The sequence below is a fragment of the Diadema antillarum genome, unplaced genomic scaffold (assembly GCF_040938485.1).
Source record: "Diadema antillarum isolate AM-2024a unplaced genomic scaffold, OU_Dant_1.0 scf00000017, whole genome shotgun sequence".
Lineage (NCBI taxonomy): Eukaryota > Metazoa > Echinodermata > Echinoidea > Diadematoida > Diadematidae > Diadema > Diadema antillarum.
Genome location: NW_027270906.1, coordinates 4,617,119 through 4,689,207, shown reverse-complemented (window position 1 = coordinate 4,689,207; position 72,089 = coordinate 4,617,119). Strand labels below are relative to the sequence as shown.

Genomic DNA, 72,089 nt, shown 5'->3' with positions numbered 1-72,089 from the left:
GCATTGCTAGTTTTTGTTGTGATGTACAGACAACCCCTGGCATGTCTTCAAAGATTTTGGTATATAGGTTTTTACTGTTTCTTGTGCTGTGAAATTGAACATAATTTTGAGCGTAAATGTCAGAGAAAAAGAAAATATGGGAACAATCAAGGTGAAATGTTCTTTTTTTTCACACCCTGCATTGTACGACCAAGAAGGTACATTGTACTGAGTGAGCTCGCCTAGTATCTATCTTTGGTATACAACACACACTCTGCCTTCTAATGCCATCTCTCTCTCTCTCTCTCTCTCACTCTCTCACTATACATGTACTGTGTATAATAATACTTCCGGAAAATATGGGTATAGACACGAACTCGGTTCATTAAACATCGAACAATGCTTGCTTTGTTTCGTAACAAAATAATTACAATTTATTTCTCCGCCAACTGAGGCAAGGCATGTCACGTCGAAACTACATTGTAAAGTACTGGTACATATATGCATTGTCTCTCACAATTTTCACTTATTATTATACACCATGGAGTAAAACACACCGTAGCACATTTCAAGTCTAATCTCTTTCTCTTTCCTTTTTTTTTTGGTCCCATGCTCGTCAACCAAGCAGCCACACGTAATTCCATACAGTATACATGTAATACATTGGTATTTCCCTCTTAGTTTTACATTAGGTCATTTACATCCCTCCAACCTTAACAATGTTGAAACATCAAGACACAAGAAAGACTAAAAAGGGAGCTAAAAACTCAAAGTGGCTGAAGGATAGCGATGAAATGTTATACATTGTACTTGTGTCATTCGAGTCTGGACACGTCGAAAAAATCAACACCAACATTGGTAGAACAATCTACAATTGGTAACATTGATTGCAACATTCGAAAAAGCATTAATATGACACATGTTATAGTTCTCTGGGTGGCATTTTATGCTATGAAAGATAACTGTGCGCACACACAAAGTTGGTGTGTATACATGTAGGCCTATATAGTTTTGCACCTTTTTTACCCTGTTTACAAACGACTTTCATCAAGCTGTGCACCATTATTTTTACAACAGGAAGGTAAAGGAAGAATCCCTTTCATCTTCCCGTTCATAAACAGCGTGCTCCGCCATGGTTGATTTGTATCATTTGGCGTGTCGTTTTTATAGGTTATGTAGAAAGATATAAGACCATTCATCATTAACAAAAGGATAAATGTTTCTCGCAGGAATTGCCCAAGAAAAGTTAGTGCGACATAAGACAGATCAATGAACATGTAGTGCAATGCTTTGGAAGAAAACACGTCCTGTTGCTTTCCCCCATCTACTCGTACTCGAGTGGTTGGCTCTGATTCAGTTACATGGTATAGCTTGACCCTCGCACGTTACAGACGACACCTTCACGAGCCTTCTGATTACAGCTATGTACAATGATTGTTTGTTTGTGCGTGTGAGTGCGTGCATGAGTAGGCATTTCAGCTCCCGGCATAGGCTGGAAATTCTTTCATTTTGCTACACTTGTATTTAGTCTCATGCAGTTTTGGTCGATTTTCATTGCACGAAAGCATATCACACTATTCTACAAAACAGTTCACCTGCAGTATATTTCGAATAAAACGTACACATGTATATTGCATTATTGTGTTATCCATGCTGTATACTACTTTTCGCATGTGTCCATCGAAGTTCAAGACATTTTAGTTTGGCCAGGATAATCACGCTGGTCAGTGTATCAACAATTCCATGTCTATTACGCCAAAATTGGTTGACGACGTGTGCAGATTACGATACCATTTTCTGCAGTACGGCGCTAGCATGGCTAAAAGTAACAAAAACAAGCAAACTGAACATGGCGATTCCTAACATTCATTCAGTCAGTGCTCTGCTTGACGTCACATTTAAATTACGTCTTGATCTATCATACACACTGTACAAGATGAGAACTACATGATACATCCCATGTAATAACAAAAACTCGACAGAAGCAAACCTATTAAAGCCGCGCATCTGTCGATCCGTTGATCTGTATACTTACATAACGCAATACGTGCAGGCACACGTTCTAAACAGATCATTGATCAACCTGATACTGAAAGTTTAAAACAGAGAGCAATTATGACAAAAAGTGGACAGATTACTGAACCCCAAACAATCCGAACTCTTCCTTTCGATAACTTTCATTCCTGTCGTACATGATAAAAAGATCCCCGTGTAATACTAAGACATGATAGTTTTGCAGCTTATGAAAGGTACATACAGGCTGCTGTAAATAGAACTGACGCTCTGAAACATACACTAAATCATATTACATGTACTATAATGCATTACAACATGGAAAATTTAAAAACCTCTCGCACTCACCAACGCTAAAAGATCAAAATTCTATTTCTTTTTAAACTGGGCATGACTGATCAAAACGGCGTGTTGTTTGTCTGGTTGTACATTTAGTGCCTTTATCAATACATGTATTATGGCTACAGACATCAATTAATAAGTGGTTTGAATCTTGATTTGTAATTTTTGGACTTTCTTCACATGATGACAAGGCCGACATCACCGAAAACAAATGAAACAACCGTCAAAAAGAATCGTAAAAAGGCTGAAACACTGAATATCAGTGGCGGATCCAGAGGGGGGCGCACCGGGCGCGCGCCCCCTCTTTATTTTTGGTTAAAACAAAAGAAATAAAAATAAAAAATGGGGGGGGGGGGGCTGCGTGCGCCCCCTTTAATTTTGCAAAGGCGCTTGCCTTTACGGAATTCCTGGATCCGCCCCTGAATATGAACTTGGTTTGTACGAGATAAAAAGCAGTCTTAAGCGTAATTCTGTTATAGAATTGCTTTCGTGCTGTAGGCATTATGATGATCTGTATAGTGATACTACCAATGAACTTAGAAATGGGAGATGAACAGACAGAATACAGACTGAGAATTAATCGAAATTATTCGAAATCAATCTCTCCGTTTCATGCTGTTGTTGAAACAGATTCGCAGTTAGACATCGCCAGTATTGCTACGAATAATTCCGTTTCATGATATCGTTAAAACAGATTTACAGTTAGACATCGCCGGTATTGCTACGAATAATTCTACATGTATACTTTGTAATCAATCAAACTTAGCATGTCATGATGACATGACGATCATGAGATGTGATTCTGCAGCATTTATTATGTCAAAACATGGAATGGGCATGTCATTTAATACTTTGGTGAAATCACCAAGCATGAGATGGTAGCGTACAAGGCATATCATGACCTCCAGACAAGTCATATTCCTCCCTGTCGCCTATTATGATGTCATAACTCACATTTCTCAATCACTTCCTTTTTTTCATCGTCCTTTCGGCAGTGAGTTCGTTAACCGAATACATCTGTAAACTCCTGTACTCAAACGACTTGAAGATTCTACAATACTTGAGTCTCAGAATCGAGCCTTTCTTGTGAAAGTCTATTCGTACATTACAGATGATCCCTCTCGGGATAGGTATCATTACCAAGAGACAGATATTGCACTGAACTGGCAACGTAATAGTGGAGCGATTTTTGTTTGTCAGAGTCATTCCTCGATGGGGGAAATTCCCGTTCTCTCTGATATGTCCTCTCAGTTTTAAGAATTTCTTCGTACTTCTGATCAAGACTGAGTGCAGATCTAATGTGTTGGTCTGATCGACGCTTCTCTTATCATACTTGTTGCTATAGAAGAGCACCTTTGAATATAAAAAAATTGTGTTTGCAGCATGACATGCAAAATTACAACAATTTTGACATCTATAGCTAACTTCTTGCATTTCTATTGCATGTGAGGTAAAATGCGTAATTATTGTACAACCATCAATTATTACTGCACATCTATGTATTAGTTGTATATACATTGAAGGCTGTATACATAAAACTATACTTTATACAATGTGTTGATATCAACTTCCAGCGTGGATACCTTTCACGTTATTTCAGTCCTGTGCTTTACTAAGGCAACAAAATATGGTTAAATGTCATGAAAGTTTTGAGACGAAACTGAAATGATCAGTTAATTAGCGTAAAAAAAAATCATGATATAAATAAAACCTCATAAAACTACAAACATAACAGTTCGCATATAAGAAGTGTTGTAACGGAAAGACTAAAACTTTCTACAATCTTCACATGATGGGAAGTACAATGTATACCATAACTAATAATTATGTGCAATACACAATGAACATGGATATACCTGTACATTGACAAGAAATCACTTCACTGAAATCTCTTATGTACATGTACTAGTATTTGTTGCGTGCCTGCATTCGTTTAAACCATTCCACCTTTCATCTGCTTTAGCATCATCATCATGTATCACTTTCTTCCCGTGATGTTGCTAATATTGATTGTGGATTAGTTTATGGTTGAGTAGTGTATAATTCGAACGACGCCTTTATGATGATCAAAAAATCAGTCTCTCTGATATCCATAATATCTTGGGTCATCGTACTCGCCCACGATCATATCAATGCCCTTATTGTTTTTCAACCTGCAAAATTCATATGGCAGTGCTACGGCGAGAGAGGCATTTTTCAGTCTATTCATCCTTAGGTGAATTTATGAAAACACGATATGAAAGATAGAGATAAGATATAGATAAGACAAATGAAGACAATGTGTCTGTAATACAAGGCAGTGAATTATATCACGACTCTATGTGTTACTGCGTGTTCTTCCACACATTATACATAGAGACATAATACATCGATCAATTATATAGAGTGTTATGGAGACCAGGACAACAAAATCGACTTGTTCACTGGGGGAAAACAAAATAATGTTCTGTATGGTTTCTTGCATATAGATTGACTATATACGACATGACATTCCCGGTTTTTTTTTTCTGTTCAGCATTACGTCCAAGATGGAATAATTTCACGTGAAATGGAAGCAAACCTTCGAGTTATAATCTTTGATAAAACAGAAGTCTAACTCACTATGCCATGAAAAAAAAAAAACAAAACTATTAGCATTTTGTACTTTCCAAGGTTTATCATTCGAGGGCATGTCATAATTATAATCATCACTTTCTTCAAAGCTCAGAGTATACTCCGTGTCACGTGTCATCTCGTGACACGGGTGAACTTTGTATCGCTAACATTATAAAAAGAGCAAACTGTAAAACAAAAAAGAAGAAAAAAACTAGAAATGTCGCTATGGCGACTGGTATGCCTCCGCCATAATGCATGATTCTCCTAATAGGTCTAGATAGTCCATGTGGACAATGTGTGATTACATTTTCACAAAACTGGCAAAATATTGAAATGACAAGTTTGTCAGAAATGTGTTAAATGTTCACCTTCCTTGAACTTGGTTTAATTGGATGAATAGGAGAGCATGTATTTGGGGATTTAAGGACTTTAACTTGACTTTGACCCATTCATACATTTATGCATTGAGTAATTTTCATGGTACCGGTATGGAGAAAAAGTGCAATTTCTGTACTGAATAGTAAATTGTTACCATGTTCATCTGGCCTTAGACCCTAAAATTCATAAGATAATCACTTTCAGGTAGAACATGCATAGATATGCAGTAGGTTTCACGATAAATTGAGCCACTTCCGAGATATGGAGGAAAAAGTTAGTTCAGCACTTTCACTTGATCTTTGACCTTTTGACCTTTGATGCAATAAAAAAAGAAAAAGAAAAAAAACTCTCCAGAGAATTTCTATTAGGTTACACATGCATACACCAAGTGTAAAAAAAAAAAAATACTAATCCTGCTGGCATTGCATGAACATGAGGGAAATAGTAAAATTTTGAAGTGTTGCACTTGACCTTTGACCCCTGACCTTTGACCCCATGAACCCTACATTCTCTAGATAATCACTGCCAGTCAGTACATGTATATATACTATGTTCCATGAAGATACCTTGAACAATTTTCCAATTTACAGAGAAAAAAAAGAAGTTTTAATATTTTTACTCGACCTTTTGACCTTTGACCTTTGACCTCATGACCCAAACTTTCACCAGAGAATCTAAATTGGGTAATACATGTATACACTAAGTTTCAAGAAAATATCTTCTGGCATTGCATAGATATGGTGGAAATAGTGAAATTTTATGTATTTGACCTTGACCTTTTGACCTTTGACCTTGAGCACATGCACCCAAAAGTTGATAGGCACAACTTCACCCCCTAATACACATACATGCCAAGTTTCATCAGGATACCTCAACAGCTTTTGATAGTTACCTTGTCCACAAAATTCATTACGGACGGACGGAAAGACGGACGGAAGGACGGACGGACGGACGGACGGACGGACGGACGGAAGGACGGACGGACGGACGGACAACCCGAAAACATAATGCCTCCGGCACCACTTCGTGGCGGAGGCATAAAAACACACACAATATGACGAGGAGAGGAAGTACTGGGAAGAATTACACTGTATTCATTTTCTCTATTGCCGCAAGTGCTACAGAAAGTCAACTCAACTCAACAAAATAATGAATTACCCCAAATAAGTTTGGTCAGTTCACTAGCAACTTGGTCTCACGTATTTTGGTCAAAACCTTAGGTATGGATACAAGAATGTATGTGTAGTCTGTTTTCAGTGTTCAAGAAGTTCATAGTACATGAAGGAAGCATGAAAAAAAAATCAGCATGAGCTCTGCAAAAAACGTCAGTGGACATGCACATATTACTCATGATGATGATGATGAGGATGGCTTCTTGTATAACGCCGGTATCCACCTTTGATAGGCGCTCATGGCTATTGATCTAGAATGTCTCAACTTCAACTGTTCAGCCAATATATAATGTTACTGGTGCGTTACGACCTTCAAGAACTTGTACAATGTCACGGCGACTACTGGCGGAAGGTGGGGGAAAATATATCATAAGACAAAGAAAAAACAATAACAAACAGAACAAAGAGGGCTGGAATGTAAAGGAGTTCTGGTCACGTGGCAGTGGTCCTTGAAGTGGAGTCGTTGAGGAAGAGTTGTCGCACAAGTCTACCCGTGTCCTTGGGACTGGTCACCGTGTAGCTTGTCGTTCTCGGGTCGTGGTAGAGCTCGTAATCATTGCCACCCTGAGGGATTGAGGACGAATCGGACAATGGCAAATAGTATTTAAGCAAAATCATAGCTGCTGTTGTTGAAGGGTTTGTGTGGGATTTTACTTCTGTTTTCTTTTATAAAGTAAAATTTTGACATTTGATGAGCTTTGAATAAGTTTAATGTTTATAACTGAGACTGAATTCGAGTCAAGTCATAACTTGAATCGCTGCTATGACCCTCTCGAGCCGAAGATAGACATGATACACGGCTCTGGATCCCTCGGTGAAAAAGCGCCCTCATAGTAATGTTTTTTTCAGAAGGTGACACAATCGATTTTCAAGATTTTCTTGTACTTCACGTTATACGCTAGTTTCTCCGTTCACTTTTGTTCGTTCAATGTTTACTTCGTGCCAGAAACAAAACTAAATCATTATCACAAACTTTGCAAGAGGAATACAATAATGATTTTCTTCGATAAGGGCTATTTCAACTTACGATAGACATGCAGAGTGAGCAATGACAAACAAGATGTTGAATATTCCTGACACACTTCTACTTGTAATTCAAATTTGGTGGATAATGTTTGACTCGATGAGAACATTATTTCCCGAAGCTCATGCATGCAACATACAAATCTTCCATCCCTAAACGAAACTAAATGAGCGATAGCAAAAACGCATCTATTATGCAAGCTGGGAAAATTGCATTTATTCGGATCTAATGTAACAGCAAATATAGCTAATATGATATACAAAATCTTAACTTTGAATTGAGAATTTCTGGCTAAAAGTATATGGGCAGAGGTGACTCCAAAATAGTGCTATTCACTGCGGAGTTAAGCCCCTAAAGGGCTTTTTACACTTGTAAAATTTTGCTTAGCCCCGGACTAACGGTGGGGCTAAGGGGGGGCCTTAGCCCCACCGTTGGTACGGGACTATCCTTAGCCCACTTTCTGTTTACACTCGTTTTTGCCAAAGTGGGCTAGCCCCACCGATAGTACGGTACTATCTGGCCCTGCAAAATAGCAGGGGTTAGCACCGCAATTGCGGTGCTAGCACCGCAATTGCGGTGCCAAGCAAGTAAGTGTAAACAGAACGAAAAAATAATCCTGGGCTAAGCGACGGAGACGAAGTCCGACCCTCACTGACCAATCAGAAACGAGGTAATCAAGTGCTGCCGGTGCGTGCGTGTACGTGTACAGTACACAGCGTAATTATGAATATTCATGTGGTTTGGAAAGTCCGGGGCTAAGAAATACGAGTGTAAAAAGGTCAGTTTTCTCCTTAGCCCCGGACAAGAGATAGTACGGTACTAACTGGCGAGTGTAAAAAGCTGAAAAAATTGGTACGGGACTAACGATAGTCCTGGGTCAGAGAAAGTCCGGGGTTAAGAAACACAAGTGTAAAAAGCCCTTAAGTGAATGGTACTTTTGAAGGCACCGAGGCCCATATTTTTTACCAGACAATCGAAAGTAGGCAGAGCATATTTGCTTTATATTTTGGATCAAAAATGTAAACATAAGAAGGCGAAAAAATGAGGCGAGAAGTCACGTGGTGGATACCATATGGAGCGAAGAACGAAGCAGGGCTCTATGTCAGGATTGCTTTGTGGTGACACAATTGCTTTGTTACATCACAGAGTGACAGTATGAAGCAGCGCGAGATGTCAGAATTGCTCTGTGATATCACAATTACTTTGTTACATTAAAGTGACCGTACGAAGCAGCAGCGCGCGATGTCAGTATTGCTTTGTGATGTCACGATTGTTTTGTCCCATTTCAGAATACAGTGACCTTACGAAGCAGCGCGCAATGTCAAATTTGTTCTATGATGTCACAATTACTTTGTTACATTTCATAAAGTGGATGTGACCGTACAAGACTGCAGCGCACGATGTCAAAATTCCTTTGTGATGTCACAATTGCTTTGTAACAGAGTAAGACATTACGAAGAGGCGCGCGATGTCTAAAAATTGTTTTGTTACATTTTACAGTGACCGTACGAAGCGGCGCGCAGTGTCAGAATTGTTCTATGATGTCACAATTACTTTGTTACATTTGATAAAGTGACTGTACAAAGATGCAGCGCACGATGTCAAAACTGCTTTGTGATGTCACAGTTGCTTTGTAACAGAGACAGTACGAAGAAGCAGCGCGCGATGTCAAAATTATTGCTTTGTTACATTTTACGGAGTGCAATGACGTGACCATACGGAGCGGTGCGCGATGTCAGTATTGCTTTGTGATGTCACAGTCGCTTTATGAGATCATGTCAGAAATAGTATACCATGGAGAGTGAAACTGGCCAACATTCTGAAATATTCGAAAATAAATATAATCACATGAAGCTCTTTCAGTCAGCACTAGAGGATTCATTTCTTCATCCAGAATATAAAGCAAATATTTCAGCTTAAAAACATAATTTACTATTCCCTAGTCACCAATACAAGACAACACAAAATAACTATAAACTCAAGGCAATAGAACCGTCAAATGAAATGGACATTCAAGCGTGGAAAATAATACTTCTGTCGCAAGTCGGTTCTAGGAGGCCATACATTATAAGTGGGCTAGTATGTTGTTTTGACATCTTGAGTCTAGGCAAGACTAACCTTGGCTGTCATATCGCCAAAGAAGTAGATCTGGTCGAACTCTGACCCCAGGTGATCTAGGCATGATGTCTTGTCCCAGCCAATCGGAAACACATCAAAACTCGTCTGACCTCCTGTGCACAGAATAGATAGATAAATGAACGTTCAATGTCATGGGTGTGAAACAAATTTGATCATACCACTCAGTAACAGCCTTTATCGGTACGCAAATGTTATGAGGTCTAAAAAAAATAGTTCGACGTGTTTAAAATGGCGATGCACTGAAGAACGTGAATGAAACCCAGCGGAGTATCTACCCAACGGAAAAAGAAAATAAAAACATAAATAAATAAAAAAGACCCCAGCTTTTTTTCCTGTCAGACGATTTGTGGAGAGAAGTGGCAGCAAAATATGTGAAGACTTTTTGTTTGTTTGTCATGACCCAACGTCATTTGGTCAACCCACCCCCTGAGCCAAAAGCTAGATCCCCCCTGAAACCTGCAAACAACCGGCAACCACTGGCGATAATCATGAACAGGAGTTGATTTCAATCTCCACCTTGACAAAGTCACTAGTAAATGCCTTATGCACACATCAGAATACTCGCGATACGCTATCAAAAAGAAGTGTATCAAATTTGTAGGAAAATATGAAACGACGATACAGGGTAACTTACCTATACAGAATACAAGCCCGCTATTTGCAAAGCGTTTCTGCAGTGTGTTCACCATTTTCTCACGAACTTTGTGCGTCTGCGTGAGAGTAGGTATAGAGAGAAAAGAAAGAGTGAGTTAATACAAAGCGTTCTTCAAAATCCTTAATTTACTCTTTCTACACCAGTCCTAGTTAATATCCCACAATAGGAAGGTAATAAGAGGTGACGGCGTCTTCATTGTATACGGGACTATCCACTTTCTATAAGAGGGTCCACGATTCTATAGGAACTTCTGGGTGTAACTAGGGTGGGATTAAGTGGGATAGAGCACACCATAGTGGCGACCTGTTTGAATGACTCCGTGGGAAGGAGAAGGGATAACATATAGCACATGGTAGCGGGTTTGCGAGGTACATAGTATTTCGTAGTGGCTTGATAGTCTCGATATCAAATAAAAAAGGGACTTCCAAAGCCAACACGTGAATATCCCCCCCCCCCCCCACAAAAAGAAAGAAAAGAAAAAAAAGAGAGGGATCCTTGATGAGGTTCATCGATCTGAGATACAAATGAAAAGTTAAATGTTTCTGTAACTTTGACAGCGCCAAAATCGTACATAATCTAGGCTAACGTGCATACATCATGGTGATAAGAAAGACAACTTTTATATAACATCTAAGGGTACACATCTTTAGGGAATATACAGGTGGATTCCAATAATTCAAAGCGATGACACACCTTGTCGTACTCGCAGAAAATTCTCCTGTCCTCGAACGTCAGATTACATCTACCCATCGGTGCGATGTTGATCATTCCTTTCCTGTATTCCACGAAGCAACCCCTGTCGCATGAAAGGAGAATGTATATCAGTACAGAATCTTAACAAAAAGATACATACAACAGATATAGATAAAGGATGTACATGTGATGTACGACAAGACATTGACTATGTTGATGAAGAATAAGCATGTGGATCAATGGGAACATTTCGTTAAAAGATTCATATCGTATGGAATAATATCAATGTGCATTGACGATTGAATACACGTCATTCGGATTTAGCCTGGGACACTTTGTAGGGTATCACGATCAAACGTTTACAAAAAATCTACTCTTCTTCTTTTTTTTTCACATGCCTTGCGATATGATAGAGGGAATGCATATTACATAACTTGATAACGCCAGAAACCCGAAACGGGTTATTGCGCAACACATCCGCTCCAAACTCCCTAAAAACACAAGTCGATACACGATCTGACCTGGAAACGAACCATCATTGGCTTTACGCTATCATTGTTCCTGGTATATTGGATAAGTGAAGTTCACCTTGAAATAGTAACCTGTGCTATATGAGAGACAAAGAGACACACGCATTGTATTAGGAAATGCTGCATGGTGCGACACATCAGAAAACAACCCCTGAGTAGTTGCATCCCACACCTTGACGGTCTCTTCAAAAGTCACTCTGTCTACTCCTGAGGTCTGTTGGTTACGATGTTGCAGTTACTATGGCAACATCTTTTGAAACTAATCAGATGTTAGTATTGCACACCTTGCGGTCGTTAACGCAGTTGTTGCAATATTCACATTACGCATAGACATCAAACGGGTCCCTATCGGAAATATGTTATGTAATATTGATATTGTGTACGTAAACTTTTAGCAAAGTTTGACTTAATGAATAACATGACCTCCTTCTTCTTGTCACAAAAAAAAAACCCAACAAAAATAATAAGAACCTCCTTTACGAAAGATTTGGAAAAAATACATATATATCTGATTCATGATAATGTATCTTAAGAAGCATCAACAGGATTCATCTCCTTAATCTGAGCGTTATACAGCATGGGACAAATGCCGTCATTGTAATGTCATCTAGCGATTTAGAAACATTCTTCATCTTGCGAATTTGCTGAAAAATATGTGATCATTTTCTACTGTTGTTTCACAATGTAACAATTCTTGTTCTCGTTTTCACTCTGGATGTACACATGTAGGGTCTACATTATTGTACATAGTCCAACCAGCAATGAGCCTTCCCTTCTTCCTCCTGTATGTATTTTTTTTTTGTCTTTTATCGCCGTAGACGTTAAATCAACAAACACTTAAAATTGTAAATGTTTATAGAACAAACTCTCACGGTTCACGCGCACATCACACATGCAAATCGTGCATGGATACTCATGCTTTGGCATTGTATTTACATGGACGTCATCTGTCCTCAACACGAACTTTTCGTGAAATAACAATAGTTTATAGTTTATCTAGAGTGTGGCCGATCTTTAGACTTGACAATGGAAATTAATGTTTTGAGCAGCTGGGGGCAAAAGTGCCAGTGTTAACCTATTATACTTTGGTGGTGGAAGCACCTGTGTAATTTACTGACGAGGGTCTACCAGTCTGTTTATACATTGTCTTGAATTGAAGCGGGAGCAGAGTCTTATGAATTGTGTAATGCTTATTAAGCGTAGATATTCAATCTCAGCACTCATTCATTTTCTGGAATCACAACTTTGTGAATCCATATGGCGAACACCTGCTAAACAGGTCCAATATGTTCATCGATGCCTCAAGTTGATAAAAATGTGACCAAAAAACAAAAACAAAAACAAACAAAGAAACCTTGTTTTACGTATGTCTTTCAAAAATATATGAAAACAAACCCACCTCTTCACTGGTAGCTGGATATCCGCTAAGTAGTGCAGAACAAAGTTGATAACTTCTTGTAACTTGGCCTCTCCCATCTCCTCTGATATATTCTACAAGGTGTGAACCATACAGGTAAAATGATCTGGTGAAATGTTTATCTTAGTTCGACAGGCTGTCTTCACTGATGATCATCATTAACATTTACAGCTCTAGTTAGTGTCTGTTTATTTGGCATTACGGAAATCGGAAATCCTAAGTCCTCAACCGACAAGAAATATCTCAGTATAAACACTACAATTAATTTACCGGAAATGCCATTTCCTCAACCGTGACAGGCATAACATAGTGTGAATGAAATGCAAATAAAACCAGACAGATGTTAACCGTGAAAATTATGTAGGCAAGCCGCCATTTCATGCCCTGAATTGTAAAAGCTATATATAGAAAAAGCGTGTTATTTCAATTATCTTAATCTGTTCATGTGAAGCTGTTTCTCGGAAACGTTCGTCCTATCCAAGGCTCGCCTGCTCTCTTCGTCAAAGTCACATGATTATTGTTATTTATTGTTTGTCACGCACAGAGTTACAGTACAATAATGACTCGAAATGAGAGGGGATCGACAACCTTATACGATGCTGAAGATTGCGCACTCAGCGTCACCTAACAATTGTCTTATCATTTTCCTTCTTTATTTTTTTTTTTTTTGCACAATCAGCACTCACGCAGAACTATTGTTGACGTCTCTAAAGTGAATTTAGCTCACAAAGACACATTTTCGGAAAACTGTAATCAGACTTTTTTGTTTTAAAATGTATTTTACTTCGGTATGCAAACGGCACACCCATACACAATGTTAAATATAAGTCTTATTCCTGCTATATACATCAAGAGTATAGCTGAAATCAATGTTATAGACAGGTTTTAGATTGTATTGTCGGAAAACAAGATACACACGTAGGCAGGCTGTCAGGTAATTTGCATATTGAAAATCATCACGATGCCAAAATAGATGGTGATGCTGTGCAGTCAGTGGAATTTTGGAGACATAGGGATGTACGGATTTTGGTAACTTATGCAGCAAGGAAAGCTCTACAGTAAGCCACATTTTACTTTTTAATTCTATTATGATTAAACTGATGGACAATACAGAGAAGACAACATCCGGGGACATTCGTCGTTGCATCACTGACCTTTTCAGCAATCACGTCCCCATTTCGGTAGGCCACTGCGCCGTTCTCAACGAACACATAGTCGAATCTCTGGATGAGTTCGTGCCCGAGTTGGCGCTCGGCGCTCTTGAGGTCGGAGCCCGTGATCAGGCCGATGGGACACTGCTTCTGGAGCTCGATCAGGAGCTCGCGCATCTCCGCGTCTATTTTCTGGGGAGAGATAAATTCAGCGACCATGAAGACAAGAATGAAAACAAACAAACAAACCAAACAACAACAAATACACACACATATCAAAACCAAAATAACACAGAAATCTAACGTGAATGTGAACTAAAAGAAAAAAAAATAAACATCGCCACTATAAAATGAGCAAGCAATAGCAAGCATAAGGTCATTTTTTTTTTACAACAGTCATAAAACTTTGATCAACTAGACCTATAGCAGATCTATGTTGTAGATGTCCACAGCCACCGTGCTGTACAGACACGCAGGCACGCACACAGGCACGCACACAGGTACGCACACGTAAACACATACATAATACACATACGAAGGTAAAACATCTTTGAGTTTTTAATATGGGTGCATCTACAAGACCCAAGTATCATTCAATGCAATCACTCATCTTTATTTTTGCATTTCTTATTCCTTTAAATTTGCGAGAAAACTACGGAACTGTTTATTTGAATAGACCCCCCCCCCCCGGTAAATTGTGATTGACATGAAAAAAGAGACAAAGAACTTTACTTAATTTGCAATCATCTGAAAATTCTGAAAAAACCAGAAATTTTCACGTGCATGAAACTTTCGCGAATTTCTAAATAGGGGAGCTAATTTAAGATTCGCGAAAGTAAAATGCACGCGGTAAGTGTTTTTGTCGACAGAATGCATTGAATGCCAGTGACAGTTTTTTCTGGTTTTACCGTACCGTGCATATAATTTGTCTGCCTTTGCTACAAGACATGATGGTAGCAGTGGCTATTGACAACGCCGCAGAATACAAAAAATCGTAGGCACATACATTGTACAGACACGCAAAAACGAAAGCACGCAAAAACGAATGCAGACAAGCATACATCGAATACATACAATACTTCGTCATATACAAGTATAGCAAACTATGCAACAGTCAATCAAATTAATGCAATAATTCTAATATTCAATCGCGATCTTCGAGCCAGCAGTTTATGGTAAAAACGTCAGGAATAAATTTCGCCTAAAAATGTCTAACCTACTTACATGTATACAATATAAATAAAATCCCTGAAGATACGCAAAATCATGGATAAAAAACCTAAATATTATTGCATTTACGATAACACTTTTAAAAGTGATTAAAATCTTGAAAGACTGTTGATAATGAATAAAAATCATAATACTATGACAATGAAGAGAAAACGACTACACATATTAGTATGCAGAGGGAGGAGGAAGAATGGAAGTCAGAAAGAAGGAGCTAACAGCAAAATATCGTTGTGAATAATAATCAGTCCATCTAGTAATATTTCGTGACGGAATTGTAAAATGCCACGCCAGCGCTTAAAAAAGTGTGGCGTCGTTTCCTTCAGTTCTTGCTCTTCATCATAACAACTCGTAAAACATGACAAAATGCCAAATCTATCGCCATCTAACACTTGAAAGCAGCGAAAATGTTGGTGGGGAAAATATTTTTGTTCTAAATTACTTGTCTCGTCATACATGTGTATGTAGATCATGGTATTGCCGTATACTAGTACACTGTCTTGTAATGTTATGCATTTCCCTGTGAGTTACTACAGTGTGGTACGAAGAATAACAGGTTGGGTACGTGTGAAGGTCGTCTGAAAGTCACGGAAGCTTTTTCCAGCGCCGTGATGACGTAGTGACACACCCACTATTTCGCCCCCAACATCAGCCAATCAGCGTCCCGCACACCCATCAGCCCGTAACCGAGATTGCGCCTTGTCGCACGCTCTGGCTGCTCTGTGGCTTTTGTAAACTAATCGGTGTTTTCAGTATATCCGTGTCCAGAAAATTCCAATGCCTATTAACACAGCATACGTCAATAGCAAGTTTGAAAGCAACATGTTTTGCTTGGATTTAGACTTGGAATGTCCAGAAATATGCAGAAGAAAAACGCACTTGAGCTCTTCCGAGTTCGTCTCAAAATATCACGCTCTTTGGTTTCTCCTGTCTATTTTCCAGAGTGATAAAAACAATTTAGTTAATTCTTACGATAGTTATGATGACAGTTGTGTGCTGCTGATAAAAATCCAATCCTTGTTTTTCAAGCAACATTGAGCCACTCAACATCCTACATAAATGATAAAGGACTGAGACACATCTCAACCGATGTATGTCAAGTACCCTGCATCACAAGGAGGATTTTTATAATACAATTGTACACTGTACAAGTAGGCCCTACAAGTATTATGTTACTTTGCATGTTTTTCCGTTCTTGCTCTGTACTGTTCATTGTATATCATTTTGAATTACATGGTCACGAGAAAAATGAATCCTAACTCAGATTAAGCAGGTTCTATGCGTGTCAATCAAGGAATTTCAAAATAAACCTGTGCAGCATCTGTTGATTATCAACACGCAGCACCATGTAGTCATCCTTCATGACATAAGCAGTGTATTTTACGAGGAGGAAGTCTCCTGCAAGGATCCTGCGGAGTCCTGCGGAGCATTGAAAACCCTGTCTTATGGAGGAAAGGAATTTGTCTCTTGTTGTGTTGGCATCATACTAAAGAATTTGTGACGTCTACGATGCACACAATTAGGATTTCTTCCGTGTGTGTTTATGTTTCAATTTGTAAAGAGGCACGGAAAGTTGAATCTGAATCAAGACTTGAAGATGGAGTATAATTACACTTTGTACATTGGAAATTAAGATAAGCAGGAAGAGATGAGGTATACAAACTATTGTAAGAAGGGAGCTTTGGATGTTAGAGAAAGGAGCACTAGTAATCCGTATACACGGAAAAGAAAGGAAAGAGAAGAAAAACAAGGAGGCATGCAGCTGGCCAAGCTTCCGTGGAAAATTACTCTCCATCCCACACACATTAAAACAGGCGTAGTACACATAAACACACACTCTCTCTCCCGATTGGCTGTGGTGAAATTGAATCCATAAATCATGGTACGGTAGGTGGGAGAGGAAGCAGATGTTCACTGTGTAAACATGATGTTTGCCGTCACGTAATATTATCATATTATTTTGGTCAAATTAGTGACAATCTCAGATAAGTAACAATTTTCACAATTATTCCTATGATCATTGCGCATTCCGGTATCAGTCAAAGGACTTTTTTAAAAGGACGTGATATTTAATATAAGCACCTTAATAGTAATTAAGCCTCTATTATAATTTGTTGCCGAACTGCACAGTCATTTTCAGAGCTAGATGTTCAAACCGATAGTGAATGCTGCTGCTGCTATATACCTCGTGCAACAAGAAATAAACATTTCAGACAACTCGAAGACAAGAGAAGAACATTGATAATTTCATGATTTGGTAATCAACTGACATTTCTCATTAAACAACGATATTTGCATGGGTTCGTGGTGATCCTGATTCATGGCCTGTGGCAAATCTCTTCTATACAATATATCTCATAACTAAATGTCTGTATTATACGTTATAACTTATACTTTCATTCTCACCTTGCGTACTTGAGTGATCGTACCATCCATGTCGAAGAGACATATCTTCTTTAGACTTCTCCTTCCCATAGTCATTTATCTATTTATAATTTAATCCTGAAAAAGAATCTCTCTGGCTTTATGGCAGTTACGGAATAGCAGTAGTAGCTAGGTGTGGGCAACAGTTCATGGAACCTCAGCAAAACTGCAGACGAGATAGATGTTGTGTTCGAATATATTCCACAATTCCTCCACCGCTTTGAATTGCCTCCACGCTGCAGCGCTGCCAATGAAACGCCAAGGGACGAGTTGCCGTACCGATCGCGGCAGAGATCTGAAAATTCCGCGTCCACAGAGAACACAAGCGCACTGCCTTCATCAGTCGCGGCGGATATCGGCAAATTTTGTAGTCATATCAGGCGGTAAAAACGAAATGCTTGCCTTTGAGTAGTGCCACAGAAGTAATTATAATGGATCCATGGAAGAAATAACATAGTCTGATGCACTTTTACATCATTGTCTGCCCAACTTTACCAGCGATGCTCGCTTCCTGTGGTATCCACCCGCTACGCTACCAGCAGCCAGTCGTATGCATCGGAGTGAACGCTCGCCGCGAAAGGCGAAATCATCTGGGTCAGGTACACTGGCGTGGTATACGACCAGTCCTGCGTTCCGACCGAACGGATTTCTAGTACATGACTGCACACCACCGATATGTGTGCAGCGCGCGCCCTTCACACTGACAATAAAACAAACGTTGATTTCGCGCGCGCCGCTTTCTTCACGGAACAAGTTCCAGCCTGTGATATTATTTTTTTTTTGTTACAGTACATTGTAACATCTTATATTTACCAAGTATTTTGCACGGCATTCTCACATTTTTTTTTATGATGAAAACATTAAAATTCAAAGTGAATTATTCATCAGTTTTATAATTTCAGTGGAAATTCAGAAATCCACGTAAAATGCATGCAAGTCACGCAGTGCATCTACACGTCTACAACGAAAACTGCCACGAACAAAGACAACGCATCCAACCGTGTTGTGCGCTGCTGGTTGTATTGTTATGACGTAATTTAGAATCCCCTAAATTGATGACGTTGCCTGCTTCGGATATTTTGACTGGTGTGTAGGCGTTGTTTATGTCCGACGTCAAGTATACCTTGCATGATAGGGCAAAAAGTATGACCTGTTTTATACGATTTTGAAACTGCGAATCAAAACAGTCACTTTAAACATAGGCCCTACTATTATTTACGGTAGATAAAGTCTTAAATTGCATATCGAGTTGATTTATGTGTGCTTATAGAGAGAAATAGTTATGGACTCAAACCCTCTGATAGTGATATCGACAATATGAAAGTAGTGATGATGATGATGATAATAGTAATGTTATTATTATCATTATTATCACTGTTATCATCATTATTATTAATAATATCATCAATATTATCATCATCATTATCATTAAAAAACAACTCTGAAGAACGTACCAGCCTCAATAAAAAGTCTGTATGCACTTTTATATTAGCACATTGACAAACACACACACACACACACACACACACACACACATACACGCACACGCACACACACACACACACACAAGCAACACACGTAAATACAAGCACCTTCCATGATAACATGTTTTAACTACACGGCAATTCTCACAAATCATGTATGTATGTATATTCCATGGAATTATTTCACACACCATGGCTCCATAGTTACAATCATGAGGTGAACAACTTTATTGAATATGAAATCACAGTGCACAAGCCAATGACATCTGATACATCTCAAATTATTTTATTCATTGCAAGCAATATATCGAGATCATTTCCTTTCAATGAAAATGCAAACCAGATTACAGAATGGATCATAAATTAGTAAGGTTTAATCTATTCTACCAATACAAAATTGGTCTTAGACTTGGTCTCTTCATTGTCTTCTTTGCCATAATTCATTCTGTGTACCAAACAAATCACACTGTCATATCTGGAATGTAGAATTTACTACAATATGAAATACATCAAGATTCAATTCTGAAATTTCTTGCAGCACATGTGTTCTACACCAAATGCTTTAATTATGTGTTTATCCATTAAATCGATCAAACTTGAATAACAAAATATTCAGCACAGAGAAACAACATAAAATGGAACAAATTCGAGTTCTGTGAACATATTGGTCTTCTTCCTACATTCTAATAGTTTTTGAAGGGAGTAAGAAAATAAAGCTTTACCCTGCAAGTTGAATCAAGGTTGCATTCTTACATTCTTATAAACTGGTATCACAAAGTGTGTAGGGGCTGCATTAATGGATTGCCATTTTACCACTTACATGGCATTTCTTACAGAATCATGCATTCAACAGCAATCATATTCCTACCAATCCTCTGCTTTTCATCTTTTCTTCGTCTTCGAAAGTTAAAAGGCATTAATTCATGCCTCACGAATTATGCTAAAGATCAACATTCTCTCACAAAGTAAATGGTACCTAGTATAAATGCATAATAGTAAGACTCTGGATGATGTATATCACACATCAATCAATCAAGTCCTATAAAACATATTTCTGTTGGTCTTTTTGTATAATTTTTTCCAATTTATTTTTGGTGTTTCATATGGCAGGATGAAATATTTTCCATCATTTGAGCTCAAAGCTGTAAATGTACAATTATTTGTAGATCAGTTTCAGAGTTTTATTGTAAAGGCCTCAAGATTCCTAAATCTGAAAATTAATTGCTAAATGGGTGATGCATTTCAGAGAAGCAAAGTTCTGTCTTAAATTGTAATTTGGGGTTTTTTATGAGCCTGGACAATCAAGTGTTTCCAAGTAGTTTTTTAGAATTTATTATAATTATATTTTTTTCTTTTTGTTGGCAAAATAGAAAAGACAGTATATCTAAAAATTGCTAATCCTATAAGGAGAGAGAGAGAAAAAAAATAGATGATTTCTACAGCAAAACCACCCAAAGACTTGATGGGTGAAGGATGCACTGGAGAAAAAAAAAAGATACAATTTTCATTAAAACACACACACACATTCACATGGTAATTTCTTGCTTAGTAAAGCTATGAGAAAACAAGTGCTATTCAAGGGGCGGATCCAGGAATTCCATAAGGGGGGGGGGGGGTGGGCCTTTACAAAATTAAAGGAGGAGTATGGCCCCCTCCATTTTTTCTTTTTCTTTTTTTTAAAAACAAAAATAAAGGGGGGGGGGGTTGTACCCAGTGCGCCCCCGCCTGGATCCACCACTGCTATTCTATTCAGGTCAGCAATCTCTTTGCCACCATTTTTTACAAGCCTTGAATTGATTCATCACATTTCTGCCGGAGGTGTTTCATTGGCTTCAAGCAGGGCACTTTCCCTAGTTTGGATCGTTTGGAAGTGTGGTATGAAATGAGCTTTTCAAGTCAGCTCAGAGATTTAACACTTCAATTTTATTGGTACGGTGTATTACATCACATTAAAAAAAAAATTGTCAGGAATATCAGTATATCAGAATAATTACAATGTGAGTTGTCCCTCTTAGTAATGCATGAACTACTTCTATTGATAGTTTCGAGCAGTGAACAGAGCTTGACAGTAACTTTTTTCTCTGGTGGCTTTTTTGTTGTTGTTGTTGTGCCCTGGTGAATTTACACAAGAGGGCTACTTGTCCTTAACTCCTGTTACAAGATAATAAACTTTTCACACTGGGATGCAGAGACATAAAAACATTACCAGTATCTCTAATGGTGATATCAAATACAAATTTAAGACAGAATAAACAGAATAGAAGTACCAAAAATACAAATATTATGATATAAAAGAACAAACAGAAGGAAATATTTGCAGTCTAAAAATTCATACAACTATTAAAACGAAAATACTACACCCTTACAACTATGCAGATCTGAAACTTGATAATACCTGATAATAAACAACTTTTAAACCATGAGAGAATATTACCTGGTACCAAGTTGGTATATGGATGAAAGATCTGCTATAAAGAGTAGTCTTTGCCTTCCAGAACAGAGTACATCATGCCATATTATATCAATGCTCATCACAAGCTCATGTGTATTCACCAATACAAAGCATATACAAGTAAATTCGACCCTGAGCGTAAAACAAAATTAAAGAATATGATGTGATACCAAGAAAGTGGAAATCAGTCTTAGAAAGCTGAACAGTATCTGAATAATGTTTATTGCTTTATCATCAGCTGGACTCCATCATTACCTTCATCGAAGAGGTTTAATATTAATTTTATTATTTTATCTTATTTTTATTTTTTTTTTGCTAGTGTTGGTTTTTCTGTGTGTTTGGTTGCAAAATAACTCAAAAAAGTTGTGAACGAGTTTTGACGAAATTTGCAGGAAAAGTTGATAATAACACAAGGAAGAGATGAATACATTTTGGTAGTGATCGGGAAATTCTGAAGGTTTTTAGAAGGATTTTTTGGGGGGCAAATTTGGGTCAACAAACTTGGGAGCTCAAGCTGTGCATATTTGAGGTTTGCATATGCACACTGAGCAGGCAGAAGCTGATGATGAGGTATGTAAACACAGCTTTTCTTTATCATTTAAATGGGAAATTGGGCAGTTTTCAGCATGTGTGTTGGTGGAAATGAGCTGTTTGGTGGAGGTCTGCATTCTCTGAGTGCTTTTGTACTTTTCTATGAATCTGACCTGTTCCATATCTCCCTTAACATATATATATATATTATATATATATATATATATATATATATATATATATCCCTAGTTGGCACCTTAGGGAGACATATTGGGGGGAAGTGTCTTCATTAGGGAGACAACTGGTCATTAAGGAGACAATTTTCGTGTCTCCATTGCGTAAATTGCCATTGAACATGTATTTTAAAATTTGCATATAAAACAAATGGAAATGTCTTCCAAATGACCCATCTAGGAGTGTATATATATATATATATATATATATATATATATATGTATATATATATATGTATATATGTATATATGTATATATGTGTATATATATATATATATATATATATATATATATATATATATATATATATATATATATAAATATATATCACATTTCAAACCCATACTCACACACCATGTAAATCTCTTATATTATATCATACCTCTCATTCTCAGTTCCACATAACATGAAAGACGTGCCAGTCACATTACTAATGTATTAATCTGTGGCCCCACATAACAGCGCCCTACACACAAGTCACTGCATTTTCTTTTTAATTCTTACAATTTACACTTGATACTTTTCCACTCTGCAGGTGTGCTGCATATGATATGTAGCATGATTTTGGCCATGCTAATTGATGTTATCTTTATAGATGGACAAGGCTGATATTACGGCACAGAACTGCATCTCAACAACATTTCATTTCTTGATCGATATAGTAATCACAAGATGACACAATTCTGACTGACATGAAGTCATGGAATAAGGGCGTATATCCATATTATTGCTAAATTTGATGTTGCTGAACCTCAAAAAGAACAGGTTTACCTGAGGTCTTTTGGCATTCATCCGAAGCAGCATTGAGCTATGTGTTTGGCATTTTCAATGTGCAGGCAATCCTGATGCAGTCTTGATTCAAGTGTAAGTCATTGATCAACCCATACCTATCTTTATCTGCCATTCTTAACACACAGCACACACACACACACACACACACACACACAAAATGTCCAACAGTTGTTTTTCGTTTGAACAGAAATGAAAAACAGGGTAATTTTTTCATATTGCATATAACCGAGAGACGATGTTTTCACTTTCTGGAATTCACTTTTTTCAATCGATATTCATGTCAAATTTGAACTGAGCTGAAGGAAGAAGTTTATTTCATTTGTTTTGGGAATAGTTTGCCATTAAATTTGGATTATAGGTTGAACAGTTTGGAGACCTGTGCCTTGGTGTCGGCAGGACTTGTCACAGTGGATCCTTTGGTCCTGGGATCCATGAAGATCTCATGGTCATTGCCACCCTGAAAAAAAAATAGCAATACAAACAAAATAGCACAAAAAACAACAACAAGCAAACTAAACCAAACAAAATAAAACACACTACCACATGTGACAAATGCTCTGATGTTATTGTCTTTTCTCATAATGTTTTTCTTACTCTTTGTACATGTATGACACAATGTGCTGAGTTTATATCATTTGCTGACTATTGCTGGTTACCTGTGGTAAACCACCAAAGGATTAGCATCATTTCCCTCTATCTGGTTTGGGGCAGATCACTTCACAAGGTCTGCACCCTGTTCTTCGTGAGGAAGTGAAGTGGGATCTTTTAATAAAGGGATGGTACAGTATTGGTGGAGATGAGAATTGGGCTTTTAACTTTTTGCGAGATACCAAGATAACACTTATGAAATAGTACAGAGCATACCATTTTAAGAGGAATTCAAAGTTTATTTGATGAAAATCAGGTTTGGAATGACTGAAATATCTAAAAACAAAGTAAAACAAAGTGATCGTAACAAAATGTGGGTCCCATACTTTATTAGAATCGCTCTATTTTCGATATCTCAGCCATTTCAAAACCAATTTTCATCAAATAAACATTGAACTCCTCATGAAATTACATGCTCTTTCATATTTCATATGAGGTTTCTCATTATCTCATCAAACATGTTAGAAACCTGAAATTAGGTCTCAAACAAAACTATACGATCCCTTAAGCGCTTGAGTCATGACTCTAACAACCGCCATTTTATGTCCTTTTCGAGGGACAGAGTGTTTTTGTCTCTAACTAGAGGGGACTTCAAACAACAAATTATACTCAGTGGAACTTGAACCCAAATCCACTAGATTGAAAGGCAGATGTGCCACTGACTGAGCCACCTCACTGCACTTTTTCCAAAATGTGACACATCATTTTCTTAATGTTATTTCACGTGTATGATTTTACTGAACTCTTTACAACACAGTGCCATAGAGATTTTATCCTGACCTATGTGAAATGCTGATGTGGTTCACATGAAAATCTAACACCAAACAGCACAGGGTGTTTTAGACTGGGGAAAAAAATCCAGTTCAATAATTGTAACTGAAAGATACTGCTAATAGCACCATCTGCTAATTGCCCCTCTCCAGAAGAGATTATGTTGCATACAATAAATATGTACATCTACACCTGAAGTAAAACATGTAATCTTAACTAAATGAATGAGTTCAAAGAAGCAAGTGTTACAAACAGTGGTAATTGTTGTCTTACCTCATACGTTTTGTCTCCAAAAAAGTAGATTTCCTTGAAATCATTCTCTAAGAACTGGAGGCAGTATGTCTTGTCCCATCCTTTGGGGAAGGCATCTATGCTAATTTGGCCACCTTGGGGACACAAAAAGAAAGAAAGAAACAAATCAAATCACAAAAATGCTGGTCACACTGACATCTGGGTACTCACATAGGTAAACTCATTGATGTAACCTTACTTATTGTGTTATAAATACCATTACATTTTTTACATATTTTTTCTGTTTATCAGAGAATGTATGTCATCAAGGCAATTAATAAGCATTTTAAGTGATTGACCTGGACGTATGAGCTTTCACCTTACAAGGGGACCCCAAAATCTTTACAAGTTATGTTGATATGCCCATACATTGAACATGCTCATGTACAGTAAAGATTTACGGTAATCAAGTCCAGTTTGGCTGAATGATAACAAAAGTGTGAAAATATGTGTGTAACCACATCATTTATCATATTCAGCATTTCCCACAGATAGAAGTGGTAACACAAAATCATTCTGTGAATGGTCTGAAAGAATGGTGCTATACCACATTATACCCTTATAATCTCTATCTAGACAGAATGTATAATTCTGAAAACATTGACAAACTGGAGTGCATGAGTTTTTTTTCCCCCATGGATTTGAACATTGTCACACTGCTCAGTTAGCAAAGTTGAAAAAAATCTAAAATTGAGGCACCATACTCCTAAACAGAGGCTTTGAGCTTTGCCAAGGTGGTTGTAATCAACTTGAAAACAGTTACGTGTAGTGTGTATGGACAAGTGCTTGAACAGCCTTGCATACTTAGACCTAAAACATAATAATACCCACAGCCACATGAACTGGCAAAGCCACACATACGCATCCTGTTGTGACATGCTGAGGCATGATTTATGAAAAAAAAAAAGGATCTTGTGGCCGAAATCCTCCTCCTTTTGTGGTAACTGTGGATATCTTTTTTTAAAAGATGGGTACTGTAAAACACTGTATTTTCGCGGCGTGAAATTTTCGGAAATGGGAGCCGACGGCCTTTTTTGTGGCATGAAATTTCTGCGAGTTGCCTCTAATTTAATGCGTATAGTGTAGGTAAGAACTTTCATGTGCACTTTAATTTGGCAAAATTCACAAAATTAAAATGCATGTGAACATTCCTCGTTTTACAGTATCACATGAATGCTGATCATAAACAACACGACATCAATCCTTGCGACAGATAACATAGACTGTATATGCCATGATAATATGACATTTCAAAGATGCATTCATTGATACACACATATACATATCAAAAAGAACATGTGTGTGAAGGCATACTACATCTGTGAACACACTGCATAAAATATCAACCAAACATTAGTGTGCATAAAACAGTCTCCCCACCATGACAAAGCAAATTTCACTCCAAGCATGTTTACATTATAACAAAATATTTATCATATGCTGATTACGATTAAAACCATCACAATATGTGATGTCTATCAACACTGTCTACTGTCAATGGTATTTCAAACAATTATGTGGTAATAAAATTTCCAGTGTGTGATAAACATACAATGTAGGTATACTCTTCAACCGTGGCAGATCAACTCTTGAGCCAAATGAAAAGATAACTCACTATTTACTGTCAGGTACAGGAAATGAGCGAATGACGGTGCAGTTTTTTCAAGGATTTAGTGATTATTTTCAAAGTAGTATGTATGGGAAAGAAAAAGAAGTCAAAATGCCACGTCATTATTATACCGGTAGTTCCTGCAGGTATTGTTTATCATCATTAAGCCAAACATCATAAATCATCACCAGAATGTATCCCACGCAATAAAGTCAGTCATACATGTTATTGTACTTTACTGTCAGTCCTGTTGGCAAAATATTTATACATTATGAACACTCATTCGTGCCGAAATTTCACAAAACACAATAACTCCATCTTCATATAAAACAAGAAAACATCGATTTGAAGTTTTTGCTTTTTATACTTTGATGTTGATGCTTACAACACCTGACTTTGGTAGTCATTCATATTTACATGTTTCAAGGGTTCATAATGTTGGCTGTTGAAAAGAAGTTGAATAGCCTACAAAGAAGTTGTGGTTGAGCAGAAGTTTAATCTCTTCTAAAGAGTGTGGGATTGTTGACTTTCTTGTCAGAGATAAATTAGCTTAAAAATTAAGCAAAACAAGCAAATAAACAAACAAAAAACCCGAAATTGTTGCTATCACTTCATTCAACACCACTGACAGTCCAGTGCAATGACATGTTCTCAGACATTGTATTCCACCTAAAAAAAAATAATAATAATGGGTTGTAGACGATGAATCACACAAAATACTTATAACCAATATCCCTTCAAGCAAGAACAGGTGTACTACATTAACACCTCTCCCTCTCTTTCTCACTCTCTCTCTCTGCCTCACACATAAACACACACACAACTCACACACACACACAAACACACACACACACACACACACACACACACACACGTATGAAAGCTTTCACACAAAACAAAAAACTTGCTTGTCATCTGATCACATAAATTCTGAAGCACGTTTCTGAACACATCTGGAGGTACCAAGTGTTTGCACACAGAAAGAGTGATGTCTCCTCTCTGATCCCTTGTAAAGGATATTTCAGACACCTGTTCAACTCTTTGGCCCGAATTCACAAAGGTGGTTTAAACCTTGGCCCCTTTTCATAAAATTTGTTTTCATATCAATAACAAATTATGATAGTTGTTACAAGCTACTGAAATCCTTGCATCTGATTGGCTAAGAGCAAATTTGTCACAGAAATGTGGCATTTGTTACTGATAAAAGGTCTAAGAAATGGGACCCTGGTTTAAACCTAAACCATGGTACAAATTTAGACCTTTGGTCTAAAGCGTGAAATAGGCATACCTTTGGAATGCGCGCACGTTTGTTACTGGACGTCTGTAGGTATGTGCGCAATCTGTCAATCATATTTATGCAGAAGAAATTTGCATAAACCACAGTTTAGATTTAAACCAAATTTGTGAATTCGGGCCTTTGAGTACCACCTTCGTACACCCAACTCAGTTGACAGCAGGCAAACTTTGCTTATTTTGGTCAAACACACATCTACTCACTAAGAGCTTGAGAAATACAATGTAGCAGTATGCCACAGTACATTAAATGCATCACAGCCATAGCTTCATCAGAAAATCAACATCAAAGCAAGGGTTGCAATGTATCTATGATAACTTCACTCTACTGCATTTCTAGCATACATGCTGTGGTATCAAACTTGTTACATACTGCAAAACAAGATATTTTCATGGCATGAAATTTTCACGAATTGGAGCCGACAGCCTTTTTTATGCCATGAAATTTTCATGAGTTGCCTCTAACATTCAATGCATTATACGTACCATAGTGTAGACAAGAACTTTTGCGGGCATTTCAATTTCGCGAATCTTGGCTCTCACGAAATTGAAATGCATGCAAACATTCCTCCTTTTACAGTAGCATTGGAAAGTGGAATTATTTCCAAAAGCACTCATGCATTTCAGCCTCAGAATAAAGTGGCACACAGGGGGTAGCACACAAAGAGTTTACGATCTCCAAGGCCTGGCAGTAAAACATGCAACTTTGGAGACATTTGAGTTTGTTTTATATGTGACCGTGCACCTCAAAACGAACATAAAGTCGCACACACTGATTTTGCGTGAGGACTGAAAATAAGTGAAATGGGTCAACCTAGCTGAACTTGACTTTTTCATATATTCTGAAAGAGCGGGTCTTCTTTTACATTATGCTAATATCTGGTATCATAAAATGGGCAGGAAAGTGTGTTTTTTTAGCAGTTTATCTCGAACATTTTTTGTAGAATAGTGTGATTAGGTGTGCCTTTAGAATCCCTTTTTCATTTATGAAAAACCTTGTCCACACTCTTCACTTTCAACTCTAATAACTTTTGAAAGGATAGTGCTACTGCTTTGAAAGTTGGCATTAATTATGGACAGAATGTGTTAATGAGGCATGCTTAATTTCAGTTTAATCTGATAATCCCTTCATTGTTGTTACTCTGGTGGTTTACTTCCTGTTTTTTGTCCCATTCATCGCACAGCCAGCACAGTTTGGTAAAGATTAAGCACTTGAATAGACACTACTTCTGAGCCTCTTTTCTAGGTTCACACTTGTCCTGAGTTTGTGCTTTCTTTTCCATATTTAGATAGGTTAGGAGAGTCCATTTGATTTGAGTTATACATCATTTTAAAGCTTAAAGTCTGCTCTTTCAGAATATGGTCTTAACTTTAAATTCACATCTGGCGACTTTTTGTTTGTTTTGAGGTGCAGTGTCACATATGTGCAAGTATACCCAAGTACCTGTGTGCACCTTACACATGAGATCAAGACAGACTCCACATCCTCAAAATGTGTTTCAGAGGTCAGACTATGAAGATATCAAGCATGCACCCAGAACTGAAGAAAGCTTTATTACAAAACACCTTCAGACATCCCCTGCATACTCGAGACACTGGATAGAAATGCATTCATAAAGAACATGATTGGAGTTTGCATGCAGGCTGACACAACTAATTAGTCATTTGGAATAAAACACATTTACTGACAAGTTTGTTATTTGTGCGAAATGGAAGTCTGCATTATAAAGAAGCTGATATGCTACCTGATCACACTGATCTTTTTGCATTTTACAATACTTTTAATAAAATGATAATAAGAGCATGCATGCTGCAGTGCTTTTTGATGAAAAGAGAATAAAAGACCTGCCATTGCAGTTTCAGCTTTCTTATTTTTTTTTGGCCTAGTTATAAGAAATTATCTTGTTGGAAGTTGTTAAAGTAATTTTCCATATGATAGGTATTCTGGGTGATGAGTTTTATTCATGAGATAATGACTGTTCAAATCCTGAGTAAATGTGGTTAACAGCAGATATAATATTCTCTAAGATATGATTATCATCTTTATTACAGTGTTCATTGCATGGGTAAAATGGTATGAGAATCAATTGCTAGATTCATGAGGAAATGTGCTGCATCAAGCGCATATATATCTGTTTGAAGAAAAAAAAACATATTTTTTTTGGTATGTGCCAGTATAACCCCCTGTTCAGACGCAAGCCAGTTTATACCAAAACTTGATAAAGAAGCGACATATAAATAATCATCGTACAGACTATAGCCGACAGACCGTCCAGACACTAATCCCGACCGTTCTGGAAAACGTCGTATAGATGTGCAGTTTCTCACTGCGCGTACTGTTATGGTCACGAGTGACAGGTGTAGGGTCACATTTCATGTGCACTCCCATTAAGCCCTGCCCAGTTATACCATTCTATGGTCGTCATACGTTCAGACGCATTACGGACATGTTGGAATGCTGATTCATTATCAAGTTCTAGTTCAAAACGATGCTCTGACCGTCGTTTCGCTACACGTCATTTCGTTAATCAGCATTCAGACGTATAAATTCATCGTATAGCTATACCATTTTGGTATAGCTATACCGTTCTCATATAAATTCTTTGCGTCTGAACACCCTGTTAGTCATGTATATCAGCCATGTTACAGGATATAGTAGTGCATGTTTAGATAATCATGGCTAGCTGATGAAACAGCGCAAGTTTGATGTGTTTGTAAAACAACACAAACAATAAAACCACACACACACAAAAAATACAACTACAGTCTGGAGACTAGGCAAGTCCACAGACTAAACAGGGCCAAAGGTTGTGTCATTGTATCCAGGGAACTTGCATGAAAGATCAAACATTCTTTGCCCCAACAATACATGCCCCTGCAATGCACGCACATATACACATGTGCACACATGTGCACACACAGAGTCTTGTCTGATGCAATGTTTACAGGTGAATGTAAGTTTGCAGTTACCCCAGAGACTCCAACTCCAAGCACCTTCTGATCTGGAGATTCTCCCGCCTGAAACCTCTAGCAAACAGGAGACTCCAAGTTGATGTGTGCGAAACGCGAAGTTCCTAGGGTTCTAGATGTTCTCTGGTGCTATCTAAGGCTTATTTTTTCAACATACGATAGCAATAAGAAAGAAATCCTTTCCACCGGGAGACACAGAGCCAGGGCGGGAGAAATCAAATCTCCAACGGGAGAACGGGAGATTTTGCAAAAACGGGTTTTCGGCGGGAGATCTCCCTTCGAAAACGGGAGAGTTGGAGTCTCTTTTACCCACATTACCCAGGGATGTTAAAATCAAAGAGCATTGAAGCTCCTTGTAAGAAAAAACAAAAACAAAAACAAGGCTGTGGCTTTAAAGAGATTTTATTGAGGCAGCATTTGTGCTAAGAATGAGTTTTCCCTATAGCAGGCCACAATGGATGAGAGAAATAAGAAAGAAAATATTCTCTTTGAATTTTTACCAAATATACATGGAATTTTTCCTATGACCATAATATCTGATTATCAATCATGGTCAATATAAATATCAAATAAGTCATCTTCAATCTCATATCATCATCCCTCCAGTAACCTGAAATTTTGTCCCTTGAAATTTGAAATTCATGCTGTCATCAAACAGTGTGGCCTCTAAATCAAACACGCAACTCCACATACATTGTACACCTCTATACGAGTACATACAACATGTAGAGCGTGTGTATGTATGCGTATGTACAATGACAACGTGAATACAAAGTTGTTAATAAAAGGTTCATAATTCAATTGCATTGTACCCAAAGTCAAGAAAAACTAGAATAGAAAACATAAATGGAAACCATCTCTGGATCATGACTGGCCACACATGATTTGATGGGTTTAGAAGACACATTATTCTTCAAATTTTGCATTCAAGCTCACAAAATTCCAAAGCATTTGAAGCGTGTGTAGAAACACATTAACAAACAAATTCTTTGTCAAGTGTGGAGCCCGTCAATACATACAGTCTAATGGCAAACTTGATATGAATGTCGTATAAGTGTTATTAGCTCTGACAAGCAATTATTACAAGCCAACAAACCATAACAATGCATTTTTCATGGTGTCTACAAAGTTTGAAGCAAGACATTCCATCCCAGACACATTACAAAATTACTGCAGTTGCTAAATATCTTTGTGGGGGTTTCATTTTCGTCACAAAACTTTGTGAATTTAACAACCCATCAAAACATCTCCCTCCAGGCATACAAGTACAAAGCATGAAAGCTATGTAAGTACATTCAACATTAGCCTACAATGTAGACGGAGGATGCAGCTATGGTCTTTACTGTCACACTTAACGTCTGACGTGGCGAGACTACAAACAGTGGATGTGTGTGAATGCTTCCAATGTTCACAGTCTCGCTGCATCAGACGCATCGCTTAGCAAAGACAATAGTCTCGCCACATCAGATATTCAGTGTGACAGCAAAGACAACAGCTGCATCCTCCACCTAGATTATAGGATGATACAACATGGGCATGCAATAGATGTACACAGATGCCTAGCCTACCACTGACAAAATGTACGCAGGTGTACTCCAAATTGAGAAATACAACTCGTCATCGGCAATAGTCACATTGCATCACCCAAGGAGGCTGTGAATATCACTTGAAGGTCAAAGACATCATAGCATGATCATAACGTGATGACATGGATGACACACATCAGTGGACCCTGTATTGAGATAGGACTGTCTACGAATTTTCAGGGAACGCCATAGGGAAGAAATACTATATTTCATAAAATGAATATATAGCTCTATGTGTGTGTCACTTTTGGGCATACATTGAGCCACCTGTTCATGCTGTCCTTGAAGGCAGGGGTCTCTTCTCCCCTTCATCTAATCGACCAAAAAGAATATATGACCGGTTACTTTGATCTCAATCCCTCCATTTATTTTTTTTTCTCTGAACTGTATTTTCTCTGCAGTAAAGGTTACTAAGGTAGAGTAAAGTAAAGATTGCTTTGGTGAATTAACAATTGTGTAAAAAGTACAGATTCCTAATTACACCACAGAAGGGTTGTTTGGATAATACTTTCAGCGCAAGAAAAGTGACCAGCAACCATTAACCGGGCATGATGAAGTGCTTTTTTATAGTTTCAACCCAAACTCACAATATTCTAACCCCTTTGTTCTTTCTCAAATCTCTAAAAGTCATAATTAAAGGTTTTATGACAAACAAATGCATGTTGATTTGTGTTGATTCATGATACCCTCAACATCACTTTTGCAGTGAAATGAATATCTGGAAACAATCCATATATCTTAAAATAATTTTTCTTTTTTTTTTCTTCAGATTACTTGGATACACCCACAAAAACACCCTTCCAAATCAAGATTCTGGTTGTGGCCTCATCTGCTAATCATTGCTAAAGTACTAATATGTTTAACAAAATACATTGGAATGCACCTTCCCCTCGACTCAGCATAAGTTGCATGTTTCTGTGATATTAATGCGACTAACAAAAGATTTGGCGAGGGAACATGCGAATTATGCTCGGTATCAGAAAGGATGTATTCCAATGTCTTTTGTTAATCATAATTAGTACTTTAGCAATGATTGACAGATGAGGTCACAACCAGAATCTTGTTTTTTTTTTTTGTGGGTGTATCCAAATAATCTGAAGAAAAATAGAAGAAAAATTATTTTAAAACATATGGAATGTTTCTAGATATTCATTTTACTGCAAAAGTGATGTTGAGGGTGTCATGAATCAACACAAATCAGCATGCATTATTTGTATGTCATAAAACCTTTAACCCGTTGAGGAAGGACTGATTTTGCTACAACACGCATTTCCAATAGACACCTGCCCGACTATACTTGGGACTCCTCCTGAACGGGTTAAGCTACGATCATCTCACCTATTGAGAATACCAGGCCGTCCTTTGTGAACTCCTCTCGTAATGCCTGCACCATCGTGGTCCTGATGCCATGAGCCTGAGAAAACCACAGTTTGAAAAATCAGTGACACCATGAAATGACTTTGTCATCACACTGCAAATGGATTCAAATAAACAAAATAAAAAGAAAGATAGAAAGAAAAATCTCTTTACACCAACCTTGGATTTGATACATTTGAATTGAATTTTCAATGCAACATGCTATCAAAGTTTAAAAGTTTGCACAACACAGGCTGCACAGACTGCACTAAAAAAAAAAAAGGAGAAGGAGGAGGAGGAGAAGGAGAAGGAGGAGGAGGAGAAGAAGGAGAAGAAGAAGAAGAAGAAGAAGAAGAAGAAGAAGAAGAAGAAGAAGAAGAAGAAGAAGAAGAAAACAAGACTCTCATGACGTTATGTCCTCCACATTTTGATTGACACGTTTGATGTATCCATACCAGGCATATCAAGTCACTAATTAGATCCAGTGATCATTTCCCCTTGTTTGCACATCTGTGGTAATGCTATCCCAGTGGTAACAGCTGTGTATCATCCTATACTTTATGCCACATGCTGCTCCCACTCCACCAAGCATAGGAATAGAACAAATTTGATATGGATCAAAGGAACCGTGATAGTTTCATAAGTTATGGCACCTAGCCAATTCAGTGACATGGATTACACTTCATAGATCTCTTACAACACCTCTTTGAAATGTGAGTGAATATTTGAGTGATTGTTCCAAAATTCATTAATTATCACAAACATGAAAACATCACATGCACAGACATACCAGAAAGCAAACTAATAATTCATATTCCCTCTTCAGATGAAAGATGGATCTTGAGGGTATAAACTGTCCAGAATGACGATAGAGTGACTGATAGAACAAATAGTGCAACCCAAAAGCTCCTTGAGTCCCCCACTGACAGCAATAATTTGTTTGTTTTCTTTGGATGGAGATTGATGAAATATGCTATTTCTTCAAATTTGTGCAACAAATCCATACTTTGAATTCATTGGGAGAATTTTATTTAATATTGACAGAACTATATTGAATAAGTAATTACATACATTGTGCATTTTATAAGCTGTAGTCTGCTTGTGATATTTCATGTGTGAACAAGTTGTGGTGTCATATGAAGACCCATGTATAGATATCTGTGAAGTATGGTATGAATGATTCCATGTCCGACCTTTCATTTGGACAGTCACTCTATCATGACAAAGGCCTTACTACCGTGTCGTCAAAATCAAGGAACAGTGCTTACTTACTTTCTTTTTAAGGAAGATTTAAGATTTTTAAAGATTTTATTTTGTCTATCCATGCCAGGAAAAAGGAATTAGGTTTCATAAACACTGAATTGTGTTTTCTTCTCTGGATTTTCTTATTTCTTATTTAAATTGTCTCACTTGCTAAATATCAGAATGTTGTTCTCTCAGTGACAAATAAGCTTAGTTTAATTTAATTATCAGCATATAATGCATGCACCAAGTAAGGTGGGAAATTGGTGCATTATCTCTGAATGTCAAGTTCATGTCCAAATATTTCTGTGACGTACAAGTAACAATGCTGGCACATCCTTTGCCTAACTTACTGTAATGGAAGAATTATTGGCACTATGTGGTTACAGTCACACAATAGTGCATCCTGGCACATAAAGTCAATTTAGAGGTAGATTAAATTAGTCTGTGGCATTTAAGGTTTGCCAAATGTCTTATCTCAGTGTTTAGTGTTCAGCTTTTGGTGTTTCTCTCTATACTGTTACGGGTTCCATGGCATTTGTTCCTCCCACAACTGCTCCCATGAAATATCTGCACGCAAAGCCAAACATAAATTCTACCCACAAACATAATCCTAATCCTCACATCAAACTAAGCCTAAAACCCTTTCACAACCCTAACCATAACCCTTAGTCAACGGAGAAAATAAGACCAGAACAACTGTCACAGTGTTTGAGCAAATGTTGTATCACCACTGTTGGGGGTAGGATATGGGAAGAGGGAGGGCATAACGAACATTGCAGGTATAAAGTGTGCTTCATTGGCTGAAAACCAGTGCATTCAACCTGTTTTATTTAGTCCCTTCTAGCAGTCTCCATAGTACAACTCCTCAATAAATGACTTGCAAATTTCAATGCATTCAATCACATCCCATTGTCTCACAAGACATGAATGGTAGAAAATGGCAAGGTGCCAATCAAAAGTGCAAGGAATGCATTTATGATGTGACTGATATATTTCAAAAAAGTCTGACAGCACAGTTTATTCATTTAAAATTAAATAAATTAACTTTCTTTTTTTTTTTTGGGGGGGGGGGGAGGGAGGTGGGAATCATGGCAAAAAGCATAGTGGTACTTCCCCTTACTTTGAAAATAGTGGCAGACATATGTTTTTGCAATTGCATTAGCCACAGACATTATCTGTGCAAGTCTAAATCTGTGCAATCTCCCAGAAAGGTTTCTCCTATGCAAGATTGTTCATCATGGTGAGATGTACCTTGTCATATTCACATAAAGTTATTCTGAGACGTACCTTGTCATATTCTGCAAAGACTTCTCTCTCTGCATAGCTGCAGCTCCTACCGATGGGGCATATGTTCAACATGCCATTCCTGAATTCAATGAATGTTCCCCTGCAAAGTTCAGTGGATAATCAATGAAACATATAAACATTACAATTATGAAAGACACTGCCAACCGAAAGCTATGTTGGTGATGATAACAAGATAATGATAACGCTGATGTTTAAGATGATGATGTGATTATAGTAATAGCATATTACAATTAATACTCCTACTACTACTAACAATAATAACAATCAGCAGCATTACAATACATTTAAGTAAAAATAGAGTAGTACTTCTCAGAAAAGACAGGACATAATCTTCTTCAGTATCTATAAATGAAAAGGCCTTTTCTTTCTTGAACAATCTATAAAAATCAATTATCCATGGAACTCCTTTAAAGTCGTGAAGAAATTGCTTAGTGTCAAAGATCATTATGTCAAGCCACAAACTGAAAGATGAATGCAAAGCTGATAACACATAACTGAAACTTCCCTTTTACTTGTTCAAGTCTACTCACATTTCAATAGATCAGCTGATATCATTTGTAATGTTCTAGAAAGGAGAGAAAAACAATGACTTCTCACCTTTTCATGGGTAATGTGATGCCTGAGAGATATCTGAGAGTGAAGTTGATAAGTTCTTGCAACTTGTCTTCACCAACAAACTTTTGTATACTCTGCCAAGAAGAAAAATCAAAGGAACGATGACTATTGTTGCACATCAACAAGTCAAGGATGTCACCATCTATCATGAATGTGATGGTAGATTCTTAGAAAATGTTGAAATATCACCTTTTTTCAAGTTGCTAACTGTGGAACATCTTAAAAACACTTTTACAAATTGATAAAAACACAAGAAGAAATGTGTGCCAACACTTACTCTTTTTGATATATTAAAATTCTGTTTTGATATAAAACTTTAAGAGCACTAGTGCAAACTGGGCATCATTATAAATCTTTGTTTGATCCTTTAAAACACTCAAAACACCATCTCAGACTAAAATGGCATTTGGTTCCTTTACAAAGAGTACTGCAAGTCAAACAAAGTTCCTAGTTTCAGCGATAATGGGTACAGAGACTGTGTGTCAGTTATCTGTGTTTGTTTGTTGATTACTTTCATTTGTTAGGCAGCTGAAAGTCATCTTCTGTTTAGTTTTCTTCTTCTTGCATCATATTGCAGAACATAAGTAACCTACAATCATTTGTCTCACATAAAACTATTTCAAGACAATCAGTACCATCATCCAGAAAGCATCTGCTTCATATTGTGCAGCATCACTTTCATAAGTCGTACAGTGTATTAAACTTGACTGCTACTGTTGTGCAACATTTTTCCATTTAAAAAAAAAAAAAAAAAAAAAAAAAAAAAAGCTGTTACTGCCTCACCTGAATTGCGAACTGTTCACCCTTCTTCAGTGCCACCAGGCCATTTTCAGCAAAAACAAAGTCAAACTGACGAATCCTGTCCATGCCACCCATTTGCTCACTGATTTTTGCAAGATCTGACCCTCCGACCAGACCAACAGTCATTTTCTCTGTTAGCTTGTCCAAGAACTCAACCATATTTGGCTCAATTATCTGGAGATTTAGAATGAAAACAAATATGCAAGTTGTAGGAGTTACTGAGGGTGATAAAAATTTGATATCAAATGAATTGTGCATACTAGTGTTAACTTGAATTGGATGCAGATTGAACGAGGCATGAATCAATTAAGATGCTTTAAGCAAGTACATTCTTACATATTCACTTAGTATTTTTAACACATGATAAAAGATGTCATCATCTATTCCATAAAAACAACTAAAGTCACATTCTGAAAAAAAAACAGAGAAAGTAAATTGGCATACAAATCACCTTTCCCCAGCTTTAAAGACCTGCAAATTCAGATTTTGATTGAACCAAGATGACGGTTAGCAAAGGAGAGGATATGCATAAATATTTGCAACAACAAAGATCCACACACTGAGCTGACTGTGGGCAATAGTTGATTAGTCTGTAGGCCAAAGCTTCTGTTTGTTTCATTGGGGGATGCTCAGCCAACAAGTCTGGCTCAAGGAACCCCCTTCACAGAGATGTCAAGGCCAGAGTGTAGCTGGGCATGAGGTTTTGCATGTGCCACCACAATGCCAGCAACAGAAGCAAGAGAAGGGTGGGGGGGGGGGGATCTTGTGCATACTAAATGTAATACATTGGCTTATTCTGACAAAAAAAAAATGTATATTGTCTCAAAATGTGACTTACTTAGTCTAGGTGGTAGGAAATCCATGTGTTGTTTGTTATGTGTGTGCATTTTGAGGTGCATTTTGAGGTTGTGAAAAAACTTGCGAGATGTGACAAAAAAAGCTTGAGAAGCATGTGAGCATGAGAAAGAACCATGTATAATGAGGTCTGAATCTCACACCTAAGGCGCAAAACTTGACGTGTTTGTCCTCAGATAAAGTCTGAATCTCTTCCATAGACAATGCATAGAGATGATGCACAGCTAAATTTCAGCTGCCTTTACACCTACGGAAGGGGTATTCCAGTCTCTCCAGTCAGCCAGCCAGCCAAGTCGGTCTGTCTCTGTTGCTATAAAAACGGGGCTTGACATTAGAAGGGACCTGGTGGCCTGGGGCCATCACAAATACGATTACATGTCACTATTGTCAGGCCCCCACTTTACAAGAAAAGATATGTTTTGGTGGTCCGATTGTGAATCTGGCCACCAAATTTTATTGTTTGGCCACCAAAAGAAAAAGTTATTAGTTAAGTGTCAAGCCTTTGTATGAATTTTCACCAATCAGATCTTCGATCATAATATGTTAATTAAATAACTGGCAGTTACTATTAACTACTACTACTAGCTAATTATATAATTCATGCATTACTTAAAAAATGACATTAAATTTAAACGTTTACACATAAATCTTTATCACTCAGCAGACACACAAATTTCCTTGACATATCAGACTAGAATCTACACAAATTCCACACATTTGGAAACTCAGCGACAGCGACATCATCGGGGCGTGTCTACTTTAATATGCAATGACCAATACAACTGTGACAATGCATTTGCACGCACGCTGGCTGAGCTGAGCTGGGTTATATGGTATGGTAGGAACAGCCGACACAGTAATCATTAGATCGGACTGAGTAGAACTTGAGCAGTGTAAACGGAGCGAATTGCCGAACATTTTTACCCGTCGTCAAGAATGTAGGTTCTACATACAATTGCAATTCCATGTATTGCAATGACAACTTACCTTTCGAGATGCAGTGAGCGTTCCATCGACGTCGAAAAGGCATATCTTGGAGGTGTCACGAGCCATGTTGATAACTCTCTAGCGTTAGTTGCTTCTTCGTTCCGTTGAACTATCGTGCAGCGCAGGTAGGTAGAAGTTGCGATCTAAGGAACTACAGATAACTATGGTATGGTATTGGCAGCAGGTGCGCGATCGCGAGGTATTTGGGTACATGTATTTGGGTACTTATCCTGTCGGGTACTTGTCCACGTGTCACTTATTTTGTTTACCTGTAGGTACGAGTAGCAGGTGCGTTGAAGCTTGCTCGAATGACGATCGAGGTGTGTTTTGATACATATCAGTATATGCTATTGTTTGTTTGGTGTAGTGAGAGTGATGTATCTCTCCAATCTCGCATTAAGGCTATCATAGGGAAATCAACGAGAGATTGGCGGAAAAATACAAATCAACAAATTACAACACACCAAGGAACTTCTGGCCTCTCATCACTTTCTGATAGAATGTATAGCTAAAGTCAATGATTAATTGTATGTTATATCGGGTTCAGCCATTCCTTGGGGAAAATTCATGATTTTTTTTTTTCATCGACAGAATTCTTCATGTAAGTCATCAGTTCTTCATGCATCACTTTTTCTCTGTTTATTGAACATTATAGCTCATAAAATTCTGAAGAGGATCCATGAATACAGGTGACGACAAATTTGGTTCATTTATTTTTCTCCCCCAATTTGGTTCATTTATTTTTTTTTCTCTCCCCCCTCAATTTTTAGCTCTTAATGGTGCAAGCTGGTGCATACTTAAGTGACTATTTTTCACTTATTTTGAAAGACAAAAGAGAAATATGCCTTCAATTGCAACTCTCACTTTAATCCTTTAAGCTATGCTCCCGATGCGTGGGAAAAATGGGTGCCATGCGTGAGATCGTGAGACGGACCCTAAATGCTTGAGTCTCACTCACAATGCGTGAGACTTGGTAGCTCTGCGATTTTTTTTTTACGTTTCCGCTCAGTCACTGCTGGATGAAAAGACTACTACAGCTTGTGATGCCACATGGATTGTGTTTGTTTGTTTGTTTGTTTGCTTGCTTTTATTTCTGCATTCAATCAGATGCAATTTGAATGCAAACTTCAAAAAGTACAAAGACAAAGAATAACAAGTGCAGTGAAATAAATCGATAACAGTACATAAATAGATACACATAGGTGATTGCATTGAGCAATGTATAGATACACAGAAACATAAAATAAGATATACAGTATTTTTCAGTAAACAACAGAGATCATTGAATGAAGGAGACCACCATCATAAGCGATTAAGCTTGAAATGGATGGAGGCCTCATAAAATGACTATCCAACGACATAACTCTGTTGGAGGAAGGTGATCAGGTGAGTTCAGTGCAGTTGCAGGTGAGAGTGCAAGATGCAGTTGAAGGAAGAAAATAGAGATTGACAATAAGAGGACAATCTATACTATAAATATTTGTTAGCTCAATTGGTTTGGAGAATATATAATTGTATCAAATATCGTTTTAGTGAAGCTTTCAAAGAATAAATACTTGAACAAAACTTTATATTATCCGGGAGATTATTCCAAATGTCCGGACCCGAATGTCTTATAGATTTATGTGCCACTAATAATTTGGGATTCAAAAGGTGGAAATTTCTACATATACGAGTAGGGTATGAATGGACAGAAGTATTGAACCTAAACATGTTATCAAACAATGATGGAAGTTGATCATGTATATATTTAAACATAATTACTGCTACTTGAATAATATTCAAATCAAAAACCTTCAATGCTTTAAGCTCATGAAATAAAGAATCAGTACAGATGAGCCAGAAAATACGATCCTGTACAAATACGTATAACTTTCTTTTGTAATTTGAATATAGAATTTATTTTGGTAGAGCCGCAAGTACCCCATACAACATTGCAATAACTTATATATGGGAGAATATAATCGAAATAAAGTTGAACGAGGAAGAAAGAACTTCAGCTTGGAAATTATCCATATATTTCTAGAAATAGTGTACAACGATATAAAGAAAACATAAGGAAAATTCAACATATTTTCACTCTTCTCGCATAATAAAAGGGCTATTGTGCACTTTTACGGCCCTATAACGATTGACTTGCCTCTTTCAGAAGGCACGGGGGATAATATTACCATTAACATACGTCAGTGACAAGTCGAGGAAATGTGCACCTTTTTTTTTCACAAAATAAAATTTTGTGAAATTCTCTCCTCCCATATTTCCCTTATATCGTTCTATACGCATGTAACATCATACACTGTACAGCCTTCTCATCAGTGACTGAGCAGAAACTTCAAAAATTCATATCTTTAGAACGGATTTAATTGTCCAATTTTTCCCAAATTTTTACCGATGTGTTCTACTAATAGCTGCATATTCTCAATCCACAGGTACCGGTATATGAAAAAGGTGATCTGAACCCTAATCCTAATCCTAATCCTGGACCTAATCCTAACCCTGACCCAAACTCTAACCCTAAACCTTACCCTAATTTTTACTCTAACCTTATCACTACTCATTATTTAGAGGGGGTATAGTCCTCGGGGGTAGTATCCCTGATACGCTCTCAAACATGGTTCAAGTCGAGTGCTCTCTGATTTTATGCAAGAAATGGAATTATACTCAGTATTTCATACTGGGGGGCGTTTCATAAACGAGTTCGTCGGAGGTTTTCACCGACAAATTTGCTATCAGCCAATCAGACGCAAGGATTTCCGTAGCTTTTAACAGTTGTCAGTGTAAATCACTGACAAAAAGTTTCATGAAACGGTCCCCTGAACCGTCTGCTATAGTATCCGAGGCTAGAGCGAAACTGCGCATCCAACAGGATGTACAGCGAGACCATGAGCGAGCGTGAGACCACATGCATAATCGATTATGACGTAATGTGTGCGCGTCGAGGATCCCCATTACGTCATCAGAGGCCGCACAGCAAGCTCAGTACCGTGTGAACAACACATGACAATGTTTGTGTGTGATTGGATGTGTTCCAGTGCTTTTTAGTATTGCTTCGTCGCGTAGACTAGATCTAACCGTTAGTTGTTGCCTTGTTTTTCAGAGAAAGACAACAGAACTGAATAAGACGCGATTAAGCTGAATCCAGTGAGGGTGAAGCAGCAAGTCTTTTCATTATATGTCAACATTTTATACCGGAGACCAACAGCAACAAGGTTAGTAGAATGCGTTTCTTCCCTTTTTGGCTCTTACAACATGTACAAAGCAGTAGAATCTAACGTTAGTTTCTACGGTCAGAGACAGAGTACTCCGACGTAACGTTAGAAATCCGGCTTACATTCTTATCTTATATTCATAAATGATCACCATTCCTGGACTACCGGTATGCCCGTACCATGTCAATGTGGCATGATTTATGACTATGATGGCCCGGTTTTACATCCTTCATCGTTCATTATCACACATCATGTGACAGGTGAATACAGGTGAATTCTATCACACGCGCGACGCGATGTGAAACTTGTGGGCGTGTTTTACTTTAGTCAGAAACAACAAACTTCAATGTATAATCCATTCCCATAGACAATACACGCAGGCTGGCTACAACGTTAAAAATATATTTGCAAGGGTTTCAGTTAAGTTCTGTAATTACGACAAAAATTGATTTTGTTCGCTTTGCTTTGGAAGAACTGTTAAGGGAAAGAGTTCCTTATGTCCCCAACTAACCCCGCCCTTACAAAAAATAACCATGAAATTTACGGTATTACCATGGTAAAACCTCAATTGCCATAGTAAAACCATGGTATCGATGGTATTACTACGAGTACCACAGAAAAACCATGGTGATGCATGGTGATACCACAGAAAAACCATGGTAAAACCTCAATTGCCATAGTAAAACCATGGTATCAATGGTATTGCTACGAGTACCACAGAAAAACCATGGTGATGCACGGTGATACCACAGAAAAACCATGGTAAACTATCAATACCATGACACGACCATGGTACTGATACGTATACTATAGAATAACTGTGAAGTCTATGGTATTTCCATGGTTTTACCATAGGCGACACAAAATAACCATGGTAATAGTATGTTATAATTTTTATACCATAGCACTACCATGGTATTACTACCAGTACCATGGAAAAACCATGCCATCTACTGTATTTGCCTGGTATAACTATACAGGTACAATAAAATAACTATGGTGATGCCGGGTTATGGCCATCATACCATGGCATCACCACGGTATTACCACTTGTACCATAAAATAACCATGGTATATAAGGAATTTCCCCAGTATCGCTGCACTAATTAACCATGGATATACCATGTAATAACCATCATACCATGGCACGGTTCTGGCACTACTAGGCCTACTTGTACCATAGAATAACCACGGAGATACCATATGATAACCATCATACCATGTACTACAACCACAGGGTCTTTAATCGTACCGCAGCATATATAACCATAGTCTTTTTGTCATCTTCTGTATTTCTAAGGGTACACAAAAATAGCCATGGTGATACCATGGTTCAACAACAACATATCAATTATGATATTCTTATAGCTGAAAGGGACTGTACAGTAGGTACTGGTTGAGATGAGGATTCAGATTTACAACTTATTTTTTTCTGTTAGATGATAAACCTCTCATGAAATAAAGTGTATGAAAGAGCATATACAGCTGTAATTTCAAGAAGGATTCAACGTTTTGAAGAAAATTCGTCTTGAAATGGCTGAGATTACCAACCCCCCCCCCCCAAAAAAAAAAAAAAAAATCAAAATGAAATTGACAGGCCCCATCTTTCATTAGGAGCTCTTTGTTTTAATTTGTTTTTAGATATCTCAGTCATTTCTCAGCCTGTTTTCATTAAATAAACGTTTGAGTCCTCTTCTGCTCTTTATCATTTCAAAGAGTGGTTTCTAAATATCTCGCAAAATGTTACAAGCTGAATCCTCATCTCATCCAGTACTGTATACTCCTTTTAAATGTCAAATAATGACGAAAAAATGTACATTCTCTACTGGTATCACAAGGAAAAAATGGTCCCATTATAGCTATCCGTTTGACCCAACTTGTTCAAATAGTTGCAAACTGGAAGTAGGCCGATACTCGTTCACATTACCATGGTGTGAATTACCATACAATTAAAGATGAAAATTAATACCAACTCACGCCATTCCAGCTGACACTAAATTGAATGAGCTGGCACACTCTGAAAAAAAAAACCCCAATCAATTCCAGCTGAATATTATGGCCTGGCTCTAAATCATTGATTATGAAGTTTTATTTGTACCAACTGGAAAACATGTCGTTCAACTGGCAGACTCACTAGTTGACTCCACTTAGACAAGTTGACTCCAAACTAACATTTCATTCCAACTGACAGACTGAAACAAATGAAATAAACTAGGCAATTGTCTACCAATTAGAATTCATTGACATAACCTACAGATTCACCACTGGATTCCAATTGCAAGAAACGGAATAAAGTGTCATACTGAAATATCAACTACCCGATTCCTGTATAGATACAATAATTGTATTGAACTTGACTAGACACAACTGGCAGATTTACCAGTTGACTCCACTTGAAAGCGATGGAATGGACTGGTACACTGAGAAAACATAGATGACTCCAGTTTGAACAAATGGATCAAACTGTGATGAGTGAGTTACATGTGTGTAATGACAACATACCTAATAGTAGTAGCATAGTGGTACTGGTGATAATAATGATGATGATAATAATAATAATAATAATAACAATAATAATAATAATGATGATAATAATAATAAAAATAATAATAATAATAATAATAATAATAAGGTCTTATCCAGGAGAGCCTCTCCAGTGTTGTCGCTGCTCTATACCACAGGGCCCTGCCATACCACTAACAGTTGAACTGTTCTAATGAAAATGACAGATTAAAAAAATTAGATCTATTGTGTAAACTGGAACATTAAAGCCTATTGGTTGATTCCAGTAGGAAGAAATAGACCAAAGTATGCCCTTAGACAAAGTGGGATCAACTGGACACAACAAGCAGATTTTTCAGTTGATGATCCACTTGAAAGAAATTGTGTGAAATGGCATACAACAACCAGTTGATTACAGTAGAAACAATGAGTGCACATTCGAGTTCGACACCCACAAATCATACAGCCAACAAATCAAACAACCCATGAATTTGACACCTAGCGAACAAGGCCCACATGACTGCGACACTAGGTAAATAAGGCCCACGACACTTTTACAATAAGCCCCATGATGCAATGTCGAGCTTGTGGGCCGTATGACTTGTGGGATGACCCCGAAAAAATTGGACCAATTTGGTGCAGGTTGAATCGACTGGACACAACTGGCAGATTTACCAGTAAGAACTGGCATACTAAAACATCAACTCCATGATTCCAGCAGATTCAACTTTTTTGAACCAGGCTCTTGTATACCTGTTGCAAATGACTTGACACAACTGATAGATTTATTCAACTTCAAAGCAATGCAGATTTAACCTACATGCACTTTGATAAAGTTTAGGCTGTAACAGTTAGTAGAACCCAGCCGGGTAATGTATCAAACTGGCATGACTGGGGAAGTTCATACCAGTTCATCAAATCTGGCAGTTTTACCAATTGATTCCACTTTTTAAACGATTATAAACGTACCAATACATTACAGTCAAAACTATTGGACCATTATGAGTATACTTGCAACGAATGGGAAAAATCAAAATATAACAACCGATTCTAAAGGTAAACCCCTTAAACTCTAAGGGACGTGGCAGGAGAGGGAAGGGCGGAATCCACCCTCGATGTTTCGAGTCTGCGATGGAAGAGACCCTGTCATGAGACATTTTCCTGACTTTTTTTCAAGTTCAACTTCAAATTCATTGTTGTTTTTTCCACAGCAAAATAATTTATTTGGTGAACATAAATCTCGCTTTCTTCAATGAAAGTAGAATGCATGTAATTTGTACAGAGAAAGCAATAATTGAAAACCTAAAGTAGGGGTACAATGCAGTGGTTGCTGAGGTAACAAAAGTGAAATAAATGAAATATGCATTGTGTGAAAAAAGCAGGGACCCACTAAAAAGACAAAGCTTGTGAAGTACGGTCCCTTCTCCGATTGAAAAAAAAAATCGACGCAAAGATTGATTGAAAACAGCAACAAAGAAACTCTTTAAAAATCTGACTATTCTTTATCGGAGCATATCCAGGAATTCCGTAAATGGGGTGGGGGTGGGGATGGGGGAGGGATCTGTCATGGTGCCACTTCCGCAATTAAAGGGGGCAGACATGCCCATTTTCATTTTGTTTTCTTTTTATTTATTTATTTTTATCTTATCAAAAATTAAAGAAGGGGCCCCCTGGAGCTATCACTGCTGTAACATTAATCACTGCGATTGATTGATCTTATGCTAATTATGGTATAAAAGTGGTCAATGAGAATCTCATAAGAAAACAAAGGAAACAATAAAAAACAAAGAAATACATTTGAAACTCAAAAAAAAAATCATATACATAATAAATTGGCTTTTGGAAGTCCTTTAATGTCTGATGCATGGTCTTTAAACATGTAAAAACAGACTTACAAATGATTAAGAAATAGACTCTTAATACTTTTAATTAGGCTAAAATAAGATGATGGGCCTAATTTGCACAAATAATTAATTGATGAATTAGAATTAGAAATTGACAATAAAAAAAAATATTATAAGATATATAACACATAATTTTGTAGATTACAATGTGGTTGTAACTTGGGCCAAATTTCGCTACGATCGTAATACTAATGGTCGAGATCTTGTGGAGGGGGGGGGGGGGGGAGGCGAAATTCCCTCCCAAAATGCAATTTTTAGCATTTATAGCCAAATAAGCCTGGCCCGTTAAAGATAAGCAAAGTTTTGGAACTAATTCACATTGTGTGTTATCTCATACATATTCCAAGTATGACCCAAAATATTATACCGGTATGTTCATGTAATAAATGTACTACAGCCTGTATTTAGTATATGTGTGAATGTGTGTAGTGTGTGTATGTGTGTATGTGTGTGCTTGTGTGTGTGTGGGGGGGGGGGGTGTGGGTGAGTGCAAACACCCGGTTAGTACTAATATATCCATGGTACCAAGAACTGACTTCTTCCCATGCAGTTTAAACCTCATTAACCCAACTGGAAAATGTAACACAAGTTGATTCAAGTTGCACGAACCATGTTTTGACTTGGTTTCTGTATCGCTCATGAATATTCATGAGAGAGCATCTAACATGCAAAAGGTGAGAAAATAGATAAAAGACATAAAAACCCAAAGTATATATTCTGGGTTTAAACTTTGAAGTATGTTGGGAAATTTCTCTTTTGTTACCAACTATTTTAACTTGTGTTATAACAATGCATATTCATATTTTGATAGGACTAATATTATGCATGACATGTAGTTAGTAACCATGCCTTAAACCTTTTCAGATATCAGCCCATATATAAAGAACTGATACACTAGCAATGTATCTAGGAATAGGATGTATACTCTAGGTATACAGATAGGTAGACCTGTATAGATTAGGATGTAGGTCTTGTACAATAGTGTAGAAACAGGTGTATGTGATTAGAGGCCAGGTTATGTAGGTAACATACTAGTACTGCATGCTGTAAATACACGACCATTAATGTAATTTTTCTTTTCAAATTGTAAATACCATGGTAATACCAGGGTAATACCATGGTAATACCATGGTAAAATCACCTCAGAAATACCATGGTATTGTACCATGGTACCGTACCATGGTATTTGGTAAGCACAGTAATACCATGGTAATATACCATGGTACATGGTAAGAGCAGTAATACCATGGTATTTTGCCATGGTAATACCATGGTAATGTACCATGGTTTTACCAGGGCAAAATTACCAGGTTTCCATGGTTCATTACCATACCATGGTATTACCATGGTAAAACCATGGTTCTTTTTTGTAAGGGCGTCGCGGGGCGCTGTAACACGGTACGTATTTGTCCGTATGGGGTCGCTGCTGCGGTTAGTCCCCAACCAACTTGCACAAAATAAACAAACCACTAGGTTTCTAGACGTCTATTCCCCCTTACTAATAATAAATTAAATAAAGGTTAGGGCCTACTGTATGGGACCCTTTACGGTACGTATTTGTCCGTATGGGGTCGCTGCTGCGGTTAGTCCCCAACCAACTTGCACAAAATAAACAAACCACTAGGTTAAATTCTAGACGTCTATTCCCCCTTACTAATAATAAATTAAAGTTAGGGCCTACTGTATGGGAAGTCTTCCCATTAAATGGCATACCGTAGATATGGGTAAAGTCGGCCTAGTGGGTAAAGTCGGCCACCAGCGCGCGAAGTACAACTACTTGTACTGCGCGCGCTGGGGGCCGACTTTACCCAATAGGCCGAGTTTACCCAAAACTACGGTAACCTTTATTTAGTCCATTATTAGTTTAAAAAAGTAGCAATCTATCCATTTTTTGCAAACTAGGGAGGGGGGGCGACTAAGGAGGTGAGGGGGAGACTAAGGATCACCTGCGGCGTCTGTCCGTCCGTCCGTCCGTCGTCCGTCCGTCCATCGTCCGTCTGTCGTCTGTCCGTAACGCTACAAAAACTTCAATAACTCGTTACTCTGGGCTTCAATTGCAATCAAACTTTGAGGGAAGAGGGGTCATACAAAGTTTCACATTTTACCATATATGAAGGTCACCTCAAGGTCAAAGCTCACAGGCAGGGGTCAATGAACTTTTAGAGTCCAATGTTAAGTTTTTATGGCGCGTTTCTATATATGGGTCATAACTTTTGATCCATAACTCCATTTGTGACTAAACTTGGATGGTAGATGTTTGGGGAGTGGATGGTCACCACTAGGTCAAAGGTCACAAGCAGGGGTCAACAAACTTTTAGAGCCCAATGTTAAGTTTTTATGGCGCGTGTCTATTATGGGTCATAACTTTTGATCCATAACTCCATTTGTGACTAAACTGGGATGGTAAATGTCCAATGTTAAGTTTTTATGGTGCGTTTTTATTATTGGTCATAACTTTTGATCCATAGGTCCGTTTGTGACCAAACTTGGATGGTAGATGTCCCTTGGGGAGTGGATGGTCACCACAAGGTCAAAGGTCACAAGCAAGCGTCAACAAATAGAGCCCAATGTTAAGTTTATAATATATGGCGCATTTGTATTATGGGTCATAACTTTTGATCCATAGGTCCGTTTGTGACTAAACTTGGATGGTAGATGTCCCTTGGGGAGTGGATGATCACCACAAGGTCAAAGGTCACAAGCAGGGGTCAACAAACTTTAAGACTAGAGCCCAATGTTAAGTTTTTATGGCGCGTTTCGATTATGGGTCATAACTTTTGATCCATAGGTCAGTTTGTGACCAAACTTGGATGGTAGATGTCCCTTGAGGAGTGGATGGTCACCACAAGGTCAAAGGTCACAGGCAGGGATTAACGAACTTTAAGGGCCTAACGATAAGTTTTTATGGCACGTTTGTTTTTTTTTGCCATAAATTTTGCCCCTTTTATGTTTTTTTTAAATCTGTTATATCTCTTTTTTTATCTGATACATCCCATTTGCGTACAATTTCTTGTACGTGAATGGGCGAGACACATTATGGCACTTGCCTTGTTTCTACTCCCATATGATACTGTGACAGCTACTGTACTGCTGTGTCAATGTACATACATGTACACAAGGTGAGATGAGTGAAAACAATCTGTTTTTGCTTAAGGGCAATTCCGCAGTTAGGTGGACATGACATGGATAAAAGAAATGTGCCTCTTTATCTTACTCTTTAATTTAGGTACCAACTAATGCCATGGATGTTCACCAATCATTAAGGTCTTTCAAATTCAGTACATTTTATTTTTCGTATTTATTGATTTCGCGAGATCTAAAACCATCATTTAAAATGTACATGTGGGACTGGGGATGCTGAAATTCACTTAAATGCAAATTACAGTGGGTTCCTTTGAAATTTTTTCCTCAAAGTTTTGCTAATGGGTAAAAGATGAATACATTTAAATACTCCAGAAGTCATGTGACATTTTGTCAATTACAAAAGGGTGAAATGACCTGCGGAATTACTCCGGACAAATGTAACGTTACTAACCGTAACGTTACTAACCATGCTTTTGGGGGTCTAGCTAAAAAATAATTGGTCGAACTGCTAAAAAAATTTGTGTGAACATTTGTCATGATGCAATAATTAAAATTAATGCAACACTTTGTTTGAAGTGACTTGAATTTTTGCACACTTTTTGTTACAAGACATTGATTTTTTTGTCATGTCCTTTTTTCGTAACGTTACTAACCTGCCCTTTAAGTTGCCATAGCAATTCTAATATTTCATGGATTGTATTCATTCTTTTCTGTATCATAAACCTGGGAAGGATGAACATGTCTTTGACATGATTTTGACTTGAAATGAATAAATGGTAATTTAGTAGTAAAAACAAATATCTGAATTTGTTCAAATGTAACGTTACTAACCGCGGAATTGCCCTTAAGATGATGACAAGGATTTAGCAGTGACTGAAATAGGATCTAGATAGATAAATATAATGTGGTTTATTGTGATATTTGATGCAGTATTGCTATTGCTGCACAGTTAACAGTGACATCATCACATGTACTTCGCATTTTTGCAGTAGACGATTCTCATTTGTGGGATACGTTGTATTACCAAGAAAATGTAAGTAAATGCACAAATGTTTTAATTTCTTCTTCAACAGATGTCTGATCCATCAGTTTCACCCCCTGGCTATGATGACACTGGTAAGCAACAGGGCATCAGCAACTCCCAACTGCCCTATAAAGTATAAAAGAATGAAGAAAATATAATGCAATAACCAAGGTCAAGGAGCTTTTGAAATTCAAGTGCATGGCTTTATCTTTTGGTAGATTTGATAGAAATAATGCTACCGTTAGAATGCAAGTTCTCTGCTTTTAGATGCAGGCACCCTGTATGTCTGTCTTTACATGCACTGAAATTTAACTCGATATTAAATGTTGTGTTCGACAACTTTATTCACCGCGACTGAAAATGCACAAGTTTGAGTGCATTTTCAGTCGCGGTGAATGAAGTTGTAGAATACAAGCAATCAGATAACAGTTATCTGTGGCTGAATTTTTTTTTTGTCTTCTTTTTTTTTTTTGGGGGGGGGGGATAGATATTTACAATGGCAGAGTGTACACCCAGCAAATGCTGCTATGAATGAAACTCAGTAAAATGATGCCATAGCTAAGTAATATTCAGAGGAAATCAAAGAAGTTGTGACCATCTGGATGTCATTTCCAAATTATTAAAATTACAACAAGTGTGACAGCAAAATCTTGTAGTCTCCTCATCCAGCAATGGCTGTACCAAAACTTCAACCTCCTATTCATTGACATTTTACCAGGCCAAGTTTGTTATTTTAAATCAAGACAAGCAGTTGTACTGAATACAGTAATACACATTTTTATGTTTTTTAGTCTAACATTTTGAAAATATTGTTCAAGAAAGGCTGCAGAATGTGTCAATTTTCCCTCACGGCCTCGAAACTCATCTAGAATTCAGCCACTTACTTGATGACCTCACGTGTACGACGCATTACGCCGCTGACCGTTGCATATATGAGTTTGCATGCATTTTCAGTCGTGGTGAATGATGAAGTTGTAGAATACAAGCAATCTGATACTTTGTTATGTAAGACAATCTTGACCTGAGTCTACCAGAAAGATCTTGAAACCAGGAGTGATGACAGTGACAAAGATGATGGAGATTTAGGGGATGGGGGAGGTTAGGGGATGCGGAAGACTGCGTGCAAGCGGCAGAAGTAGATCCCCCGGATGGTGGTGCTGCAGCAGCTAGCCTGGCCGCATCAGCATTGCTCCCCGGCAGGCCGGGGGGTTGAGGCCAATGAGAAGGGTCAGCTTGAGTGAATTCACTGGACAAACGGGCTGCTTCGTATCCATGTAGCACAAATGCTGAAGAACAAAATTGCACCAAAATCATGGGGTGTAGCTTATTTCCAACTACTCACATGAATTTGAATGAAATCGGTTGTGGGAAAGCACCACTGAAAACAACACGACCTTCATTACAGATCGCGGTGTACGCTGCCTGCACAATCTAGATTTTAGTGAAATTCAGGTTTCTGAAATTTGAGACATCCGCATGGACAGTCCCTGCCATGCATGGTTTGCAATTCCCATTCAGATTCCCCAAGGCGTACACATCAGTTTGCACAGACTATCTCTTGATCTACTAGTGTAGACTATTGCTGACTGTCAAGTACAGGGTGATACTGTCTTAATTTAATGTTTACATGGTAGGCCTATACCTGTATTGTACTTGTAAGCTAGTATGGTTGAAATACAAAATTAATTGTCATCTCAGTAAATAGACTGATTGTATCTGTCTCTTGTTAATTGGGCTTCTTACCTAACCATGGTAGATCATGCTAACATGGTCAGTCCCTAGTACAGATGGATCTTCTCGTATAACTCTGTTGCTATAGATGCAGAACTAGGTCTATGCTGAACAGCCTACTTTGCACCGATCTGTATAATTTTCAGCTAAAAACGCCCTACAGAGGGCATTTCAGCCCCATTGAATCAGTTCTAGTGGAACGTCTCATAAGCGTAATCTATTCCTTATTGATGTTTGGCTCACTAATCTTGTAAATTATTCCGAAAAATTCATATTTTTTGTTTTTCTTGCACAGCCACAGGTCTCGCAGCTGCCTCCCAAAACACAGCGCCGCTCAAATCAACTGCTGCTGTGCGTGGCCACTGTGCGCGTGCGCACGCTGTTCTGCAGCTCGCTGCTTGGCTACCGGTACTTTGTATACATACGTCATCCAAAAGAAAGCCGAAATCGTAACTGTCGCTCAGAAAAGCAAAAAGAATACAGCTTTTTAAATGCGTCTGATTATGTCATGGATATCCTTTTGGTATCAAAACTGATACAGGGTGGTCCACAACTTGAAATTTGAGCATGGTGCAAGCTCAGAATCTGAGAATATTGCAGAAATTGAATATGCGCGGAGCGCACCCAATGAGTATGTAGTACGCAATATTTTGCTGCTTATCTCTCTTTGTGCTGCTTACATTCAATGTTCTCTCTCATGTTTTGCACACAAATGTCTAAGTACCAGGTAGTTTGATGTTTCTTATGTTATGCATATGTTCTGCACATTTTTGAATACTTTTACTTTGAGCTTGTTGCAAATTCATGAGGATGTTGCATAGCATGTTGCTGGCTTTTGAGGATGTTGCACAAGAATTGTAGCATGTTGCAGCGACATGCTAAAACCCCTCGTGGACCACCCTGTGATATATTGACATTGTTCATACTCTTAGCTTTATATCAGTGTATAATTTGCCATACTTCAGATACACCATTTCAACAGGTAGTCGGTCTAAAATATTCATAACTTTTGATATTGCAATTAAAAGAAGAAGAAGCAGGGACATTTTGTTAAGTACTGTAAAAGTGGATATTTTTGTGTAACTGCTTTTTCGCACTCGGCCCGATAAGAAGAGTTTCGCGTGTTTTTAAATAAGCGGAATCAAGACTGTAAGTACTAGAGCATTTGGCATGCAAAAATATTTGCATGCTTTTATTTTTGCGCTAGTTTCTGGTTGCGCGAAATTCGCGAAAATTTCAACACCACATAAATTTCCACTTTTACAGTATGTCTTTGTTCCAGAGGGTGCCAGAGGCATTGTTACGCATAGTTTGACAAAGTTGAATCAACTGTGATCTTACTTTATTGCCCTTTCAATAGTGTGAACTCTCGTGTAGGACAAGATTTGGTTAAAAAAATGCAAGTAAACTTTGAAAAAAGCATGCTGAATGTGGTCCTTAGGCCAAAGACCTTACACGTATTTCAAAATGATTCCAGGATTGCACTGATTAGCAGATATGAGCAAAGATATCTTCTTACGGACCACCGTCATTAACATTTTGATTGACACCAACAGTCCTGTGTGCACTCTGCCCCTTCATCCACTGCCCTGAGCTAACTTCATAACTACCTTATCTTTTTATCTCTGCAACACTAGTGAAAGGAGACAATCCATCTCAGAATGTTCCCCCACCGTATACCCAGCAGTCGGCTGGCCAGCCTCCGCAACCTGCAGGATATCCGCAGCAGCCACGGGATATCCGCAGCAGCCACCAGCTGGTTATCCTCAGCAACCACCTGCTGCTTATCCACAGCAGCCACCAGCCGGATATCCACAGCAGCCACCTGCCGGATATCCACAGCAGCCACCAGTTGGATACCCACAACAACCTGCAGGTCAAGGGGTTGATGCCTCAAACGTCGTCATCGTGAATCAGGTACATAAGCTAACGGGAAAATCAAACCTCCGTGTTGGTACACTGTCCAGACTTCAATGTCTCAAGCAACACCTACCAATCCTTCTGCGACCATCCTTGGGCTTTTCAAATTTGTGAAAATTACTTTGAAGTAGGCCAGTGTAAAAGATCTAGGGGAGACTAGGCAATGGAAAGTTGGCCTGATTCTGATATATTAGGAAATCCCTGTAGCGAATTGTATGTAGTTCTATTTGCAGCATGTATGCAGCCAAAGAGTCTTGACTGGAATTAAATGTTGCTGATGAGTGTGCACTTGGGTGCACTTATTTTCGCTGACAGGTAAATTTATTTTAGCAGATCTGTGCCAGCCGTGTTTTCTTTTTTTATGTACTTCTTTAAGCAGAGAATGAAGATCGATTCAAATGTAGTACTACTGAATCATGATGGCTTGGCAAATTTGCATAAGAGATTCTGCATAATTGTGTGATATTCTTCTAGGTTTATCCCCCCCCCCCCAAAAAAAAAAAAATAAATAAAAAAATAAATATAAAAAGAATAAATAAATAACTGTATCACCACATGATCAACTGTTGCCTTTGTTTTGACTGACACACGCAGAGATTTTGCACTCTAATCCATAGACTCTTCTTTTCCTTTCGTGTGTTACATAATGTCATGATCTTTGTTTTACTGTACTTTCTCTCCCTGCAGCCTCCTACAACATTCACGACAATCCAGCACACAATTCAGTTCCGTGATGCACCGGTCAACTGTCCCTGTCCAAACTGCAACAACCAGGTAACCTCAGTGGTGAGGAGGGAGGTTGGAGGCTTTACTCTCTTGATTGCTGGGGTCTGTGCATTGTTGGGTAAGTAAATTATCTAAGCCTTCAATGTGCATTGCAAGCCTTAATCACCTACAAATAACACTGCTTGTCTCCATAACATAGGTCAATAGGGAGTCAAATTCTTAACCCTTACTGCGCTTTGTTCGATGTTTGAAATGCACGCTTGAGTGCTTTCAACACTGACTGGCACAGATGTCTGGAAACAAATTGTCAAGGAGCTGAGATAACCTAGTCCCCCAGGTCTAGGGCAATTACCCCCTGGACAATCACCCCAGATTCCAATCCTAATCCTGAACCGAATCCTAACCCTAACCAAAACTCTAACTCTAACCCTAAACCTAACCCTAACCCTAAACCTAACCCTAACCCTGATCTTTTCTCTAACCTTATCACTAACCAGTATTTAGCCGTGGGGTAATTGTCTTCAGGAGGTAATTGCCCTGATATGGGGTAAGTCCGCAGATCAGATATTCATTCGCTTTTCCAGGTGACAACAACCAGATGAGAGATTAAGAAATGAAAAAAAAGTAAAAACAAGTCAGCAATGTATAATAATAATAGTAGATTGGGATTGAGAGCTTTGAAGAGGCTGATTGTTGATCTTTTGACATGATTCCATTTAACCCTTTCTTTGCCAATGAGTCAAATGTGCACAAATTTCTAACACAAACCCATGGACAGGAAATAAACGTGGCACATAGAGATGAATTAGTTTTATGGTTAATTGGAAACAAATGGTCTACCACACTTGCCCATGGATAAAAACAAAGAAAGCACGCACCAAGCTTTTTGTATGCAGTTGTTTGTATGGAAAAAAAATTGCATATTTGATTTTGAATTAGATTGAATGATACAGCTCTCCCTAAACTTTTTCCCATTCCTCCTGTCTCCCCTCAGCTTGTGGATGGGCTGTTGTCTGATTCCGTTCTGCATCGACCAGTGCAAGGATGCCGTGCACACGTGCCCGGTCTGCAACTACCAGCTGGCCCGCTGGTCTCAGCTCTAAATTTGGAGATTGACACAGAGCTACACCAGTGTGCCAGTGAGTTGCAGATCAGCGAAAGAGGCTGGGACACCTAGAGAAAGGAGAGTTGGAATGAGAGGCATTCTTCGTTGGATGGAGTCCTCATATCATTTAATTTCAATGTGAGATGTCAATAGCTGTGATATTCAGTGAGCAGACTTTAGGTGGAAATGGGATGGTGGGAGGGAAGATAGATAATTTCTTGGGTACAAATACTTGAAAAAAAAAGTCTGTAAATAAAAAGTGATTATCATAGCAAAAAGTGTAATGGGCTTATGCTATAATTGCGGAAAATAGATTTATTACACTTAGTATAATCAAGAAAATAGTGTGCTATGGAAAAGAGATGAAATGAGAGGGTTCCATTTTTTTCTTACATACTAAGAAGTCCAGGAAGTATTCAGTGGGTCCAAGCATAGATGGCCCTGGTCCAATAGAGCACCTTTCCTGCTCAGCAAACTTCTAATATCAACATTTTATAATGCTGAGTACTTAGAGTTACACCTCCGTTGTGGCATCAGTAGTGTGACATGTGTCTTGCTGAACTGCAAGGACTAGTTCTTGATCATGTCGTTTTTTGCATTCCATCCAGAGCAAATTCCTCACACTGGAAACATTTCATTACACTCAAGACAATCCTCAAGGTCATCCATAGCATACTGGTTAATGACCTATGATATGTGCTAACTTTGTAATTTATCTAGTTGTCTTCAACATTGTATAAAATATGAACATTTATACCTTTTCTGTACCTGCAGTACTGATTTATGGCTGATGAAAGGCTTGTTTAGGGGCTGATTTGTTAGACTAAGTTCTTTGTTTGTTTGATGTGTGTGTGTGTTTTTCTTTAAAGCAAGTAGCAGGCAGTGATATTAACCTCCATTACTGAAAATAAAGTTTTATGACTGAGTGTACCATGAAGTGCTGATTGCTACAGTTCAGGGAAATACCTTAGAAAAAGAATTTTTATATACCATCCTTAAGTGCTGAGAAGAAATATAAAGAAATATACACAGGCTGAGCACAAAACAAATAAATTGTGTACATTTCAAAGCTGATAAAGACATGACAAATATCTTTTATACTGTTTCAATGTTGCATCAAAGTATGCAAAAGAGCATGTTAACACTTGATTAAAATAATCACAGGCCTGTTTCATGTTGTGTAATAAGTTTTGTTATGTCGAGGTTGTGTAATGCTAGGTATTGTCACTCAATAAACAATCATTTATAAACTGCAGTGTTATCTAAGGCATAGCCAATTTTCTTGAATTAGTTGACAAGTTAATGTACTCTATAAGTACCAGTATTTGAACAATTGTAAGATTCCACATTTTCCATTTTATAATGTTGTACATAACTGATAACTGAACCAAAACATAATATACAATGTACCTCTCTTTCAAACATGTAAATGCACAAAGTTGTACTACAACTTTTTTTTTTTTTTTTTAGAGAAACGTAATGTTAATAGTGTGTATGTGTCTTGTATTTTAAAGATATGGATTAATTTGGGTGACGAAAGTTATTATTTATTATTTTTTTATCTTTTTGTAATTATGCTGCATTAGGAGCTTGCAGATGATTTTGAATTATCTATGATTGGTACTCGATAGTGTAATTCCATAAAGAAAAAAGATCAGAACCCTGAACCAAATGTCTGTGCAGCTGTAGATCTACTTTCAATTAATTATATACCCTTACGTATTTTTTTTTTTATGTTGGGGAATATTTATCTTTTGTATATATGTCATTATACCTGAATTGTCTGTTGATATGGGCATATAGTTAATGTCATCCACATACTACTCATTCATATACTGTGTACCACTGTAGCATTGTGTATGCTGTCTTTAACAAACTCTGTTTCTTTGTTTTTTCCACAAAGTGGTTGTGTTACATACACCATTTGAACTTCAGTTGAACGAATTGTCCACACACTATAGTGTGATGTAATGTAATACAGAAGTATTTTCATAGCATAGCTTTGTCACATTTTGCATACATTGATTTATTTTTAACTTCAGCAGGATATAATGATAAGTTGTATTTAAATATACATACCAAGATTCAATCCAGTCATGCATTTTCTACACAGTGTGTGATTAAATTTGATCCACCTAATGTATTCAATTTTGTAGACCTTGTTCCGTACTACCAAATAAATCAATATACCGGTACATCAATACAGTATTGTTGTAGAATGCAAGAGAGATACTATTGTATGTTTAGATATACAGTATATGTATTTATGTGATGTATTCATATCACAGAAAAGGTCTTTCAGAAAGAATTGTGTGCCTCACTTTTTTTTTGAAAATCTGGTGAGTGTAACCAGCAGCTAGTAAAGTCCAGTACAGAATGAACTATGCTATTAAACAGTGTTGTTTTTTTTTTAATTCTTATTTTGCTGTGAATGAATGCAAAGATCCAATGCTGTGAGTCTTTCTACAAACATGTCCACTAATAACCAAAAACAGGTTGTTGTTTTTTCAGGGTATGAAACTTGATGTGATGAAGTACGAGGTAGGCATTGATGTGTGTGACATATAGTGTAATAAGTCACCAAGAAGTGAATGTAATTTGGAACGTCTCATGATGAACCATAGTGGTTAATGCCTTTTTTTTTTCTTTTTTTTTTTTAGCAGAGTGCAATTTTATCTGGGTGCTTTCAATTTCAGAATGGCGAGTGGAAAAATTGGAAAATTAAGTGAAATTTTGTTCTAAATGTGCATGAAACCAGACATCTTTCCATTCTGTATATAGGCAAACAATGATTACACAATGATTTTTGGCTGGAACAGAACAGGGTTTGATTAGGATAAAGCTGTCTAAATGGACTGTTATATGCCTTGTTGCTGATTACAGATATCTAAAGTATTGTAAGTTCACTTGTCTTATTTGCATCCCTGAAAATAAGATTTCTTTATAAGCTGGTATATTGTAGACATAGGTTATTCGGACCTTACCCCAGAATGATAAAACTGGAAACATCTTTATGATGGAGGGGGTGACACGGGATTAGTTTTTCATTTCATGTTTTCAAAAATTCTGAGGTATATTACAGGAAGTTTTATTTTGGGAGACATTTAACTCTTCAACCAAGCAAAATTTTGTGGCATTTGCAAAAGGGATATTTGACCTTTAACAGCAGGATCTATGGCTAATGTGGAAGAAGTACCATGGTTGTTCTGGCTTTATCTTGTCAATACCAGTCAAGAGCTCCGTAATTTCACTTGATACAGTATTATAGCTGAATGAAGTATGAAGACATGTTCAGTACATTGTCGGCCTTTTCTTGACGAAAATAAACCTAATGCACTAAGTGCCATGGATAATCTCATACAGTATTAATTGGCTGCTCTACTTGAAAATAATAGCTTGTATGGCTGGAAACATGGACTGATCTTCAGTACTTACTTCATATTCAATCTTATTGAAAGGTACATGTATGTCAATACCACTAAACAACATACCACTAAACATTTTGTATTTGTCATTACTAACTTTTTTTTTTCTTCAATATGACCTTCTGCAGATCAGTAGCTTTCTGATTCAAACCATGTAATGTCTGACAAAGTTTTTGTTTTCATTTCCTAGATCCGGATTGATTTAACTGACAGAATTCCAACTGTAAGGGAGTCAAGTTATGTCAATGTATCAATGGAAGCCATGTAAAATGGTGGTACAGTGCACTCTCGTTATAACGAAATGCTCGGGACCGGCAGTTTTCTTTCGTTATAACGAAATTTCGTTATAACCGAACAAATACAATATACAGCGAAAACAAGGAAACCACGTATTATATCATATTCTGTTTGCTGAATACTAATCATACACTGGAAAGCTATGTGAAATGTGATGGGATAACTGTATTACAATAATAAACGCAAGTTCCCCTCAGAAACTGTGCATGACACAAGGAGCGAACACACAGTGGTGTGAAGCGTTCACCCATGCAGAGATGCTATAAAATATGCTTGTTCCGCTACGTATTTTCGAAAGCAATTCGCATTTCGTTATAACAGAGCACATTTCTTTTGTTTTTCTTTATCTGTGGCACTCGGAAAAGACTTCGTTATAACGGAAATTTCGTTATAACCCTGTTCGTTATAAGCGAATTTTGCTCCATAGACTTTAATGGTGATAATTTTGGGACCAGAAGATTTACTTCGTTGTAACGAAATTTCGTTATAACCGTGTTCGTTGTAACGGGAGTGCACTGTACTGTATTAAATTTCGTGACTTTACTAGATGTTGATTCCTCTTGAAGTTCACAACCTACACTTGTACACTTACATGTATACTTGCACAGCTATTTTTATTTATCAATTATTATTGTTATTATTTTTTTTTTTGTTAGTGCTGAAGTAAATACTACAAGCACACTGTTTTGTTTTGTATGTGGTATAGTGTGATGACTGCTGACCTGCTCAGCTATGTACATGTAAGACTGTACACATGTATACGCCAGATTTTATACACTTTCATAAACTACACAGTATGAAACAGAAGTGTAAGACAAGTATGACAATTGCAATGTATATGATCATTTTAATCAGATTTTATACAATTTTGTTTTCTTTCTTTCAATCCCAGGAGTAATGGTTGCAACTATAATGTAGTGTGTTTGTGGTTTACTGTAATAAATATCCAGTTTTATATAAATCATTGGTCCAAGATAGTTTTTCATTTACCTTTTCCTAGTCACTCGAGGGATCGTGTAGTGGTATGGTAAGAGAACCTGAGTATGTTGGAAGTGTGACCTTTTGCGTTTTGAACAGCAATTTGGCCTCGACTGCCAACCCCTCCTAGGAGGTAAGAGAAGACCTGCAGTTGTGTTAGCAAAATGTAGGTAAAAGGAGGTTGGGGATCATAGACCCCGTTGGGGAAGCTTGGATTCGGTTCATATTACAGTCGTACATGCATACTATTCATGGTTATCAGATACACGTGACTGTAAACTTACCAAGAGGTGCACTTGTGTTACCATGGTAATACAAGAATAGTTATTGCTCTTAATTACCAAATGCTGTACCATTTTCCCACATCATGGAGCTGAAATCGCCTTTCAACACGCTATTGTTCAAACCCACACATACAATACACTCACTTGGGAATATTCCTGCCAGGTTGCCCAGTTATGGCACACACACACGCTACATCTAGCAACTATTCACAGATATTGTATCCATTTATGTACAAGCTGGGTATTATGAGGAATGTTGTGATAAATGGTCTTGCTCAAAAGACACAAATGCTGTGCCAGGACTTGAATCACAGTGCACTACCACTGGACCACAACACCACAGTTCACAGACACATATAAACTTGTACATGTATTTTCATTCTACAGATGTAGAATGCACAACCACAATCATCTCAGGAAGCCCTATTATAGCATAATACAGCCAAACCCTCTTATGACTAAAATGGACGCGAGATTTCATTAGAATGAGATTTTGTTCTTTTGGAATAATGACAGTAAAACGGTCATTATTTTCCTTGTCTTATCTATTTTCTACAAAATTTCGTGACAAAGGGAAATTCTATAGATCCCTTCTGTCTTGTTATAGCAGGGTTCACCTGTACTCGTAACAGCTAGAGTTTTCTCATAACAAAATCGTACTGAAACGGACAGAGCACATAAAGATAATATCAACAGTTTTATTGGTAAAATCTTTTCCTATTCTAACAAAATCTTCTTGTATCTGTGTTCTTCACTAAAACAGGGTTCTCCTGTAGTTAGTAAAGACTTTCTCCAGATGCATCAAAGTGGCATACTGAAATCCACAGCACACGCACATTTTGACATACCATGTCTATTGTGGCAATGACTGGCTATGAATGAAGAAGGCTAGTACATGTACTGTAAAACAAGGAACGTTCGCATGCATTTTGATTTTGCGAATTTTGCGAGAGCCAAGATTCGCAAAATTAAAATCTATGTGAAAGTTCTTGTCTACACTATACGCATTGAATGCTAGAGGCAAGTCGCGAAAATTTCAGGCTGCGAATAAGGCCATCGGCTCCCATTCGCAAAAATTTCATGCCGCGAAAATATCATGTTTTACAGCATATAAGCCTACATCGTGGGCGCTTTGATGAGTACAGACTCCTATGTAAAGACAGCCATCCATGTCGAGGCCAGCGAATCACAGCTTATCATAAGAAAACACCCTGTCTATGAAAAGAAGGATCTGATGCTCTAGTTGTTGTGTGAAAAAGTTTATTTACAAATCATTCCTTGAATGACATAAAGAAGTATCATCAATATAAATACTTTCAAACTGTACACTGTACAAATGCTATTTTGCATACAAACTGCTGCATCTAAAGAAAAGACTAGGATCAGTTTGACATTATGTTTGTTGAACCACATTATATGTACCAATACACTGTAAGGTTTGGACTGGTTGGATTCAGGGTCACACCAGGAAAGTTAAATACTGTGTACGCCGAATATTTCAAGAGGTTTTTATTTTCGCGAATTTCGCGAGTCGGGTGCTATTCGTGAATTTAAAGACACATGAAAATATTGACTCTGATCCCGATATGTATGTGAAGTGCACGTATACAAGTACATTTCTCCGTTCAATACTATACCCCACAATCGCGAATTTAACCACACATGAAATCGTTGGGAAGTCCTGATTTGCGAAAATTTAGACTCGTTAAATATACCGCGTATACAGTACTTGCCTGGAAGACAAACACAAGTAACTACAAAGTACTCCTGCAGGCTCAGCAAGAAATATTGTGGTGGTGAAACCAACTTAAACCTTTCAATCACAAACTAGAGAACTTGATATATCGCGCAGTTGACTGGGATGCCTCTACCCACCTCACACAATCGCTATATCTTCCAAAAGAACATTTGACCCTGACCTTTATGCTTTGACCCATTCATCTGTGTCATTTTGGACAATTCTCCCTATCGCATATAGCCGATATCAAGCGATATCACCTTGCGATACCGATATTTGGTCGATCGCTCTTGGGACGTACACTTCCAGTTTTGCGGTTTACCCAAGTCACATCCTTCATCTACAGATATTTTACATAATTTTGTTGTTTTGCATCATCGGCCCAGCATTTATGGGCGGCTTTGCAGAAGAATCCCATTCATGAAATGTAATGTTACAGATTAGAAATAACTCTATTATTTGACAGATTATTAGACAGAATTTAATACGAACTGTGAATACCAGTACTTCGGCGTTCAATGTGCATAAAAGCATACATTTACACATCGCGCATTCATAACCGGAAGTTTATATCCCAAGAATTAAAGGTAAAAAGATTAGAGCGCCACACGCGTTAAGATGCGGAGAGCTATATGCCATAGGGAGAATTAATTGTTCACTTTTTTTCCACTTCTTACCAGATGATGTTACCAAAAAGCATTTTTGGTTCAAGGTATGGCTTTCAACTTACAACTTTAACAAAATACAGTGGCCTTTGACATTGAACTTTGGCCTTTCACCAACATCATGTTCATGTAAATAATTGTCAATTTATCTCTTCTGTCTTCAAACTTACATCACCACTGGACGGTTTTTAGGTGATGAAATGACAAGAAATACTTTTAACCTTTCACTACTTTTATTTCTCAAGTTTAAAAAAAAAAAGTCATCTACAACTGTATTTCTATATTTACAACAAAATTATATCACCATTGGATTTTCATAGATGAAGTTACTGCTGAATATGCATTTTTTTATTTAGGAAAAAAGGTCAGTAGCTTTGACCTTTGATCTTGATGAACCACTTACAAAATTGCCTAGCATGTCCCAATTTGTAAAATATTATACTTTTGAAACATAGGTGTATACAGTCATTGACACTAAAAACACTTTCAGTTGACTTCACTTTGTCAATTTCTAACAAAGGGTTTCCATTCTAAAATTCTCCTCATTTAATCACAGAAGCCACTGATGATCAAGGAACCCCAATTTTTATCAGACTTTTTATTCTTTGACCTCTACAATTCAGCTGAGCACTGTCAAAGCTGCATCATTTCATGCAGAGAGTACTTGTATGACTTGAAACATCTGGACTGGACGGGGGGGTTTCATCAACGTTTGTCAGCGCTGACAACTTGAATCACCATAGTAACAGTCAGTGACCAGAGCATCTCAGCCAATCAAAACCAAGGATTTTGCTGAAATTGTCAGCACTGACAGTTGTCAGCGCTGACAAACGTTGATGAAACACCCCCCAGATGACCCACGTTACCAGCTTTTTGCTTCCAACCCACTTCCCTTAATCTCCACGCAATGGGCATGGTCAGAGGACCTCAGCAAACTGGTAGGAGCGCCTGGTGCACTGGATGAGGAGAGGACTGACCCCTGGTTTGAATCCTGCAGCAACCCAGGTCATCTCCAGTAGTCTTCGTGCCAGGCTTTGTCTCTGGCTTTCTGGCTGCACATTAGCAACATGTCAAAGAGGAACAAGAACAACAAGAAATAACACTGATCATCAGGAATACAAAGGAAAGAGAACATTCGCAGTACTCTGTACCTTGCTAATAATAGTTGTGCTACATGGACCAATTATCATTACAGCTTGCATTACTGTGGTATCAAATGAATCAAAGATGGAACCTTTCTGAAACAGCTCTATCAATTATTTATTGAATGAAGGAAATAAAGTGACATATAGACATAGTAAAGTGACATATCAGGAAACACTGGGGGGAAAAAAAAAGCACTAGTGTCACCTACTGTCTATACAACAAACTACTCAAAGTCCTGTTTACCCCAGTTTAACTGACAGACATGTTTCATCTTGAAAACAACAACAAACTAACCACACAAAGCAGAATGACAACAGTTCATCTCTAGCTCAAAGCAGCTCGAGTTGGTGTGGAGAGGAGGAAAATATTTATTTAGTCGGGATATCTCTTGACTAATGTAAGAGATAATATACGAAAGAACACTAAAGTATATGTGTTTACATCTAGTGGACATGTATTGGTCATGCTACAGAACAGAAATGGGGCTAACACTTGACACTTCATTTGATTCTGAGAAAAAAAATGCACTACAGGTAAAGGTATTTTCACTAAATAATAACAATAAATTGACCATAAAACTACATTGCACAGCAAAGTTTTTTTTGCAAAATAATATAAGTGAACAAAATTGTTTTATATGAATAAATATGTTCGAGGAATGTTCGCATGCATTTTAATTTCGCGAATTTCGCGAAGTTTTTTTTGCAAAATAAAATAAGTGAACAAAATTGTTTTATATGAATAAATATGTTCGAGGAATGTTCGCATGCATTTCAATTTCGTGAATTTCGCGAGAGCCAAGATTCGCGAAATTAAAATGAACGCGAAAGTTCTTACCTACACGAATGCACTGAATGCCAGTGGCAATTCGTGAAAATTTCATGCCGCGAATATATCATGTTTTACAGTATGTATTTTGTTGCTGCTGGTTTGTTTATATGAAGATCTATCACTGATGTTTATCAGATCATTATTACAAACCACCAGCAGTTACAATTTTAAGGAGATGAGAAACACATTGGCCCAAATTCATGAAGGTAGTGCAAAGCAAATCCACGGTTTAAATTTAGTAAATGGACTAGAATAAGTGCGAAAAAATATGAGCATACCTTTCACACCCGAGAATCAGTACATGGTCACTACTGGAAGTCTTTGGGCATATGCAATGTGTCGAGTGCATTTACACAGAAAATATTTGCATAAGCCAAGGACTAAATTTTAAATACCTTTGTGAATTCGAGCCAATGAGTCAACATTCAAAGAAGAGACTGACCTCGAGATTACCAGTGAGCATTGGGGAATTGTAGGTATCGCAGAGGCCGACAATATCGCCGATGTCGGCACAGTGGGACTGCTCGCTGCTGGCATTGAGGACAACGAAGCAGACTCGCCCGATGAAGTAGCTCATGTCCAGGTGTCCCACAGAGTCAGCAATGACCTTCATGCTGAAATGCATGTTTCCAACAGATAAGTGAAACAATTCATTTCCGAGAAATCAATATCTAATCTGCAATGACTCTACACATTGAACAAAACAACCATTTGGGGTAAAATCTATAACATCCATTTCCTGTCTTTCTTTTTATTGAAAAAAGTAAAGAAGTAAACCTGGTACATTTTGTATCTGGGACACCCCTCTTCATATCCATTCATCTGCACCATGCTATTTCAATTTCTTAAGTGCAGTTGATACTCAAAGCTTTAAAAATATGAAATAAATTACACACATGTACAGACAACATATTGTCACAAGATATAGTCTCCTCACAGCTCATATCATGTATCAGCATTTCCTATCAGGAAATATATTGAAAATGTACTTGATAAGAAACATTTGTTACCAGCAACTTCCTGCAAATGTGGATTCATTTATTGGCAGGCCCCTATATAAATCACAAGGTAGAATTCATAAAGGTAAAGGTACATCACTATGCAAGGTGCTACATACGTGCTTGCCAGATTGCCTGGGGAAAGTGAAAATCAAAGCTGGGCAAGTGTTTTTGAACAATGAGAAAAAAATGCTTACCCAAATTCGGCAAGCAAACAATTTTGAAGCCACCCTTTTATCACTTTTCTCTCTACAAATCCACAAAGTCAACTATACAGAGGTCCAACGATAATGACTGTTTAGTGATGCAATGCACTTGAGTTTCATTTCAGCAACTTTTCAACACTTAGAAAGTTACATAACAAAGCCCCAATGCAATGCAACGCCAACACACGATCAAACAAAGTTTGTTACCCTGTTGTGTTTAACCCGTTAAGGACGAGTCCCGAGTATACTCGGGCAGGAGTCTATGGGAAATGCGTGTTGCAGCAAAATCAGTCCGTTCTCATCGGGTTAAGCATGGAATTCAATGTGTGTGCTGTTTATTCAAATGATGACCAGTGTTTTATTCATCTTATGACTTAAAAGTGATTTTCTATATTATTTTCTTATTTTTGAACGTTTTGTTTCTGGTAAGTAAACTTAATGTTTGGGCTAGTGTTCTGCAACAATTTGAAATCTATTTGCCCAAAGGGCAAACGGTAAAAAAGGAAGAAAGAAAGATTATGTAGCACCCTGCACACATATGATTTTTTTTTTTTTAACCTCGAAGCTAAAACCTAAAAGATTTAGCATAATCTCTGTGAAATTCATACTTGTTTGTAGTGGCTTTCTCACCTCATTTTCACACTGGCATCAAGCAAGAAGACGACAAGGTCAATCTTTGGTCGCTGGTCATCATTCTCAGGAGGGAGGGGCAAGCTTGTAGCTGTACGTCTAAAAGTGATACATTTGTATAAACAAAAGTGTCAAAATTTGCCCTTTTTTTCTCTCCCTTTGTAACTCAGCTAATCTTACATTGTTTAATGCTAGATTGATATAGATACTATTCTTTATGAAAGCTTGGAGCAAGTTTTGTGATAAATTCTGACCAGAATGGAAATATCTCTGCAATTTTGCTGACAATCTATTTGATCTATCATTGATTGCTCCTCATATTATTTGATATTCATTTCATACACACTTTACCAAAATAAAACACTCTTACTGGTTCTTAGTTGTATAAGAACCTACAGTTGCTAACTACAGCATTCAAGTAATAAGTCATCAAACAGATTCAGTCTTATGTGTACATACACTGTCTACTGATGCATCACAGCATCATGTGAATAATAATGTACAGAAACATTTTACACTTCCCTGAATTGTATTTGACAGCAGATGTCCCGATATTGCAATGAAATCATGTAACAGTGACTGAAATCCATTTTCCATGGAAATGTACTTTGCAAAAAATGTGATGCTCATTATAAATCTGTTCATCTCATTAATTAACTCTACTTCTTTGTAGCAACACTCAACACATCATTTATAGCACTTCAACCAACTCCTAACGAATCTAATGACAGCGAATAAGAGTGACCATGTATTCCCCACCCCCCCCCCCCCTTTTCATTATGATGCCATGATACTGCTTGGTAAAGGCTCAACAGATGTCAACTTTTCCCAGCACGAGACTCCTTCATAAAAACCAATTCCACTTAGCAATACAAGATGCTGTGAGCATTGTGAAAGCTATCATACACATGACTGGTTTTCCAAAGCATGGACGTGCATGGCATGGTGACTAAAAATGAAAATACTCACACTTGAAGGGAAACATCTGTACTGAGATCCACTAGGCTCCTAGCCAGAGTTTTTGTGTCAATTGCCTGACAGCCAACCAGCTGTAAAGAAAATGGTTAATAAATGTTCAAATTGACAGCAGAACTGCTTACTGACATGAATACTAACTTTAACATTAAAGTGGGGATAAGGCCTACGAGTACAGAATGAAACAGCAAAAAACGATCCAAAGCTAGGGTCTATCAACTGTCATTAATTAATAACATTTTGATTGAGAAGGCCCCATACCACAACTCACAAAGGGCTGGGTAGGTCCTTGTATGTGTAACTTGTAGGCACATCTCGAAAAAGATTCATCAAACTGATTTTAAAGCCTATGATATGATAACATCGCAAAGAACATGTTCTCATTGTTCTTGGGGTAATACCTACCACACTCAAGTTGAAAAAAAAAAGAGTGAACCAAGGTCCCACTTCCAATGCCAAAATTCGACAGCATGCAAAAAGAGAAAAGCATCTGTTCTACTAAAAAGAAAAATCTGTCTGTCCAGCGGAGACTTTGATCATTTTTTCACTTTATCAGCTCTCCTCAAGAAACAAACACAGTCTCCACAGAACATATCCCTGCCCCGACGGCCGACCAGATGCAGTTTACAGACCAATCTTTCAGTCAACTGTTCTATTCGTCTAACTTTACATGTAGCCAGTGGTTGAATTTCGAAAGGCATTATGGTCGAATTATGGGTGGTTTGCTTTAGATTTCTCTTTCTAGCAATGAAAAATAGATATCTTTAGCTAGACCAATCATTAAAATCATTAAAAAGTGACTCAGATCATCCCGATCACTGATCACGTGTCGAGGGCACCTGTGACCTGGGCCCCGTTTTGTCAAAAGATAAAATCAATTTTAAATTTTTGCTACCACACAGGTAGCTCCGGAGACCCGCCGCTCTGCGGCGGGGTCCTGGCGGCTACTTCGCAGTTTCGTTAAAGTGAGAATCACGAACAACTCCCTATTGCCACATATACGGCAACTTCACAAATAAACCATGGCTAAATTTCTATCATAAACACAGTGACAATAAAAAATGAAATATACACTACCCCATTGCCTTGTTTCTTCTCACCAATTTATCTGGAAACTGCAAAATTTTCCACATTTTTTAGGAGTAAGCGGCCTGCCCTAGTGGAGAGCTTTGCTGCTATTTTGAACGTGTATATCCATTTGTACGCATCTACGCATGCGTGAACAGTGACGTCACCGTTACGGATGCTCAAGGATATGAATAATGCATCATCGCACGGTGCATATAAGGTGAAATGAATATGCATCATGTAGCGAGCGATACAGCTGTCAATGGACCGACTGAATGCATGCTGTGCGCATGTGCAAGTGATTGTGAGTTTTAGTGAGCATCGGTGAGCTGAAGATATTTGCCTTATAAGACAGCATTTTCTGCATCATAAGCAATGAAATGCATCAAACAGTCGCCGATGTGAATCATTTAGGTTTAATCGACCCATGTAAGTATTCCTAGTAGTTTTTGTTGAAAAATTAAGGAAATACAGCGCCGGAACGGCACCCGTTTGGTACAACATTAAAATCTCGATGCCAAAACGGCGCAGCCCAACACTGTACGTTGTACGTTGGGGCTGCTGGTCGCAGTTACCACACAGGCTGCCATGCCATAGACTTACAGTTGAAATCAACTATATAGATCTAGATCTAATCAATGTTAACTCTTCATAAAACAGGGCCCTGGTTCTTAATTCTTCGTGTTCTTACTCGATATAGTGTCTAGAAACTCTAGGCCCCTACTCGACTACTCTTTACTTCTTATTAAGACCTAGACTAGACAGAAAAATCCGTCTGTCCAGAGGGCAGAGGAGTCTTTTATTTTTGTGACGCTATCTCTCTCCGAAGGGAATCCATGAAGCCAGACGCAGCCTTCGCAGAACATTTCCCCGATGACCAGATACAGACAGATCTTTCGGTCAAGTTAAGACCCAGCCCAGGTAACCTGGTAACTGCGACCAGCAGCTACAGTACCGTACCCTAACCATCAAACCCTAACCCTAACCCTAACCCTAACCCTAACCCTAACCCCAACCCTAACCCTAACCCTAACCATAACCAAAAACCCTAACCCAACGTTTTTCCCATAGGTTTAACACGCGCCATGCCCCAATCTGTGCCGTCTTTAAAAAAAACGCGCCCAGGGACACTGCAGGGTACTAGGTAATGATACGAATTATTACGATACCGGATCCGCCTCTTAACACTTGCTACTATCAACTGCCATTAGACTACAGTAGTAGACCGAATTCTACGAGAATCTGGGAGTGTTCATTTGTGAGAATAAACTAGACTTTAACTACGTTAGAATAGATGAGAAGTAGAATCTACCCAAATATCTAGACATCACGGATATAAAGGTATGGGACTGTGTTATTTTCCCCACTGCACTGGCCTAACGGTGTTAGGCATAGGCGGAGCTGATCTCTGTCTATACTCGTAAATTTGCATACACAGTATAAAGTCGTAAAATACGTAAATTGATGAGACATACCAATATAACGGCAGTGTTCAGTTCTGGTAATTTGCTGAAAGGATGCAGCACATTCTTTCGGGGGCCGGGGTGACTTTGCTCATCCATGACCAATCACGAACATCTCAAATTTGGCGCATCCATCTAGATTTTGATAAGATGATGTAACGCCCTCTTTCGTTACTCGATTGTTATCACGAATGTTTTCGGTGTGGGTGGTGGTGGTGGTGGTGGTGGTGGGGGTGGGGGGGGGGGGGGAGGAGGGGAGGGGAAAACGTGGGACAACTTTCGACGAGCTCAATTCCATCCTGTGTACGAGCACAGTAAAGACTGAGGTAGTATGTCTTTATTTGTTTTGTTTAATTCAAATCAAACTGTCAAGGATGACAACAGTCTTATAAATTGAATATATGAATTTTCTCTATTCTCTCACCTCATCAAACTTTTCTCGCAGTTATTCACCAACAATATGAAAGGGTGTTACCATAGTTTTAGTCAATGAAACAAACCTAATCATAAACACTTTTTGCTTGCATTCTCATTCCAGTACTTTGTATAGTGTATTCGAGTGCAAGCACTATGATATACGTTCTAAAGACACTAACTAAACAGTCATCTCTGC

The 72,089-nt window shown here is 37.9% G+C and overlaps 3 protein-coding genes across 3 annotated transcripts; all 3 read right to left on the bottom strand.

The window, feature by feature from the left end:
- Nucleotides 1–6,911: 6,911 nt before the first annotated feature.
- On the bottom strand, nt 6,912–18,244 carry LOC139726722 (uncharacterized). Its single transcript, XM_071637718.1, has 7 exons — nt 17,722–18,244; nt 14,092–14,280; nt 12,920–13,011; nt 10,991–11,093; nt 10,277–10,352; nt 9,622–9,734; nt 6,912–7,043 (listed from the first exon to the last, which is right to left on the bottom strand). Exons 1-7 carry the CDS (start codon nt 17,794–17,796, stop codon nt 6,912–6,914), a joined length of 780 nt encoding a protein of 259 aa, XP_071493819.1. The 5' UTR covers nt 17,797–18,244.
- A 4,786-nt stretch (nt 18,245–23,030) lies between these two features.
- LOC139725886 (uncharacterized) lies at nt 23,031–39,685 on the bottom strand. The gene is made up of 7 exons (XM_071636966.1): nt 39,568–39,685; nt 37,708–37,899; nt 36,907–36,998; nt 36,289–36,388; nt 33,739–33,814; nt 24,925–25,037; nt 23,031–23,689 (listed from the first exon to the last, which is right to left on the bottom strand). Exons 1-7 carry the CDS (start codon nt 39,631–39,633, stop codon nt 23,585–23,587), a joined length of 744 nt encoding a protein of 247 aa, XP_071493067.1. The 5' UTR covers nt 39,634–39,685; the 3' UTR covers nt 23,031–23,584.
- Nucleotides 39,686–65,076: 25,391 nt separating this feature from the next.
- Nucleotides 65,077–71,602, bottom strand: LOC139726716 (centromere protein M-like). Its single transcript, XM_071637705.1, has 5 exons — nt 71,489–71,602; nt 68,940–69,019; nt 67,971–68,069; nt 66,579–66,750; nt 65,077–65,211 (listed from the first exon to the last, which is right to left on the bottom strand). Exons 1-5 carry the CDS (start codon nt 71,573–71,575, stop codon nt 65,077–65,079), a joined length of 573 nt encoding a protein of 190 aa, XP_071493806.1. The 5' UTR covers nt 71,576–71,602.
- Between the last annotated feature and the right edge of the window lie 487 nt (nt 71,603–72,089).

Excerpts from the sequence above, each read along its gene's own strand:
- LOC139726722 (XM_071637718.1), bottom strand. The coding sequence starts at position 17,796 with ATGACTATGGGAAGGAGAAGTCTAAAGAAGATATGTCTCTTCGACATG. Across the intron at positions 14,281-17,721 it reads CGATCACTCAAGTACGCAAG|AAAATAGACGCGGAGATGCG; the intron begins GTGAGAATGAAA and ends ATCTCTCCCCAG. Across the intron at positions 13,012-14,091 it reads GGGACGTGATTGCTGAAAAG|AATATATCAGAGGAGATGGG; the intron begins GTCAGTGATGCA and ends CACACCTTGTAG.
- LOC139725886 (XM_071636966.1), bottom strand. The coding sequence starts at position 39,633 with ATGGCTCGTGACACCTCCAAGATATGCCTTTTCGACGTCGATGGAACG. Across the intron at positions 33,815-36,288 it reads TCTTTGCAGAATATGACAAG|GCTCATGGCATCAGGACCAC; the intron begins GTACGTCTCAGA and ends TGGTTTTCTCAG. Across the intron at positions 25,038-33,738 it reads CGGCCTGGTATTCTCAATAG|GTGGCCAAATTAGCATAGAT; the intron begins GTGAGATGATCG and ends TGTGTCCCCAAG.
- LOC139726716 (XM_071637705.1), bottom strand. The coding sequence starts at position 71,575 with ATGGATGAGCAAAGTCACCCCGGCCCCCGAAAGAATGTGCTGCATCCT. Across the intron at positions 68,070-68,939 it reads ACAGATGTTTCCCTTCAAGT|ACGTACAGCTACAAGCTTGC; the intron begins GTGAGTATTTTC and ends TATCACTTTTAG. Across the intron at positions 66,751-67,970 it reads GATGCCAGTGTGAAAATGAG|CATGAAGGTCATTGCTGACT; the intron begins GTGAGAAAGCCA and ends CATGCATTTCAG.